General features: G+C 35.7%; 2 protein-coding genes across 2 annotated transcripts; both read left to right on the forward strand.

The window, feature by feature from the left end:
- Window positions 1-23,750: 23,750 nt before the first annotated feature.
- LOC149419716 (procathepsin L-like) lies at window positions 23,751-39,246 on the forward strand. Its single transcript, XM_089637529.1, has 6 exons — window positions 23,751-23,834; window positions 24,457-24,656; window positions 25,249-25,387; window positions 33,349-33,554; window positions 36,089-36,287; window positions 39,005-39,246. Exons 1-6 carry the CDS (start codon window positions 23,751-23,753, stop codon window positions 39,164-39,166), a joined length of 990 nt encoding a protein of 329 aa, XP_089493655.1. The 3' UTR covers window positions 39,167-39,246.
- Window positions 39,247-50,260: 11,014 nt separating this feature from the next.
- LOC149419717 (uncharacterized) lies at window positions 50,261-51,148 on the forward strand. The gene has a single exon (XM_089637530.1). The coding sequence runs from the start codon at window positions 50,261-50,263 to the stop codon at window positions 51,146-51,148; it is 888 nt and encodes a 295-aa protein (XP_089493656.1).
- The last annotated feature ends 9,800 nt before the right edge of the window (window positions 51,149-60,948 follow it).

The raw sequence follows: 60,948 nt of genomic DNA on the forward strand, positions 1-60,948 counted from the left end.
TCGAAGGCCGATATTTCATATTTTTTTCAACAGTGTTTGTGTAATTGCCCAAATAACATTATAATAACAGTCCAGTATCCTGAAACAAAGTGAAAACAAATATGATCTATTAGTGATATTTTGTATTTATTTGGGAAAACCAACAGATTTTTTACATTCTTAAATAAAAGACTTATAAATAATACAAATAATATCTAATGATAGGTTTTCACTTAAAAATAAAATTATAATAACAAACTAAGGGCTCCAGTACCCGTGGGAAAAAATATTTATAAAAAATACAAAATATTAAATAAAATAAAAATAACATCCGATATAAGGACACAAGTAAATTACAATTTATCAATTTAATCCTCACACAACATCAATAATCACTAATATATGTATATACCTACAACGAAACTGAACGAATGTTTATAAAATGAATCACTCGTAACTGGACAGAGGGCCTTACTAATAAACGTGTTTTAAATTTAACACAACTGATGAACAACCATAAATGTAGGGTAAATGGTTAATAAAGGTAAGGTTCAGTAAGGGGGTAAAATGTGTGGATGTAAGTTCATTCCAATGCCATTTTAAAAAATATGACATATACCTTAAGACCTCCATATTTACCCAATCAACATTTTCTGCTTGAATTGATGGCATTAAGAGCAAAATGTCGTGGGTATGACCAAAGGTTTAACACGTACCTACAAAATATTGTTGATGTTTTGTCATTTGAGCTGATTTTAATTTCCTTACCACAATAAAACTCCACTAGCAGTTAAAAACCCGCTCCGCGGGTTTTTTTCTGCTAGGCCCTTCGGGCGGCACTTGGTTGGGCTTCGCCCAGTTTAAGTGATACTAACAACAATTATATTTTCTGGGTGAGTATATATTGTTAAATCACGGAACAGGAAGGAGTTTAGGCATATAAGAATGACATTGTTCGGCTAAAACTTTACCTTTCCCGAATAATTGCCTAAATGGCTAAATGTAAATTAATATAGGTAATTATTCGGAATCGCTGGACACGGAAAAATACGAAATATTTTTAAATAATACCTTCTGATTTACCTTAATTACTATAAAAGGAATCGAACAGCATTTGGGAAATTTTTAATTTTAGCTTTTTAATTTTTAATTACGTAAAATGAAAATTCGCTTTCGCTGTATGGGATGACAGCCTGAATAATTTATGTTGATAACATTTTCTTTTGTCGGTATTCCTGAAATGAACGGCTAGAGACAATTGAAAAACGTAAATTAAAAAGTTATAATGTAATACAATATTCCGGCAAAATAGTGCCTACTTAAAAAACACAAATGATTTATTTCGCTATTATTATCATTATTATTTTATTTAACCTCACCTACAATAACCTAACCTAACCTACAATAATCCAGCCTAACCTATAAAAATCCAACCTAACCTATAATAACCCAACCTAACCTAACCCGTAATAACCTAACTAACGTTACCTAACCTAACATAACCTGACTAATACTAACCTATAATAATCCAACTTAATCTAACCTAACCTATAAACTAACTTGAACTATACTAATCCAACCTAACCTAACCTAACCTAGCATAACCTAACCTAACCTATCCTAACCTATAATAACCTTTTTTTAAATATTTCCTTACTTGTAAAAGAAACCAAAATACCTTTATTTTATTTTTCGAGCTTGGCTAAAATAGTACCACCTACCTAGTATTTGCATAGAGTAAATGGTAAAAATTCTAGCCACTCATATCAGGAATACCAAAAAAAGAAAATATCATCAATAGAAATTATTCCGGCTGTCATCCAATACAACGAAAGCGAATTTTAATTTTACGTAATTAAAAATTAAAATGCTAAAATTAAAAAATTCCCAAATGCATTCAGATTCCTTTTATATTAATTAAGGTAAATCCGAAGAATTATGTCCAGCGATTCCGAATAATACCTTAATATAATGTATATTATATACCTGGCAAAATGATTGTTTTATTAAACATATAAGTACATGTCAGATTAGAGATTTGTTGACTAATTTTACAATCAACGAAGCGTTTCTATCTTCCGATTGTCTTTCATGTTATTTTATTGAGTTGGCAGTGCCTATACTTCCGCGTATTGTTAACTTCATGTCGGTGTTCTGTCAAATAGTGCGAAATTATTATTTACGTAAATAATATTAAATATCAATATTTTTCAAAATCGTACATGCAAAGACTTGTTGTTTATTGTCATTAAGTTGAATCAAATGTTTGTTTTATTTGTAAATGCGTATTAAAACTGTAGTTTCACGTAAATAATTACCGTTGTTTGAATAAATGAAATTGTACGTATTTGTATATCGCTCTTATGCGCTCTGTCGGCCAATAGCAAAACTACTCCAGCGGCCGGTAAAGGAGGGATTGACATTTTTAAGGAACCCTGGAATGTCTGATTCTTGACAGACGTCAAATATATAAAACGTAATTGTGGATAATTTTTACTGTAATGTAATTAATCCAATGCATTGTGAACTTTCTAAAACATATTTTCTTCGATATTATCTAAAAATTATTTGAGCAGAAAAGATGCTTTTGAAGAAATTTGCGGATCCTATTTTAGTATTAAATCGGGTCATAATTTTGAAGTTAGCGGAATTTAACCGAAACAAACAATTTAAATTTGACCAATCAGAGGGCCTACATCGTCCAGACGCTAGGACAATAATACTATCAGATTATGTATTACGCCAAAACGAACAATTATTTTGCAAACTAATTTTTATTATTTCTTCAATAATTGCAAATTCAATTTTGTGGCGTTATTTTATTCAAATAAAATAAATTATTTTGTAAACACCACAATTTAATTAAAATGCATGGACGTGTTTCAAGACCAATGGTTTCTTCATCAGGATAAATTAAATAAATAAAATAAACATAAAAAATTAAGAGAGAAGACAAAAAAATTACAATAAACGGTGATTAATTAGTCATTATTATAAAAATAGCTAGCTGATTGTACCCGGCGTTACTCGACTTTCTAATTTCTATAAATATAATATGCATGTATTTTATGCAGGTATCAATGTGAAAATAAATTTAAGCGTTTTAAAAAAATGCTTAATACATATGTATAATTGACTATTGACACTTTCTCTAATTTCTAATTTCTAAAACATCAAAAGTGTCTAATTGTAAGCCAGTATTTGTGTGTATAATTTTTAACCCTTTATTTACAATTATTTGTTTGAATTAGTTATTTTCCTGCAGGACTGAATTGATGCAGAGGATTTGATACTGGCGGGAGGACTTGTTCATACTGTATCTTATGTATACGTTTACTTGCGCTAAAATACAGTTGAGCCTATCTGTAAATTAACACAGTGCTTTTAGAGATTGCATTTCTGTTGCTTGAAATTTTTCTTTAATTTTGACGAGTCTGTTCTTATTTTACTGCTTGCTGCTAGAGTTTGCATGAGGATTTTTGGTATTGACTGTGTGATGTATGGTAATTAGGTTGAGTAGTTAATCGGTAGGTTGCGGTAGACATAAAACCTACGTCAGAGTCCGCCAGATAACGCTTTTGTATAGCAGGTACTAGCAATAGATATTATCGGCAAGGCAAGCATCTGCGCGCGAAGAGATTTACCTACCTCGGGTAACGAACAGTTGTAGCTAGCCAGACAGGTTATTGTAACGTAAATAAATAGTATTATTATATTAAGAACCTTTAACTGATTATAAGAGTTCAGGACACCCGGAGTCTCCTTAAGTAAAGGCAGATATATCAGACTGTTTGCATGTGCAAAACACAGTTGCAGTTCTGGTAGTTTAACAATTTGAACAATTAATCAAACACAGAATTTGATTTTTAAGTTCTCTGAAAGTCCCATTCAAGTTTTGTAACTATAACATTATGGGCCAATTGCTTAATAAAACTGAAAAGTAACAGAACTTGTAATGATCTGCACTTTTCAAACTTTTCCTTCTCTTCTTTCTACGATAAATTTTCTTTAAGTCCATAGGTAACATTTCCATAAGGCTTTGGTTATGTATATATCCGGGGTAGGAATATCCTCCCTGTCGTCTTACAAGCCTTTGACCCTCCCTTTATTACACACCCCTTCAACTGTGTGCATCATAATTTGTCGTTTTTTGTGTTGGTTTTTTGTTTCTTGGTATAGAAATCTAGTTATCTTTGTATGTGTGTGGTACCCCTCGGTTCTTTTAAGATAGAGTGAGTTGAATCCATTACCGCTGTGTTTTAAAGCCATTTCATAAACCTTATTTTTCTGAGTCGCCTGCTCTTCAACTAGCTACGTGATTCTACCTGTCATAGGGTAATGTGAGTATAATAAAGTGTTACATTTTATATATGTGATAAACATACGATAAATTTATGGTGTTAGTTGTCGGCGCCATCCATGTATATATTTTGAGAGGGAAGAGAGAGGAACGGGAATGAATTTGTTTAAGCTAAAGTTGGCTCCTCCTCTTTACCAAACAAATCTGATGAATGATAATTTGAACAAAGCGATCGATATCTGCGTGTCTGGATATCCGAACCGGCCGGGTCTCCCCTTGTTCCAAATTGGCAACCGTCACGCCAGAATAAAGAAAACCAGGTCTCCTCACCAATTTCAGAAATGCCCCAACCTCATTGCACCTCCAGGAAAATCTACTTTACTAAGTGTAGAAGGGGAAAACCATGACGTCCCTTGTCACGAATCTAGTCGCGAAAATGTGACACGTAAGGTCCTAAGTTACTTGCCACCTCCAGAAAACGCTGTAACTTCCTCGTCGTCGGGAATTTACATCCCTTTCTAGGTCAATAACATAGATAACGCACGACGATCTTGTCTACATTTAGCCTGCTTCTATCGATAGGTTGTGTGCCTATCCATTCAGCCAATTATCATGTGAAATATATGCAAGAATTACTCGAAATGCCAAATTTAGGATGAGGACTGTCTGTATTTTAGTATTTGGTTCCAGTAATTATTTTATGAGGTTACTAGCATTCTCGTGTATTAGGTATGGGTAACTTCTATTGAATACCTATCCTCTCAGGTAGGTATAAACGGATAATTGGTTTGATTTTTTGCATTTAATTTAAAGAGGCTGCCTACCTCTCGAAAGGTACCTGTTGAGAAAAGTTGTTCGGTTGGTAGTTTTATTTCGGAGATTACCATCTCCCTCTTTTGACTCTAGATTTGTTTTGTGCATCCCAATTTGTAAATAAGAAAGTCAAAAAATAGATGAAAAGTATCAAATTAGAAAGTCAAATAAAAGAAGAAAAGTATTCATTTTTGTTCTGTCTGGTTGCATCCGATCGCTTTCTATTCGGGCGGTCATACGCTAGCATAATTTCACCTTCTACTGACTGCACCGGCGTCTTGTCCCGGCTGGTGGTGATCGCCGTTTTAAATGGTACGCCAGTTTTTTGGTAGGTACTTTGTAGATAGGTGTTTTTTATACTGCGAGTTTATATTGCTTGGCCTAATTTGTAATAAGTACCTACCTATTTTAATGTTTTCGTCGGCTATTCAATACCTATCGCAGGGACAACGCCACGATTTGATTCGTAAAGTTTTTAAAGAATAACAGATCGGCAGTAGGTAAATTCTCAATATGACCCTCGGTCCGAAGCATTCCCCTAAACAAACGTTATCGGCCTACATATGAAAAGGTCGTTGGCCCGTTTCCCGCTCACAGCTGATAGATAATATTGTCGGGCACATTCCTTTTTGAAACATCAATTTGGGTGGCAGGAGTTGTAGACTTGGTTTCTGTTGTTCGGATGAATCCGTCCTCTGGAATTTAATAAATAATATAAAAAAACTCAGCCAGTTAGTCATCTCTCAATCTCAGCGTGAAGTTTACCTGGTTACACACTAAATTGCTAAATCAGTTTAGTTTTACGGTCTCCTCCCTACCGGCATTCCATTACATTAATCATTTTCTTCTTTTAGCGAAATCCTTGCAATTTGTTCAATTTTTGATCCCCTCCCTAAACCTATAAAAGGGTAATTAACTAATTCTGTAAATAAAATTGTACCTCCCTAATCTCTGTCAGGATTCGAACCCGAGTTTTATGATTTGTTTGATTCTCTGGTTTACGGTCTCCTCAGGACAGAACGCCATCTCGCCAACCACTAACTCCTCCCTAGCCCGATTAAACACTTCCTGCCTTTAAATACGTTCACTCTGTTTCAAAACGCAATCATTATCATTATTATTTCCATGTTTTTAAGATAATCATTATCACTGTTATAGGTATCATTTCTAAGCCTCACTGAGTACAACCACTTTCACTTCACACAAACACCGGTTCAATAATATTTCACTTTAATTCAATATTCAACAATACTTTCTAACACCATTTGAATTCACTAATTAACTGTAATCTCACACATCACTTCTGATTTGTATTGATTTCTTGGAGCTGTCAACGTATCCAAGTTCAAAAACCGACTGTCTGCCCTGCGATCTCTGCTCCTTTCCCGTGGGAACGTGTTTACTTAAAAAAAAAACCTGCCTGTCATCTATTCCATGTTGCCAGTCTAGACAAAAAATCTCTTGGAGCACGTTCGTTTATTATTTATCGTTTATTTATGTGAGTATTCAAATCATCACAAACTTGAAAATTAACGAAATTTGATGAATTTTTCAAATTCTCTCAAAAAAAAACCGCCTTAACCCTTCAGGCCTCGGAAGGACATTACAAGCCACACGCATCATATTCCATTAGAGTCTCTGAAGGACATTACTAGCCACACGCATCATATTCCATTAGAGCCTCTGAAGGACATTACTAGCCATACGCATCATATTCCATTAGAGCCTCTGAAGGACATTACTAGCCACACGCATCATATTCCATTAGAGCCTCTGAAAGACATTAAAAGCCACACGCATCATATTCCATTAGAGTCTCTGAAGGATATTACTAGCCACACGCATCATATTCCATTAGAATCTCTGAAGGACATTACTAGCCACACGCATCATATTCCATTAGAGCCTCTGAAGGACATTACTAGCCACACTCATCATATTCCATTAGAGCCTCTGAAGGACATTACTAGCCACACTCATCATATTCCATTAGAGTCTCTGAAGGACATTACTAGCCACACTCATCATATTCCATTAGAGCCTCTGAAGGACATTACTAGCCACACGCATCATATTCCATTAGAGTTTCTGAAGGACATTACTAGCCACACGCATCATATTCCATTAGAGCCTCTGAAAGACATTACAAGCCTCACGCATCATATTCCATTAGAGCCTCTGAAAGACATTACAAGCCACACGCATCATATTCCATTAGAGTCTCTGAAGGACATTACTAGCCACACGCATCATATTCCATTAGAGCCTCTGAAGGACATTACTAGCCATACGCATCATATTCCATTAGAGCCTCTGAAGGACATTACTAGCCACACGCATCATATTCCATTAGAGCCTCTGAAAGACATTAAAAGCCACACGCATCATATTCCATTAGAGTCTCTGAAGGATATTACTAGCCACATGCATCATATTCCATTAGAGTCTCTGAAGGACATTACTAGCCACACGCATCATATTCCATTAGAGCCTCTGAAGGACATTACTAGCCACACTCATCATATTCCATTAGAGCCTCTGAAGGACATTACTAGCCACACTCATCATATTCCATTAGAGTCTCTGAAGGACATTACTAGCCACACTCATCATATTCCATTAGAGCCTCTGAAGGACATTACTAGCCACACGCATCATATTCCATTAGAGTTTCTGAAGGACATTACTAGCCACACGCATCATATTCCATTAGAGCCTCTGAAAGACATTACAAGCCTCACGCATCATATTCCATTAGAGCCTATGAAGGACAGATCTGGCCGGGGCGTTGATACATTATAAAATATTTCAAACTTTTTTTCTATTATTTATTTTTTTATTTCTAAGAAACAAACAGCTTTTACACAATATACAATAATACATATAAATATCCAAGTTATCTGAAGTCAAGCCACAGAAGTTTTTTGTGCTAAAAATCATTGGAAATGAAGTTTTAATAACTTAAAATGAATTTTGTGTTGTGAATTTTGTCAATGCTGTAAAATTTTGTATTAGGTATATTGTGCACATATACGAGGAATTTTTTTTATTTATTTTTTTTTTCTTATTTTTTTTTTATTTAAGTACATAAAACAGGCATGGTGCCCAAGAATTTACATACATGGATGTTTAAATACATAATAACAACTTTAAATTTACATACATGGATGTTTAAATACATAATAACAACAAAAATAGTAACAAAATGAATAAGCTAAATATGCAGCAGTAAATAACAAATAAGAATGGAATTGGGGAAAAGGGTGTATCGATTTTTAACATTTTTATTGTTTTCAAATTCCAAGTTGAAAAAAAGTTGCTACTAGGTACCACAATTATGGGTACCATTCTTCTTTGTCTAGAATGTCGAGACTTGTAAACTCAAGTCAGAGCATTGAATTTTTTGTCTAAGTCTAAATGACTTTCAAAAAGCGATACGTAATGTGTAATTTTTCACAACTTAATCGTTATTGATGCTATGACTTGTAGTTATTTTCTATATGAACATGTTCTATTTTACATTGTCTTTGCCCTTCACATTCATGTACTCTCCATTCACTGTCATCTATGTTTTTTTATTCGTGTCAATATTATAGTTTTAATGGACATATTGTCCGTAAATTAATAAATAAATAAATAAACTTACTAAACTAAACTTACTAACTAAACTTAATAAATAAATAAACTTACTAAATTTGGATTTAAAAAAAAAAATGTTAAGGTCTCCCGCACAAGGCCTAAAGTTTTAATTTTTTTCAAAAAATATCAAAATTTTTTTAAAATTTAAAAAAATTAAATTGTAACTTTTGTGTTTATTCCAAGTTAAAAAACAGTAATATTAGGGCATAAAAATAAGTAAGAAACGATTTTTATTTATAAAAAATGGATTTTAGGTCTCCCGCACAAGCCCTAAAGTTTGTTAATTTTGATGAACTTTTGTAATTTTGTGTACATATATGAACAATGTTTTTTTTAAGTTTAAACCACCGGAATTAACTGTACTTTTCTTACAGAAGGCATAAAATGAGACAATATATAATACATAATTTGCTCGGGCCAGTTATTGTTGCATAGTGTTTGGTTCGAGTTGTTTCCCACTCGCGTTCCGCGCCTTGCACCTACATGAGTCAGTTGTTTAAGTAACCGCGCCGCAAGTGCAACCGCTTTCCGCATAACCTATCTTGAGTTATTAAAACCACCGCGCCGCGCTGTTATACCGCAAATGTTATACCGCAAATATCGCCGTGAAATAGTGCATAAAAATAGCAATCTATAACGCATTGAACCATTTCGCAAAATCCAATATCACTATTCCCTTTCCTTGACCTCCTCCAATACTAACAATTACCCCCACCGGTGATTAAAGCAGAGCAAAGTGGAAGGTGCCGACAGTTTGGAAATATTGGTAAGTCGATCAAACAATATCACAAAAAAACCGCAAATTACAGTCCATTCACGCCGCAACATTTGGTCCTATTCGAGCCGCATTATTTAAATTGAGAATTACATTTTGGTAATTCTAGAACCATTTATTCCTATTCAATCGCAAATCGCATTCATTTTGTGTAAGAATTCAGTTAGCAATACTCGCCCGCTATTTGAAATTACATGCCTAGGTATAGGTACTCTTTGATATTTTGGGTAATTAAATTATTTATCGATGTTGTTGTAGCAAATTTATTCGGTGCAAATCGCAAAGATATTCCAGCGTAATATATTCGTCTATGTATTAATGCCAACCTAAGTACGTACGTAAACATCGCTTGAGTTTATGGCACAATATATTTAATTATTTGGAAAATAACTTCTCCACTATAATTCGTCAGTACAAATTGTCGCCCAGTACACTTGTGTTTCTTGCGCATTATTTTATAAACAATTAAACTTTTAGTTTGCAAATAATTCTAAAAATGGAAGACAAACTAAAAAGACAATTAGTTTTACTAAAAGGGAAAAGAGATATTATTCTAAAAAGGGTTCAAAATTTAGTTTTGCTTGCAAATAATTTGCCAATCAATTTCGACGCGTCACGCTCAGGTGAAGCATTTATGTCCGAATCTGAAAGTATTTTAGAAATTAAAAATAAATTTGAATTAATTATTGATCAAATTAACGAAAATACTCTTACGTCAGACCCGAATTCTGAACCAGATTATTCAAGCTGGGAACAGTTTGAAGAATTATACACACGTATTATTCGCGCACGAAATAATTTTAAACCAAATTTAGCTACAAAACCGCAAACATCTACATCTGCGTGTGCTGCTACGACTAATAATAATAATTTTATTAAGTTACCCGCTATAGAATTACCTACGTTTGATGGACGGATGGAAAATTGGCACCTATTTTATGAAACATTCAAAACAAATGTTCATTTAAATTCACAACTATCTGATTCGCAACGCGTACAATATTTAATTGGAAAATTAACTGGAACCGCGAAAAATGTTACGTCAGGTTTAGTGCCAACTGGAGACACATATAAAATAATCTGGGATACGCTAGTCAATAAATATCAAGATAAGCGATCTCTTGCCACTTATTACCTGAATAACATATTTCATTCAAAAACCGTAGCTCACAACGCAAACAATCTGACAGTTTTTATAGAAAAATATTCAGCATCTATCGCCGCACTAAAACAATTGGGAATAGAAGACCTTTCGGATTTTATATTACTACAATGCGCTTTGCAGAAGTTAGAGTCGCAAACTGCACAAGCATTTGAGCTCTCAGTTCGAGAAATTGAGATTCCCACCTGCAAGCAATTGGTGTCGTTTGTGCAAGATCAGGTCAAAATTCTGCAACGAACTTCAACAACTCGTGGACCTAACACCGCCAACACACATTCAACCAGTTCCGGTGGAACTGGTCGCACAGCTCAACTCCGCACACATCATACTTACACGAGTACGCAATCAAAATGCCTTTATTGTCAAAATGAGAACCACACGCAACTGTACACTTGTACACAATTTTTAAAATTATCACCAAAGGAAAGGTTTTCCTTCGCAAAGGAAAAATCTTTGTGTTTTAATTGCTTGAGCCCGCAACATACATCTACAAAATGTAAATCAAAAGGCACTTGTCATAAGTGTCATGGCAAGCACCATACTTTTCTTCATTTTGATAAACCCAGTCAAGCAAACGCCTCCACATCCAATGGAGAAACTCAACCTAACGATGCAGAACCGCCGATATGTACTATGTCAGCAACCACGCGACAAGGGGCAACCACTGAAGTTCTTGCTACCGCCAAAGTTCACACTGTTGATCGAAACGGTGAAGAGAATACCGTCCGCTGTCTTCTAGACCCAGGCTCACAAAAACATTATATAACTTCACAATGTTGTGAAAAATTAGGCCTGGCAGTCAGTTCAGGAACGCGCTTCGCAGTCCAGGGTTTAGGTGGCAAAACGCAATCAATAAGAGGAAGTGTCACATTGACAATTCAATCTAGAATTGATCCCTACTTCAAATACTCCATAACCGCTCTAGTTTTAGAAAAAATTACCGCTCATTTACCTACTTGCAAGGTGGACTTGACGTCATATAAATTTATAAATGTTCCGCTGGCAGACGACACCTGGGCAATGCCAGGCCCAATCGATTTGCTAATTGGCGTCAGTCTGTTCTCTCAACTGTTGCTACCAAATAAGATAATCACCCCCGGTTTTCCAGTCGCGATTCAAACCACATTAGGTTATGTTTTTATGGGTGACGCCCCAGTAAATTCTCAACCAAACACCGCATTAACTTTCTGCGCTACGCACGAAATTGAGAACTTAATGCAAAAATTCTGGGAAATCGAAGATATTGGTTCGGAACCAGTTCACAGCCTCGAAGAAAAAGAAGCTGAAGACATTTTTAAGGGCACCACAACTCGCCTCGAGGACGGTTCTTATGAAGTGGCTTTGCCATTCAAAAGCAACCCTTGTGACTTAGGTGATTCATTGCAAGCTGCGCAAAATCGGTTTTATGCACTAGAAAGAAAATTTAATCATCTGCCAGAACTAAAACCGCTTTATGATGAAGTGATAAGAGAACATATTCATAAAGGTTATCTGTCCCAGGTGGAAGCCTTACCGTCAGAAAACGCATACTACATCCCGCATCACGCAGTTAGGCGTGAAGATAAAATGACAACAAAGGTGAGAGTGGTTCTGGACGCAAGCGCAAAGACAAAAACTGGTTTATCTTTGAACGATATTTTACACACGGGACCAAGCCTACAGAATGATTTATTTTGCATTCTTCTGAATTTACGCCTTTTTCCTATCGCAATATCCGCAGACGTTCGTCAAATGTATTTATGTATAAATGTTCGCAAAGAAGATCGTCGTTATCAACGAATTTTATATAGATTCGATCCGCAAAAGCCGCTTCAGGCTTACCAATACAATCGCGTAACATTCGGTCTTAAATGTAGTCCGTTCTTAGCCCTTCGAGCAATCAAACAATTAATGTTAGATGAAGGCGCTCGCTTCCCTCTTGCAAAGGATATTATTAATAGAGATGTTTATGTAGACGACATCGCTAGCTCTGCTTTAAATGAGCAAGAAGCTATCCGCGCGGCTGAAGAGTTGATTGAGCTCTTCCAGTCAGGAGGTTTTCAACTCGCTAAGTGGGCATCCAATTCCAGCACAGTTTTAGAAAACGTTCCATTGGAACTTCGCCTGTCGCAAAGTGTAACTTTCGATAATGATGCATCGCTAAAAATCCTTGGGCTACGATGGCATCCTTCGGATGACATTTTCGCATTTGAAGTTACTCCAGACAATCGAACTTGTACGAAACGCAATATTTTATCATCTGTCGCTAGACTCTTTGATGTGATGGGTCTGGTAACACCTATAATTGTACAAGCCAAGCTTCTAATAAAGGAGCTGTGGAATTTGAAAATCGATTGGGACGAAATCCCACCCGCAAGGATATCACAACAGTGGCAGCAGTTCAACGCGGAATTGCCGTCAATATCGTCGATTCGTATTCCACGTCATATAGGAGTCACGGAAGGATGCACGTTAATACTTGTTGGATTTGCGGATGCCAGCGAAAAGGCATATGGAGGAGTGGTATACGCTCATGTGACCACTCCTGATAACCGAATTAAGGTTCAATTAGTTTGCGCAAAATCAAAGGTAGCGCCGCTAAAAATAGTATCCTTAGCACGCCTAGAATTATGCGCTGCATTATTGTTATCGCACCTGTTAAAAAAGGTAATTGATAATTACTCCGCTAGGTTTACTATTCATTCAACATTTGCCTTTTCTGATTCGACTGTAACTTTAAGTTGGATTCATTCATTACCTCACCGCTGGCAAACCTTTGTTGCCAATCGTGTAGCAAAAATACACGAAAATTTAAACAGTAGTCATTTTTATCATGTCGCAGGTGCTGATAACCCTAGCGACTGCCTGTCAAGAGGTATGCTACCATCGCAATTGATAGCAAATGACATTTGGTGGAATGGTCCAAAATGGCTTTGCCAGCCGCATTTCGAGTGGCCTATTTCACCATTTAAGCACGCAAATTCAGAACAGTTACCGGAATTGAAACCCAATCAGTATGAACAGCCAACTACTTTTGGCTTGTGCTCTCGTGTAGCTGATCCACCCGAAATGAAACCTAAAACCGATAATCGCCTCAAGACAATCGTGTCACCTTTATTATGCACATTGGCTTCTCGCATTCATTCGTGGTCGAAATTGATTCGAATTGTCATTTACGTGTTTCGCTTCATTAGGAAATTGCCGCGTAAATTTGAGTTAAGCCATATTGACATTGCAGAAATCGCTATTATAAAGGCAGTTCAGCAAGTACATTTTTCCGATGATATGAAGTCAGTGAACGACGGCAAGAAAGTACGGCAAGTTCTTGCTAAATTAAATCCATTTATTCAGGACGGTCTCCTAAGAGTAGGAGGCAGATTGAGAAACGCCGAACTCGAATTTGATAGTCGTCATCCTATTTTATTACCCGCTCATGATCATATAGTTGATGTAATAGTAGATTATTACCACACTAAGAACTTGCATACGGGACCCACCTTACTTATGTCTCTGTTGAGGCAAAGGTTTTGGATACTTTCTTCGCGCAATTTGATTCGGAAACGCGTGCATCAGTGCAATACATGCTTTAAAGTCAATCCCAAACCGCAATTCCCAATAATGGGAGATTTACCCGCTTGCCGCGTCCGCGAAGCTAAGGCCTTTCTGCACACGGGGGTCGACTACGCTGGGCCGCTTCAAATAATCCCGCATAGACGTCGGGGTGTTAGAAGCCAAAAGGCATACATTTGCTTATTTATCTGTCTAGTGACCCGCGCGGTTCACATTGAACTCGCTTCAGACCTCTCGACTGAAGTCTTTCTCAACGCGTTCAAACGTTTTCTATCCCGTCGGGGGCCTGTAAATGTAATGTATTCTGATAATGGGACAAATTTCGTAGGAGCTAAATCGCATTTGAAGGCTTTATTCGAACTTTTAGAGTCACCGGACTACAAGAAAGAATTCTCAGAAAATTTGTTGGAAAACCGTATCGAGTGGAAGATGAATCCTCCACAAGCACCCCACTTCGGTGGGATCTGGGAGAGTAACATTAAGTGCATTAAATGTTACTTAAATAAAGTTGTGGGTACATCTCTTCTCACGTACGAAGAGATGCAAACGGTTCTTCATCAGATTGAAGCTATTCTAAATTCACGCCCATTATCAGTGCTCAGCGTTACCGATGTTTCGGCTCCATTGCCTTTAACACCCGCGCATTTTTTAACGCTCACTCCATTACAATCTTTACCCGCTGCTGATTTGTCAGATGCGCCAGTAAATTTGCTGCAACGAAAACATCTTGTCGATCGTCTCGTCCAGACTTTCTGGAATCGATGGCGAATGGAGTATCTGAACACGCTGCAATCGCGTCAGAAATGGAATACAAATTCGAATCCAATAACGAAAGGCACCGTGGTAATAATTAAGAGTGACAATATCGCACCACTACAATGGCCTATTGGCGTAGTGGTAAACGTCCACCCCGGCGTTGATGGGGTGATCCGCGTTGCGGACGTTAAGACTAACTCCGGAACATATCGCAGGGCAGTCGTTAAACTCTGTCCCCTGCCTACACAATAACTTTAACGTTATCTTAGATTTAGTTAATTTAGAATTTAGTTCTACCGCGGGTTCAGTATTGTTTATTGAATCCTTTCATAACGTGTTTTTGTTTTTCATTTTTTTTTTCTTTGTTGTATTAGTTACTTTGACCATTGGTCAAGGCGGGGGGCATGCTCGGGCCAGTTATTGTTGCATAGTGTTTGGTTCGAGTTGTTTCCCACTCGCGTTCCGCGCCTTGCACCTACATGAGTCAGTTGTTTAAGTAACCGCGCCGCAAGTGCAACCGCTTTCCGCATAACCTATCTTGAGTTATTAAAACCACCGCGCCGCGCTGTTATACCGCAAATGTTATACCGCAAATATCGCCGTGAAATAGTGCATAAAAATAGCAATCTATAACGCATTGAACCATTTCGCAAAATCCAATATCACTATTCCCTTTCCTTGACCTCCTCCAATACTAACAATTACCCCCACCGGTGATTAAAGCAGAGCAAAGTGGAAGGTGCCGACAGTTTGGAAATATTGGTAAGTCGATCAAACAATATCACAAAAAAACCGCAAATTACAGTCCATTCACGCCGCAACATAATTCATATATACATATAGTAAAAATATATACCACATATGTGGTGTATGTGTGTAAGGGGGACAGCATGAGAGCGAGACAGCGAGTACGAGACGTATATAAGAGATCGTATGAGCGGGAATGAGCCTCTCAGTCCAGAACCGTGATAGTCTTCTTACAAATAAATATTATAATACAAGCATTGTTATTATTGAGTATGTAGAGTTAACATACGTTACAGTGGCGCAGCACGGTAGTTCGTAAATTATTAAAAGTTTACGGAGAATCAGATGATTCAAGAAGATTATTCGAATTTTTGGTGATCACAGTATAGTCTGGCGCTTTTGGGCGTTGGATCGCTAAATTTTGAAGGAAGAAGAAGAATAATAAAAGGCTATCAAATTGGAGAATTCACACGCAGCCGAGGCGAGCACGCAGATCGGGCCGGGCAAATTGCGCGGTAAAAACGCAATTTTACACGTGTGTGGGAGCCGACATTGCAACATTTTGTCGAGAGTACACCGTTACACGGGGTACGCAGAAGATCCAGGATCAAGATCGGCATCAAGGGTGAATTGGCCGGAATCCGGGACCGGGGTTCTGTCGCTACAGCGGGAAGGAAGACCTTGGAAGGTGATCGTGTCCGCAGCTGAAGGGAGACGGAGCCAGAAAAGGGTGCTGAGACGTTGGTGATTCACAGGCTCAGGGCAGGGGCTCGGAGCATAACCTCTGGAAGGGCTGAGATACGTATATTTTATTCAACTTGTTTCAGTTCTTCTCCCAATGGAGGCGATTTGTAAGAATTTGGGGACGTTCTGTTACAGAACGGGAGACTGGTCATTGTTCAGGGAACGATTGGATCAGGCCCTCATTTTAAATGATGATAAGTTGTTGTCACCAGAACGCAAAAGAGCATTTTTGCTGAGTTGCCTCACGGAAGAAACTTTCTCTCTATTATGTGATTTATGTTTTCCAAAAAAGGTTTCTGTTTGTTCTTTTGAAGATTTATGTAAATTATTTGATTCACATTGCAAACCAGTTAAAAATATTTTTGAGTCTCGTGAATTATTTTATAAATGTAAACAGTTTCCTAGCGAATCCGTTAAAGATTACGCGGCTAGATTGAGAGGGTTAAGTTTATCTTGTAATTTTGAGCTGAGATTGGAACCATGTTTAAAGGACATATTCGTTTTTGGGATTTTTAATGAAAAATTGAAACACAAGCTATTCGTAGAGGCAATCGATACTTCTTTTACGGATTGCATTAATCTAGCGGCGACGTGGGAACATGTTGTGGCTTTTAAAAAAGTAAATCCGAATTTAAATGTTGTTCATAAGGAAAGCGAGTATTTCCATAAATCCAGGAAAGATAGTCCTTCCAGGAATAAAAATTCAATGCGGAGTAAATCACCGGTTAATGGTACGTTAAAAACTTGTTTTTTGTGTGGAAAAAAAAATCATTTGCAAAGAGATTGCTGGAAAAAAATTTTGTGTAATCATTGTAACAAATCGGGTCATCCTAGTAATTTGTGTAAATACAATAAAAATTATGTAGGTACTAAAAATAAACGGTTGAATTCGGTGTTCGTGGTTAATAATAATGTGGGGCCGGAACCCACATATATAGATTTGTTAATTGGTAACATAATATTGCCGGCGTTGGTAGATACGGGGGCTGCGATTAACGCGATACCATATGAAGTGTATTTAAGATATTTTGTTTCTTACGATTTAGAAAAGTATAATGTTCATTTGTCAGGGTATGACGGAACGCAGTTAAATGTTTTAGGTAAAGTGAATTTAGAGGTGTCATTTTTAGGTAAAAGTGCGAAAATACAGTTCGTAATAATTAAAAATGGTAATTCTACAATAGTTGGTAGAGATTTTTTACAAGTTTTCGGTATCGGATTAAGTGGAATAAATTCTGTAAAATTCAGTGAGATTAATTGTGATAATCATCTTGTTTTTCGTGAAAGTTTAAAGAAGAAATATGCTCATGTTTTTTCAGAAAAATCGGGTAGGCTTAAAAATTATGAGGCAAACATTGAAGTTAATTCGGACTTTAGGCCAAAGTTTGTAAATCCGAGGCCATTACCTTTTAGTTTACGTGAGAAAGTAGAGATAGAGTTACAGAGAATGTTGCATGAAGACATTATTGAAAAGGTAGAAATAAGCGATATTGCAAGCCCGATTGTTGTTGTAAAAAAGAAAGACGCTTCAATTAGGATTTGTACTGATTTCAAAACAACATTGAATCCTATGTTAGCGAAGTTGAAATACCCACTACCTCGTATTGACGATTTAATTTCATCTCTGAATGGTGCAAAATATTTTGCTAAGATAGACTTACGAAATGCATTTGGACAAATTTCATTGAACGAAAAGTCTAGAAAATTATGTGTGATTAGTACGCATATAGGTTTATTTGCTTATAAAGTATTGCCTTTTGGCTTAAGCACGAGTCCGGCCATCTTTATGCAAGTCATTACGGCGATAGTTGGTGGACTTAGGAACGTTCGTGTATTTTTAGATGATCTACTTTTATTTGGGAATTCTAAAGAGGAATTATTTTCTATTTGTGAAGCAGTACTTAGCAAGCTAAGTGATTGCGGATTAACTATTAATGAAAATAAGTGTTCTTTTCTAGAAACAGAGATAGAATATTTAGGTTATAGAATTTCGCAGAAAGGAGTTATGCCTTTAGAAAATAAAATATATGCTATTACCCAAATGAGTGTACCGAAAAATGTTTCGGAACTTAGAAGTTTGCTGGGAGTTATTTCCTACTATAGGTCTTTTATACAGAATGTGTCAGGTATTTTGTCTCCTTTATACCAATTGTTGAAAAAAGGGATAAAATTTGTATGGTCTCAGGAATGCAATATTGCGTTTGAGCAAGTTAAGAAACTGCTGACGTCAGACAATATTTTGGTGCATTTTGACCCACAATTACCTATCAAGCTAATTACAGACGCGAGTGATATAGGTATATCTGCTATTATATGTCACGTATATGAGAATGGCATGGAAAGACCGATTGCATTCGCTAGCCGTTTATTGTCAAAAACGGAATTGAGGTATTCCATTCTAGATAAGGAAGCGTGTGCAATAATATTTGGATTAAAAAAATTCTTTCAATATTTATATGGTAATAAATTCGTTCTAACTTGTGATAATAAAGCTTTGGTACATATTTTGAACACTGAAAAACAAGTGCCAATACTAGCGGCAAATAGGCTACAGCGCTATGCGCTGATTTTACAAACATTTGACTATAATATAGAATATGTCAAGTCGGGTGAGAACAAAGCGGATTTCTTATCTAGGTTGCCGGTCAATAGTAATAATAATTTAAGTGATTGTATCGACGAGGTCGACGGTAGCGAATATTTCTTAAATTATATTGGTAGTCTGAACGTTGATAAGATTGAATCGGATTTTTTAAATATAATTGAGGCGGAAACGACAATTTCAAAAGAAACGATGAAGCAGTTTTCGATTAAAGATGTAAACATAGCAACCATTATTGGGTTCGTAATCAATGGTTGGCCGGATAAAAAGTTTTTAAAGGATGACTTGTTAAAATTCTGGTATTTTAGAAATAAATTATCGACTTATGACTCGTGTTTATTTTATAATAATAAATTTGTGGTTCCGAGGGAATTAAGGGAAATCATATTGAATTTCATACATCAATCGCATTTAGGTATTGTTAAATCTAAAAATCTTGCTCGAAATTATTTTTTTTGGTTAGGGATGAACTCAGAGGTAGAAGCAACTGTGAAGCAGTGCGTTCGATGCTTGGAGTGTTTACCCACTCCATGTAAAGTTGAGTTACAGCCGTGGCCAATCAGTGGATTAATATGGAATAGATTGCATATTGATTTCATGGGACCTTTTGGTGGTTACAATTTTTTGATAATCGTTGATGCAACTACAAAATGGATAGACTGTCACATCGTAAATAAAGTAGATTCGTTTTGTACAATAAAAGTTTTGAAAAGATTATTTTCTAATTTCGGAATTCCGGAGCAGATAGTAAGTGACAATGGTACAGCGTTCACTTCAACAGTTTTTAAGGAATTTTGTCATAATTTTAATATTAAATCGTTGACATCTCCTGTCAACCATCCAGCTTCTAACGGACTTGCCGAAAATGGGGTTAAAACGGTAAAGAATTTTTAAAAAAAAATTATGATAAATAATAAATTGCCTGCTGATTTTGAGGATAAACTTTTAACATTTTTGGTTGATATTAGGAATACGCCTTCTATGTCTACGGGGATTGAACCTAGTAAATTAATTTTGGGAAGGAAAATTAGATCAATTTTTAATACAATCATTCCAATATTAGATAATGTTGAAGGTCAAGGTTTTAAAGGGATTGATAACACGATTAAAGATAAGATGTTATTGAGTCAGCAAAAACAAAAAAAGTATTATAGAGGAAAAAAAATTAAAAAGCACTTTGATGTTGGATCTAAAGTTTTAACCAGGGATTTGAGAAGTGATAAAAACAAATGGATATTAGGAGAAATTTATAAAAGATTGGGGAATAGGGTTTATTTAGTAAAAATTATGTCTACAGGACAAGTGTGGAAACGCCACCATGATCAAATTTCAGAGAGGAAGGTTAGGTGGGGGGAGAGTGACGGGTCTGATGATTTGCTGGACCTGGGTCCACTCTCGGACGTGGACATGACCAAGTTTCCTAATTCCTCTGATTTTTGCAGGTCACCTACACCATGGGAGGGGAGGTTACGCCCTCGAGGACAACGCCCATGCTACACCGAATGAAGAGTCAAGAACATACATAATTACATATAAATTGGAAATTAAATACATAATGGAAATAATTAAATATATTTGGCTTATATAAATTTGTAAAAATAAAAAGATGTAATTATGATTTAAGTGTGGGGGTGTGGTGTATGTGTGTAAGGGGGACAGCATGAGAGCGAGACAGCGAGTACGAGACGTATATAAGAGATCGTATGAGCGGGAATGAGCCTCTCAGTCCAGAACCGTGATAGTCTTCTTACAAATAAATATTATAATACAAGCATTGTTATTATTGAGTATGTAGAGTTAACATACGTTACAACATATTATATACTATATATATAATATGTTTTGTACCTGAAAAAAGATAGTTGGACGGTGTAAATTGTATGAGAAAGATGTTGAAAGTAACTAATGTTATTTGCTATAACTGTTGTTTATTACAAAAGTATAAAAGGTTGTAACATGTCATAAAATGTAGTATAATAACTAAAAACAAAATGTTTCTGATTACTTTACATACGACATGAGTGGCAGTTTTCTTGTTCTTCTGCAAATTTACTGACTTGTTTAAGTATTCGTCCTTTCATCTTGGCTCCAAAACCTCAAATCAAAGTTATGTATAGTATTTACATAGGCCTAGTGAAAATTTTATAAATATTATTACAGTTCCCCAATGTAATTTCAATTTCATATAGAAGACAGTATGATAAAGACGTTATTTATAAATCTTCCAAGTAATTGCTGAAAAGAATCATTTAAAAAAAATGAATGGAAGCTTGCGGGATTTGGGGATAGATGAGCTAAGAAAAGTCGTCCATGCAACGTTATAGAGAAATGCTTTCGTGGCTCACCCAGAGCATTTTTTGATAGTTATGCTGTTTGATGAACGAAAACATATCAGAGCCTTGGCTTATAAGAGAATCCAGAAAGCTCGCGCAACCGAAAGGAAAGGGGTATGGGTATTTAAACCCTCTCAGATCAATTTTGATGCCGAAGACTATATAGATATGATTGACTGGCAATCTACTTCAGTAACCGAACCCCCTTTTATTACTGATATGAGCCTAGAAGAGTTGGAGTCAATTGCGGAAACTGGCAAAAGTGGAAGGGTTGAATTTAGAATTCCTTCTCACACTCAAGCGGTGGAACGAATTGTCAAGGAAATCACAGAAGCTTCGAAGCGAGTATGTGAGCTGATCGAAAGAGATGGTTTTATCCGTGCCAGACTGAAAGGCCGTAAAGAGCTACCTAAGTTCGAGACCAAGAGCCAGTACAAAACCTCTGCAAAGGGTTAGAATTTAAGTAAGTTTTTTTCGACTATTTTGTAGTTATAATGTTTCTAAATAACGTCTTTATCATACTGTCTTCCATATTAAATTGAAATTTCATTTGGGAACTGTGAAAATATTTATAAAATTTTCACTAGGCCTATGTAAATACTATACATAACTTTGATTTGAGGTTTTGAAGCCAAAATGAAAGGACGAATACTTAAACAAGTCAGTAAATTTGCAGTAGAACAAGTAAACTGCCACTCATGTCGTATGGAAAGTAATCAGAAACATTTTGTACTTAGTTATTATACTACATTTTATGACATGTTACAACCTTTTATACTTTTGTAATAAACAACAGTTATAGCAAATAACATTAGTTACTTTCAACACCTTTCTCATAAAATTTATACCGTCCAACATCTTTTTTCAGTTATAAAACATATTATATATATAGTATATAATATGTGGTATATATTTTTACTATTTGTATATATGAATTATGTATTATATATTGTCTCATTTTATGCCTTCTGTAAGAAAAGTACAATTAATTCCGGTGGTTTAAACTAAAAAAAAACATGGTTCATATATGTACACAAAATAACGAAAGTTCATCAAAATTAACAAACTTTAGGGCTTGTGCGGGAGACCTAAAATAAATTTTTTATAAATAAAAATCGTTTCTTACTTATTTTTATGCCCTAATATTACTGTTTTTTAACTTGGAATAAACACAAAAGTTACGATTTAATTTTAAAAAAATTTGATATTTTTCGAAAAAAATTAAAACTTTAGGCCTTGTGCGGGAGACCTAAACATTTTTTTATAAATCCAATTTTTTTTGTGGTAAGTTGTGGTACCTAGTAGCAACTTTTTTTCAACTTGGAATTTGAAAACAAAAAAAAAGTTTAAAATCGATACACCCTATTGGGGAAGTTTTTCGAATATTTGTTCTTCCATAGGGTAAATAAAATAAATCAGATTGTCGGGTTGATCATGGTTGATACTGCGTAGATAGGTGATTTGTTAGTCATTGGAAAGATAAATAATTATTCTTTTCAGTTTTTATCAAATATTTATATTGAATTACATGGATAAAATAAATAAAATATTTCAAAGTGCATAATTACAAATTAGGCAGGATTTTTTCAATTACAGTTGAGAGTGAAAATATTATTTTTATGTTGTATAAACGGTAAAATTATTTTAAAACCTGAAGGGCTAAGTGAACATTACTGAGGGAAAAAAATGTTCACAGGATGTTTATTATTTTATATTTAAATATCATCGCGTTCATTGTCAGCACAAGCTGTTTCATTGCTAGACATATTTATCATTTATCGTTTTAGTTAATTTTGAAAATCTTTTTCGTGGTTCAAACTTCATATCAAATATTTTCAACGAATTCACTTGGGATGTAAACATTTTATATTTTGTGTTTACTAATAAAACTGACGATTGCTATTCACATTCTTACAGTAAAACGATTTCCAAAATATACAAATGTAGAAATGTACTAAAATAATGTTATTGAAATGCATGTACGCTTTTTTTGTTATTATCATGTTTATTTTTTTTTATTTTATGGTTTTTATTGCACGGTAATTTTAGTTTTTAGTGAAAATATTTGTAATTTTTTTTGCTCTGAAAAATATATATACCCAACCACGACAATATTTTTCTTAATTCAGATTTTTTTGGACATCGCGTCCTCTCTGGTATTCCATTTCTTTCCCATTTTTTAAAATATCTGTTACTTGTATTATTACCTCATTAACTTATAAATACTGAATGAATTATATTTTAAGAAGACCTGATAATTGTGTCATTACTTTTTAGAATAAACATTTTTTTACAAGATTTAGCTTAAAGAACCTGTTCCTAATTCGAAATTGTTTTTGTTTAGATAAAAAATGAGGTTCTTCTTTTTATTCTTTGGACTGTTTGTGGCCGCATCCCTCCAAGATCCGATTCAGGAAGAGTGGAAAGCTTTCAAGGTAAGTCCTTCATGGATATCTTAATAATGCAACTGCTGACCTGGGGTCAGTTCAGAAGGTCATACATGTTGAATTTGGCATTAATTAAGTTTTTTTCACCCTTCTTGGATGTTATTGACCTTTACAAGTTCTTAGTCATTGAGGTGACGTGTCACAAAAATATGTCTTAATGTTTAGCTTCTAATAAAAACTATACTAATTACGCTACCAACAGTTAATTGTATTATCCCATTAAAGAACTGAGTTAGAGAGAGAAGATCCAATGAGTAATACTGTGACAGTATACAATAAGATAAATCATTTTGTTTTTGTTTTGGAGTCAACAGATTGGTAGTTCTTGATTTCAATAGCTCGGCTGTGAAACAATTTACCAGCCTCTATGTTTCCTCCTCCTCCAACATGAGACTCTTTAAGACCCATGTTCACTTCTTCCTCTCCACAAGACCCCTGTTCTCTCCTCACCTTCCACACAGCACCCCCAGAGATGACATAGGCCCAAAGAGAAATTATTATTTTCCTCAGGGCCTGTGTGGAGTTGATGTATATGTATGTCCAAGAAATTGGTGTATTGTTACATTTACATCTAGTTAAAACAATTATTAAAGTGTACAGTTTATTGCAGACCCGGTACAACAAGAAGTATGACAGTGATGCGGAAGAAGAACTCAGGATGAAGGTCTTTATGGAGAAGAGGCTGAAGATTGCCAAACACAATCAGAAGTACGAGGAGGGTCTGGTGTCCTTCAGTCAGGCCATTAACGAATACGCAGACAAGCTCCTAAGTGACGATATTGGCTCTCAATGCGCCTTTAGCAAAAGCAAGTAAGGCTCATCCGATTGTAAATTTGTTTTTTTACATTCCGTTTCTGGTTTAAGATGGTTACCTTGTTAGATACTACAATTTTATACCTCCAGAGTTCGCATGAGCGCGGATCTTACTACGAGCTGTCAAATCGGAATAATCAATGTTGAGTAGAAAACAGGTTCGACAGAAATCATTTTTTAATCTATATCAAATAGGCATTAGTCCTTACAATAAATAATAAATAACGAATTTAAAAGAAAAAATTAAACCAAATATAATCTGATTAATGTAAAGACATGATTATTGTGGAATAGTTCTTAGGAGCCCGCTTTGTGTTCGCCATCTTCCGAGAAATTCCTGTTTTGTCACACGTCCAAAGCATTTTCCTGTCACCCTGAAATTCATTTGTCGACTGTAGATTCGTGAAATTTCTCCACGAGTAGCTAGGACCATACTTGTACTCGTTATGATATGTAAACCGGTGTCTGAAGTTTAATTTCTTAGAAACTTTTCATAGAGTACGGTGCAAACTAGGAGAGCTCTCCCTGTCAACAATGGTATATAAATATTTATATATATATATAAAAAACCTTGTTATTCTTTGTCTAGCCCCGAGCACTTGAAAGGGAACCCCTATGTATCACCAGCCAATGTGGTAGTCCCCGAGAACTTTGACTGGAGGACTAAAGGTGCCGTGAGTGGAGTTAAAAACCAGGGTCATTGTGGATCATGCTGGGCATTCACTGCAGTGAGTAAAGCAAACTATTTTATATATCATAAGTCCTTGCAGAGTCTTGGTCCTCTAGTAAATGCCTATTCTCTCCTGCAGATTCCATTCAGTTCCTTTTGTCTCAGACTTCGGTTTAATATACCTTCACAAGTTATATCATTCTTATATTTATTTTATTAACAGGTTTATTTGTAGAAACGTATAGAGTTTACGTAGAGAGGTATAGGTCGTATATGGCAGTTTAAACTGTGTTATGTTGTGTTATATCTCTGCCTTTACTTGCAGATTAAGTGTTTGGAAACTCTTGATAAAGTAAAAGGTTCTTTACAATAATTGCGTGTATTTACGTTACAATGAATTGAATCAATGAATCAATTGAATCAATCAATGTCTGAATTTAGCTACACTGTTCATTACCCGAGGGTTGGTAATTCTCTGTTTCTAGAAGCTTGAAGTCTGACAATGGTACCCCACAGGCAATTTCTACACTCTAGCGACATCTGTCGGACTCTGGAGTAAGCTTTCTGACTAGTGTCATCTATCGCTTGAATACCCAACTTATTACCATACATCACACCCTCCCCGACCTAATCTAAAAACCTAGGCTACAAAAATTACAATACATCATTATCACAAGTGATGTTTTACAAACAAATAAATAAGATTTTAAATATTTCACTTTAACGCGATTTCTAAAGACAAGATTTTAAATATTTTATATTTTAAGTATTTCTGTTTCTCTGGGAGTGACTTTCAGGACGCCTTGAGCGAAGTTTTCCGTCCCATGGTTTTGGTTGAGTACTAGGCTGCTCTCGATCTTCCATCGGTAATCTGAAATCAGGAGAACTCCTCGTTTGCCCCTTCAAAAAATCTGAGGTCCTTAACTGAAGCACATTTTTTGACCTCAGACGCGACGGGTAGGCCTTTTTCTCCACTCTCCTCTTCCCAACTGAGAAATAAACTCCTCAACTGATCAATATGCCTCTTCCAAGTCAACGGAGTACCACAAAACCTAACGATATAATTTTTTTTCCCACTTTCTTCTCTACAATACCTCTGACCCAGTAAAATTTATTCACCTGTCGAAAATCTTTGACTAGACATTTTTGTCCAATGTGTAATTTTCTAATTTTAACTCCCACGTAATTCCTGATTTGATTATCTTGCCTCATTTTGATATTATTGTTAGCTATTTTTTTCTGTTCTGATAAATCTTCCTGAATGGTTTTAGGGATTAAATTACTGAAAGTTGATTTCAGTCTCCTACCAAACATCAAGATTGCCGGTTTTAAACCAGTGGTACAATGTGATGAATTCCGATAATCAGTTTAAAAAAATACAGTGTGTGGCAAGCCTACGCACGACGGAAGTGAAACTTTTAGTATTCCCAGTCGACGCTTGTTTACACACGCTTCGGTTGTAGGCACGACATCCCTACATCATATTTCACTGTTAGTATAATCTCGCCAATATGTTAAACAATTCTATCATGCTATTACAACAACAATACTATTTTGTGAGATATTTATCCACTCTTCTTGGTTATGTTTACCTTACGTTAATGTCATCACTGTGTGAATCTGACTCTCTTCTTCTTTGGTGATTTTCAGGGGATATTTCCTCTTGTGCCACGAATGTTTTTCTCACTTCTATCTCGTCACTACTCATTTTTGACACTAAAACTCTGTTCCAAATCGAATAAACCACAATCAATTACGTATTTCACTCGTATTACACTCACCGCGCAGTACACGAAGCAAGCAGCTGATGCCTGGCGTAGCGTCGTTGGCTAGAGAGAGAGGAAAAGAGAGAAGAGAGAGAGAGAACGTTCGTCAGTGGCTCCCTCACCTCAGTAAGCGACTACGTTGAGAGAGGGACAGTGAACGGTGAGCGGTGGTGGGGGTCCCGTACCCCCACCACCAAATGATCTCGAAAATGCATGAAGCGCGTAAAAAAGTTTCACTTCAAAATTCAAATAATCTATTTTTATAATTTACTTGAAAATCATTCCTAACCATAATTTTTTTTCACAGTTTTTACCGCATTTACCGGAGAAGTTAAAAAAGTTTTAAAAAGTTTAGTAAGTTTACGCGCGTAAAAAATTTTCACTTCAAAATTCAAATGATCTATTTTTATAATTTACTTGAAAATCATTCCTAACCATAATTTTTTTTTCACAGTTTTTACCGCATTTACCGGAGAAGTTAAAAATTCTCTGTTATTTCCTTTAAGAAACTCTTTAAATTCTACACTAGAAAATGCTGTTCCATTATCCGACACTAGGCAATCAGGGTTACCAAAATTAGAAAATGTTTTCCTCAACTCCTTAATTGTGTTACACGTGTCCGCCTTTGGGACTTCTAGGCAGTCTATCTACTTGAAAAATGCATCACAAATTACTAAAAAAATTTTCCCTCCGATAGGCCCACAATAATTCACATGAACCCGACTCCAAGTTGAACCAGGGTTCGGCCACACTGTCAAATGGCTCTGAGGAGGTGCCGGCCTCGATGCCGCGCAATCATCACATTTTAAAACAATTTTTTCAATGTCATTGTTCAGTGATGGCCACCAAAAACATGCTTTTGCTAGACCCTTCATCTTCACTATTCCTAAGTGAGATCTGTGTAATAACTCTAGCACTTGATCTTCTAAAGCACTCGGAATGACAATTCTATGTAGCCAGAAAAGGCAATCCTTGACTATAGTCAATTCATTCCTCTTTATCCAATATCTTCACAGTACATTACTTACGCAAACATGTTAAAACTTCCTGAATAACCGTATCTGTCTCCGATGCTGTGGAAATGAGCTTGACATTGATGTGCACGCATTTATCTACATAAGCCACAAAATCTGATCCATAATCATCTTCAAATTTTTCCTGAGAATTTTCTACCGGAAGCCGGGATAAAAAATTCGCATGATTATGACATGACTTAACATACTCTACTTTATTTTTGTTAAATTTAAAGTTTTCCAATTTATGCGAAAACACCGCATAATCTTGAAAAAACTTTTCTCCATTCCTCATTTGTGGCGTAACTGAATTAATTGCCTCCTGAAAAGTTATCCCAAGACCGAAACATTCCATAAAGTCTCTACCTACTATCAATTCTGTTCCTTTGATGCCTGCATTAAAAGTAATATTATTGTTCCGATTTTTAAATTTCACATCAAAAACCGCCTTACCTATGACGTTTAACAGACTACCCCCATGGCCTGAAATAATCCGTTTGTCTTGTAACAAAATTATCGAACTAAAAAAACGTCTAAAAATACTATCCGGCATAACACATAAAGATGAACCTGAATATATCATTGCTTTAAACTTCCTATTATTAATTTCTATATCTACCGTGATAGGACTAATTGATGCAACTAAAACTTTACTATCCCTGTGATTTTCAAAAATGGGATTAATAAAATTATTCTTGCAAAACTTCTGTAAATGCCCGATGCCGTTACATTTAAAACATTTTGCATTTCGAAATTCACACTCAAATGATAGATGATCATTCCTTTTGCAAATAAAATACTGTTTTTTAACATTATCTGAGGGTGATCTAAAATTCGTACCTGATTTGATCCTAACCTACACGCGCTGCTGGTTAAAATTACTTTTGGGACTAGCCGATCGTTCCTTACTCTTAAAGTTAGAAACCCTCTTTTTAATAATATTTATTTCCGAATTTATCTCACTAGCACTATCCAAGGTTGACATATTACCTATATGCAAGTTCCTCTAGTTCGTTATATGATAACTTTTGCCCTTCTACAAATATTTTCTCTTTCGCGAGCCCTGGTAACAAACCGATTGCAAGCATATCAATAAGATTATTTTCCAGTTTCGTTTCAAATTGGCAATACGTTGCCAAAGAACGAAGTCTGACAGCGAAATCCCTTATCGCTTCACCTTGATTTTACCTCGCAAAAAAAAATTCTCCCTTTCCTTAAAAATAGAGCGATTTTTGTTACAATGTTTGTCTAACATCGCTAAAAGTTTACCAAATGATAAGTAAGGTTAACGTTTCTGATTCTAAAAGATTAAAAAGAACAGCCCGTTTTTTCTCCGCACTCGCTTCCTCATCATAGATCTTGAAAAATTGCTCAAATCGGAGTTGAAAGATTCCCCAGTCTCCGGAGAGATGGTTGAATGGTGGAATTCTGCCTGATTCCATGTAAAGTAAAAAAAAGGCTGCGCCAATTGTTATATCTATGCCTTTAATTGCAAATTTAGTGTGTTGGGGACTCTTGATAAAGTAAAAGGTTCTTTACAATAATTGCGTGTATTTACGTTACAATAAATAAGTCTGAATTTAGCTACACTGATTACCCGAGGGTTGGTAATTCTCTGTTTCTAGAAGCTTGAAGTCTGACAGTGGTACTCCACAGGCAATTTCTACACTCTAGCAATATCTGTCGGAATCTGGAGTAAGCTTTCTGACTAGTGTCATCTATCGTTTGAATACCCAACTTATTACCATACATCACATGTTGTAACCAGTGGCGGCCGGTGGTCAAAATATGTGGGGCTTAACCGGATTACAACATTAAGTCATAAAATAAATTAAATAAAGGTACATACCTATTTATAAAGAAGTTCTATTCTCTGCTCCTTTTGTTTAGCGAAGACCTCTATCAATGCTTAACACTGATAGTGCGTTCAGTCTGTCCTGGCTCAAGGTGTTTAAAAAAGATTTTATTCTTTTTAACGTTGAGACACATCTTTAGCTTTCAACTGAGGTCATTGGTCATAGGTCAATGGTGCACAAAAGTTTTAGTAATTTCACAGTCTCGGGAAAGTCTTCTAATGAACAAGTAGGTACTATAAAAAGTTGTAAAATTGAAAAATCATCGCGGGCGTAAATTGAACAGAGTTCACCTTTTACTGAACTTTATTTAGGAAGTCATACGTTTTAAGCGTCACATTGAAATCATGTTCTGGGAAATTCGACCTTTATCGATTTTTATTAAATAGCTCATTATGGTGTTTAACTTAGGCACGGTAGCCTGAATCCAATTGCATTCTGATGTCAACTTTTCCTAAAACCTTTAAGCTAAAAACTTTTTGTAAATGTAAATGACAAGAATTTTGTTTCTTGATTTTTTCAGAAAGGTGAGTTACATCAGTAACACCGCTGATTGTCCAAACTGAATCAATATCGTAAATTAAACACGGAAAACAAAATAAACTATTCAATTGATCACATGCATAGAGCTACGAAGCTTTGTTATAAATTGTTTTGTTAAATGATCGAGTAAACTTCTTCGATCCAGATTTGCACTCTTGTTTTATTATCAGTTCAGGTTTTAGGTGGACCGGCTTTTTTATTGTCACTTTGTTTTCAAAACTCGACCTATATATTCCACATTTAAACTCATTCTTAATTTATTTATTATTTATTTAACAAACACAAAAGTAATCATAAATTAGTACAACCTGCAATTGATATGCCTTATTAATAATTGATAATACAAGATCGATATAACCTGCAATTGAACTTCAAAACTTTCGCAGAGTAAGAAAAGTTTTAAATTCAACAGACAAAATGCCCGGCAACGGCGAGTACTGACTAAACTGATAATAAGTAATCTGACCATCACTCATCTCTTAATGACATGTTTTATCCTGTATGCTTGTATCGAAGAAGCGGAACACTCGCTGAAAAATAGCAGATGGTAAATTGAAACCACGATATTGACAATAATATCAAACATACACGTTTTAGTTTAACTTTCTACTGAATAAACCGTTCCTTCTGATGTGGTGGTAAAACCCCGAGCGCCGTCCTTGATAAGGTATTATTTGCAAAGAATAGTATGAACTGGTATGTACCCACGCTTTCGACTGTTCCACAGAATATGCGACAAAGCAGTTAAATTTTGGATCGCAATCGAAAACGAACTGCTACGAACATAGGCACAATTCAAAGTCGGTCTGCAAGTTAAGCGCATTTAATAAGTAGGTACCTTTTGTATGAGATATTATAACCGAACCGAGTTTCGTATTGTGATTAGCCATGTCGAAAATCTTGTTGGTTGTTCGGCGCTCGGGAGCACATATTAGCTGGCCGCCACTGGTTGTAACATGATTACTTTACAAATGTCTAATTACTACGTTGGCGCGATTGTAACATGATTAGTTTGTGACAGAAAGGATTGTTTTGACATTGAATAAAAGAAAGACGATGATTAATTTACATTTCTTCAAATCAAATAGAACTAGAGACTCTCAAATTGATATAATTAACATAATCTCTAGGGATGAGCGGCAATTCGAAGATTTGCACGCACGGCAGGAATTTAAATGATAGCAAAAACAGTTAAAAATGTGATATTGTGTACAAGATTAAAATCTGAAATGATTCACCAGAGATGGGCGCCATACAGATCTTAGGAAAGAACTGTAAAATTTATAAGATAGAAATGATAACCAGCGATTACCTCGGTCGGTGGCCGAGTTGACATCGCGCTTGGGTCTCACCCAGGCGTAGTGTGTTCGATTCCTCGGCCGGCTAAGTCCTCCATCACAACACAAGCAACATTTTCCGCTTAATGTGGTGGTAGTAGGAGATTTAAAAATATTGTCAGGTTATTCGTAACTAGGGAATGTTTGTCTTTCTTAAAAAAAAAATTACATTAATCTAGATAAGTCCGCCATCAGCATCTCCCGTAAATTTTATCGTCTGGAGCAGTTGCCCGAATCCTTCCTGTTGGCGCGACCTCGCTCCAAGGCTGTCCGATTGGTACTCTCCTCTGGAAATCGTCACCTGCGTTTTCTTCTCGACAAACCATAGAGCAAGAGTGCCATAGATGAAGGCGGTCTTGGATACAGTTTCGTGAAGTATTCTTGAACCGTAGCGGGGCAAAAGTGAACTGCTACAATGTAACGGACATATCACCAACATAAATACGAAATAAAGCCCTTGGTAACTATTAATTACAACGCGCCTCATTTAGCGTTGCGCCACGAGCGCATCGGACAGCGTACAAAATAATTTCTGACCCGCTGCTTAGAACCTGTTAGAACCGAGATTACCCTCTTAGCGCAAGGTCAAGTCTTTTGTGGTGACGATAGCGCCGCGTCCTTCGCCGAATGCGTGTACCGAATTTGTGCGCAGCATGGCGTACGTTGTTGTTTAGAATTCCCACTCTACTCAGCCAATTAACAGCCTTGCTACTCTGGCAAGCGCGAGGCTTGCCGAGATCATAGCCGACACTATTATTCAAATGCACGTGAGTCCGCCATTTTAACTGTTCTCTGTTGTGTGTGCCATATCAAACGTATTAACTTCTATAATGTACTCCTGAGCCAGAGAGTGAGCCCCTGCTTATGTACCCCAAACTAGTCAGAGGGAATTAATTAGGATTATGTTGTGTAATACTCATGTTTTTATGATTCTATCAACTAATGCCTGTCCCACACTGTGACGCCATGTTCTATCTCGATGCATTAAACTTGTTTTAATTTATTATCTCTTTCATTTAGTAACTAATACCAATCCTTTATAGCAAAGGTCGGTCCAGAATTTAAGTCAGTTGACGACCCACTCCTTGAGAAAAGCTGTCCCAATTTACCGTTTGTTGAGCTAGCCGTACCCCCATATTAACACTGTCTCCCAACGTAGAACCTTAACACTGGAGCCCTACGCTGGGGTCCCAAACCTCACACTGGCACCAACGTGGGGCCCAAACCCCACAACTGATCAACCTTTTTTTAAATCTATTTTAAAATATGTAATGCGAGCCAACGATCTAGATTTTATTAGTTAGTATATTAGGTAGGTAGGGTGATGGATCCGAAACCTGGAAGGCCTCCAATAACTGGCAAAGCTTCAATAAAAATCAACTAATTGACCTTCATCATATAACAACTTGTTTCATAACACTATCTTAATTTGTCATTTCACTGGCCGTCAGATATGTGTTTTTTTTACTGGAGAAAGTTACCACCGGATTGATTTTATTGATTTTAGACTGGAGCAATTGAAAGTCACTCTTTCCTGAAGACCAACAACCTCGTCTCCCTCTCGGAGCAGAACCTGGTGGACTGTTCCCATACACATGGAAACCAAGGCTGCCTTGGAGGATATCCATCCTACTCCTTTCAGTACGTCATAGATAATGGAGGAATTGATACTGAGGAGTCCTACCCCTATGAGGAAAAAGACGGAAAATGCAGGTAATTATAACAATATCGATTCGATCAGAGTTAACCAAACTTTTTTTGGCTGAACGATAACTCATTTAGTTTTTTCTTCAGTGTCCCCTTTCCCCTACTAATTGAACATATACCCGTCAATCCCTGTAATATATCCTGTCAATAATCTTAGATTATAATACACAGTAAGAAACGTACTTGACTCACTTTAACCTATGGTGTCTATTTTTTTTCTCTGGTGTCTTAAACTAAAAAAATTAAAAATCATTAGATATTGTTCAGTAACGGCCGGGTTGGGTGATTACTTGGCTATGTGACAAGTAGTGATATTCGAAAAAATTCGTATGAAAGAAAATAGCAAAAAAACGGTGTAGTAAAATTACACTTGTTACTCCAAATAATATCAGAAAACACTTGTTAAAGTAAGTAGTTTCTTAAAATTCTGTACGTAGTGCATTAATTAGTTAAGTTGCATTGAGTTAGCGGTGCCTTGCCACACGAAGCAGTTCATCGCTTTTATTAAAATAGCTGCGTCAAATTCGATCCGTGTGACCGAACCTTAAGACTTGAAACTCGATCAATTGTAAAGTGTGTTTTTAAAAATAAAATGGAAATAAAAGACGAAAATTTTTAACGGGATAGTGGCTGAGTTGGTACCTGACGATATCTAAACATTTACTTACAGTAATACTCAAACATGCTTGATGATACATTGAAACCATTTCAAGCTTTTTACCACTTTTATTTTAGTTTTTTACCACCATCAGTTTCAACCTACCATGGCTATCTTTTGATCGATTAAGATGGCCATGATAGATTGAATCCAATAACGGTCAAAAATACAATATAAAATAATAAAAAAAATGGTTCAAATTGTTTCAATATATAATTTCAAAGCAATTTCACCACGAATTGTCAGTATCAAAAATAGAAATATTTAAAAGATATTTGTAATACAGCAATCAACTCTAAATACAGCATAATATACAGGGTGCGGCAGAGAGGGCGGACGTTTTTGAGATGGGTAGTACTCTCCCCCTCCGTCCACGAGAGAGGTGGGAGGGGGGATGCCGCTTGACTCGTTAGTTCCTAGCATTGTTTTACCAGTTGTCATCATGGAGCCGTGGACGGTGGAGCACCGCGTTTTCGCCTATGATTGTTTCGTCCGAAATAATGAGTCGGTCACCGTCGCACAGCGTGAGTTTCGTCGCCACTTCAACATTCATTGGAATAGAGCTGTTCCCTCTCGAAAAACCATCTTTCGTTGGGTTGAATTAATTCGCAGGCGTGGTAAACTAATCAACAGAAGACCAAGAGGAGCTCCGCGAACAGTTCGAACTCCTGAAAATGTTTAACGCGTTCGACAAACCTTTCTTCGCAGTCCGACTCGATCTGCCTGGAAACATGCTGCTGCACTTTGCCTCAGTGATCGTTCGGTAAGGCGAATTTTCCATATGGATCTCCGCTTTCACTCCTATAAATTGGCCATTGTGCAACAGTTACAGCCCGGAAATTATGCACAACGAATGAACTTTGCACGTGAGATGGAAGCACTGATCGATCAAAATGAGAACCTCATTTTGTTCATGAGTGATGAAGCCCACTTTCAACTAAACAACATTGTTAACAAGCAGAATTTACGTTATTGGGCTAGTGAAAATCCGCAACAGTTACACGAAAGACCGCTGCACAGCCCAAAAGTAACGCTTTGGTGCGTTGTATCGCAAACTTGCATCATTGGCCCTTACTTCTTCGAAGACGGTAATGGTCGTGCTGTTACCGTGAACTCAGAGCGCTACGTCGAAATGATCACCAACTTCTTATTCCCTGAATTACGACGGCGACGTGTTCCGATCCGACGTGTGTGGTTCCAGCAGGATGGGGCGACCGCCCACACAGCAAAAGCATCAATGGACGTTATTCGCCCTCTCTTCCCTGGTCGCCTTATTTCCAGGTTTGGCGATGTTCATTGGCTTCCTCGGTCCCCAGATTTATCCATATGCGATTTTTTCTTATGGGAACACCTCAAGGCTAGAGTATACGAGAACAAGCCCCGAACTCTGGACGAATTGAAGGACGCAATTCGCGTAGAAGTCGCCCAAGTTGAGAGAGCAATGTTGGAGAGAGTCTACGCGAACTTCCAAGAACGCCTCCAGCACTGCATCAACGATTTCGGCCACCACATGCCTGATGTGATTTTCCACACTTGACTGTCTCAAATGCTATTTCCTCGCCAACCTGATTCCATCAATAAATTTGTTTTTGATTAAAAATTAACTATTTTATGATTTTTTAAAACCGTTCGTCCTCTCTGCCGCACCCTGTATAAAGTAAATTAAGCAATACCAAAAATGTGTACTTCTGATCAGTATTAAAAAATATTGAGTTTCCTTGGGATGCATCGTTGAAGAACGGTAAACATTATTTTTTGAATACAGATTTCGTGCAGCCTTTGAAATGGCTAATTTTCGAAATATTTATTTGTAGACATTGGAACAAATCTCATTTTTTGTGAATCACAGGTAAAAATTTCTTTGTTTGAATTTTATGTTCAGGTACGACCCGAAGAACTCAGGAGCTAATGTCACCGGTTTTGTAGACGTTCCCAAGGGCGATGAAGAGAAGCTGACGGAGGCCGTGGCCAATGTAGGGCCCGTTGCGGTGGCAGTGGTATCTGATAAAGATACATTTAGTTTCTACAACGACGGGGTCTATGTCGATCCAGAAAACTCTGCCAAAAACTTATGCCATGCAGTGAGTACTGAAATTATAGCGAATATTGATATTTGAAAGCATTATGATAATATGATTATAATGGCCGATAAATCATAGTTACTGCCTTACGCAAACAAATCAAAATGGGTTTAAAAAACATTTCAACATACCCTGAAGTAGCCCAGTTAAAACATTATTGAAATCATTCAGCTTACACTCAAGCTTCACGAGAGACTCGGAATCATGTGGGAAAGAAGGGACAGGAGATGAAACTAACGCAACTGGGCACATCACATCGAACAAACTCAACCGGGCGTGGCTTACTAGGCCAGTATGATTTCGCTGCTCGGCATGAGTAGACTGTTCCTTCACAAGCGGTAAAGTGGTAATGTTATCTTTGATAGCATTACTTTTCACGTGAAAGTATTTTTACTATCGTTTTTGAAGTGAAACTTCTTTAGGCGCGTAATGTATTTTCGGGGACGGAGTAAAACCGAGTCAGGATCGACACGAAAATGCGGGTACCCCCACCACCGCTCACCGTTCACTGTCCCTCTCTCACCATATGCGCTTGTTGAGGTGGGGGAGCCGCTCACGAACGTTCTCTCTCTTCTCTTCTTTCCTCTCTCTCAGACACCAGCGAACTGCGCCACGCCAAGCATCAGCTGCTTGGTTAGTATACTGCGTCGTGAGTGTAATACGAGTGAAATACGTAATTGATTGTGGTTCATACGGTTTGGTACAGAATTTCAGTGTTAAAAATGAGTAGTGACGAGATAGAGGTGATGAACACATCAGTGGCACAAGAGGAAATATCCCCTGAGAATCACCAAAGAAGAGGAGAGTCTGATTCACACAGTGATGACATTAACATAAGGTAAATATAACCTATAAGAGTTGATAAATATTTCACAATATAGTAGTATTGTTGGAATAGGATTGTTTAATATATTGGCGAGATTATATTAACAGTCAGTAATCCCTCAGAATCTGTTGTTTTTTATCATCCTAGAAATTACCTACATTCATAAGTATAACATCTAAACATTTTAATTTCCAGTGTTACAAAATAAAAATTAATAAAAAATGTATGAGTGTGTACTTCAAATTCAACTTATTGTTTAACTACAACTGAATCAGATCCGTTCTTGACACACATAAAATACTTATCACGGGCATTTGTAAGAAATTTTCAAAACTCTTGTGATCTTTGCAAATCATCAATATTTCTGTTGACACTTGGCAGCCCAAGTATAATAATAATTCGTTTATTATGCTTGCTAACGAGTGGAATATTTCGCAACTTTCTACGTATCTAGATTCCAGGGAATATTGTGAAACTTCGCAAAGTAAACATTAGACATTTGTACCTAATACATATTATGCATTTACGAAATCTTTTACCTTGAAACGAAAGGTGCAGCGAATGCATCTGGCCGAATTCCGCAATGCATCGTGAATCTGGCACAGATGGCATAGAATGCACATAATTATAACACTGCACTTGAAAACCTAGCAAAACCGTGTTATTTATGTATATCTACTTAATATCTAACTAACTTATTAAATTTCTTAGCATGACATAATTCAAAAATATTTTCACATCATTTTTCAAAACTCCTATGTATTAACAGTCAATTACAATTCGTGAGCTTATTATAATTCTTTTTTTCAATTCATTTATTATTATCTATCTACACACTTCCTTCATTTTATAACAATCTCAGGCGAAATTACGTAATGATATTTTATGGACATACGTAATAGGTACTACAACTATGTAATAACTAAAAATATCTAACTGTATCTTATTGTACTGTGTATGTCTTAACAAATAAATAAATAAATAATCTAGATTGATTTTCAACATGAACTTTTGAGAAAATGTGAAATCTGTGCACGCATCTCGGATGACATATTTTTTTAATGTGGCATCTCACATGAAGGTAATGTTCTTAGTAAAATTTAGGTACTTAGTACCTATCTTCGTACATTTGCGGCACATTTCATAGCACTCCTTATCGCTTGAAACGTCTTAGACATGTTTGGTTTGATTCCAGTGGGGTCGTTGATCATTTTGAAATATCGCAGATTTTTTACTCTACTATATGAAAAGTTTGTTAATAAAAGCAAATCCATGCTTCGTCGTTGAATTATTTAACCTCTAATTTTCAAACTAACCTAAGAGAGAAAATAGAGATGATTAAATGAAAATAGAGAGAGAGGAATACTAGAAGTTTCACTTCTGTCTTGCGTAGGCTTGACACACCCACTTTTTTTTATAATAAACAGCTCGCGTTTCTGCCATGTGTTTTTGACGCCTTTTGACGTAGCAACCTTTTTGTACAGCAATGTTATGCGATAATAGGCTTTGAAGAAAGTTACTTTGGATTTTCAGATGGGACTTTTCAGATGTTATTACAAAGGGTTGGTAGGCAATGTTGATGTTATTGTTTATTTTAATTCCGCTTGATGCCTCTCGCACACTTTTGGCCAGTTAATGATAACTTAAATACTGTTTTAATTCTGTAAAATACCTTTTGTACAGAATACCTTTTAGTATAATTGTATTTTTGTATAATACAATTATACCAAAAATTATTCTGTAAAATACCTTTTGGTGTATTTGTATTTGCTATACCAAAGAAATAACAGTTATATATATATAAATTTTACATCGATCTATATTGCCACAGTGTCGATTTTTAATGAAATGATATGTAATGTTTGTTGAATAATATATAATTTATTTTCAGATGCTTGTGATAGGATACGGATCTGACGAATCTGGTGGTGATTACTACATCGTGAAGAACTCCTGGGGGGAGGATTGGGGCGAACGTGGTTACATCAAGATGGCCAGGAACAAGAATAACAACTGCGGAATCGCATCCATTGCAAACTATCCCCTTGTTTAGTGATACTCTTGTACAATAAATACTTACCCTTAATCAGTCAGCAAGTATTGGCTGCGACTGAAGATATTATCTGCGTTAAATCAAATCACGTTAAATGCATTCGTTACAACATATTTATGTGAGGAAAACTTAATAAAAATTGAAATTGATGAAAAACAAAAATTTAGTATCATTTTCCCATAGTTTTGCAAGGTACATGAACTAGGTATTGGTTTATGATATACAATGCGAAAATAATATAGTTATTTTATTTATTTATTATTCATTTACGCCCTAACGAGCTTTTACGGAGGAAATTGTCAATTTATGTATGTAAGTGTAACATAATACATAGATTATATAATAACTATATAAAAAAATCATAAAAGTATGTACATTGTACATTCGTATATGCATATAATTATTTACGTTTGTTGCAAACCAGTAAGACTGAAAACAGGAAAATAATTAATAATAACGAAAACCTAACAGGACGGTGATCTGGATTTAAAAAAAGCTACAGTTTTATATTGAGTTTGATGAATTTTTGACTTTCTTTACTTGACCTTCAAGAACAGAAGAAGGTCACTATTTACGTAACCCTCCTCATAACGCAGAAATTTGACACTTATTGATGAAATTTTGCATCAAGTTCACAATAAGTTCATAACATAAGTTCATAACAAAGTTAAAGAAAGCACATTGAACAAGATAAAATAATTTGGACATATGGCAAGTATAAACAAATACAGTAGGCCAGGAGAATATACACGATGTGAAAGTTAATGGTAGAAGACCGATACCCGAGGAAGACTTGGCACGTACCTAAGTCATCGCTCTGGGACTACTTTGTCCTGCTCTGATGATGTTATAAAAAAGTATTACAAATAAACCAATTTCATTTGCGTATTTCGGATACAGAAGTCGAAAGGTCTTACACAAATTAGCCACATCAATTTTCACTGAACTGAAGCTGTTTCTCCATTTAAGTCTACAACTAAAATTGACTTACGTTACTTTCGCTATCCCACATTATTTTGGCATCATATTGACAGTGATCAAACTCCCATCACCATTAGATTTTTATTACTTTTAACAAGCCCCCTTGACTCTTACCCCGGCCTAGAAATAGCCCAAAACACTACACGAGTAAGGCTGGCTCCTTATCACGTCTCACGGTGCAAAACCAGTTTATTTATATATCCAAGGCCTTCTTTGTGTGTATTCCTGCGGACAAGACAGTTTTACTAACGTTATAATAGTTTGTTTACCATGTGTAGGGAATATTTACTATGTTGCGTATGCATTTACGAATCGAAGCGCGAGCTGAGCTAAGTTTTCTTGCGGTTGCTTCGTTTTTTTCCCGCAATGTTTAGCATAATGTATGCCCATAATTACAGGTCAGAAAGAAAACTAGTTGTGAAACTTTGTAGAATGGGATTAGTTGTGCAACTTTTCTACTGATATTCTTGTAATAAACTCGCGAAAAACATACTCAATTTTACCATTTTATTTGTTCTTAAGTATTCGATTTCAAACTCTCTTTGTTAAAATCTAAGTGACGCGTTAGCTGGGTTGACAAATGCATCGGGTTCTTACCCAGGTGTCATGGGTTCCATTCTCCCGCCTGCTCCTCCATCTCCAGTCCTCCATCTTTACCGAAGCAATGTTTTCTGCTTATAATGACGGCATTAATAGCAATACTGCGGTAGATATGAATAGGATGAGCTCAAGATAAAGGTCTTCATGGAGAAAAAGCTGAAGATAGACGAACACAACCAGAAGTACGATAAAGGTCTGGTTTCCTACAGCCAGGGTATAAACAAAATTGCAGACATGTTCGACAGTGAGTTCAACGCCTTTCATGGCGGCGACGGTGTCAAAAAGTAGTACGTGCTCACTTTATACAACTTACCAACAATCATGATGCCACAATGGTGATAAGGTTGAGTCTATGGTCTCTTATGAGTTCGTCTGACGCTTTGTCAAATGTTCGCGCAAATTTATAAAAAAAAACAAGTAAAATTCAAAATTGAACGCATGTACCGGAGTGCTGACGCGACCAAACACAATTTCGTTTTATTTTACGCAGTGTAAATCGTATACTTTAAATGATATTGTGTCAAAAAGTGATGTTTTTGTTTTTGTGATTTGAGGTTAGGTATCAATTAGGTACCAAGCAAATAGCTGACGCATCTCTTTATAGACTTTTATTTCTTATTGTAATTCGATATTAATAAGCCATGTAAATTCAATAACCACTCGACCGAAAGAGTGAACGGAACTTAATATGGAGGAATTAATAGAAAACATAAGTAAAATAACAACTGTAAAAGACTCGAAAATAAAACAAAGTTTGGAAAACAATATTAAAAAGGTGGAAGAAGCAATAAAATGTGAACAATTAAAACTACAAAATAAAATAATTCAATTGCAAGACCAAATAATTATTAATAATGAAAACTACAGTCAAAAATTAGAAAAAATAATCACAACAAATCAAAACTTAGAAAAATATCAAAATCTCGAAAATAAAACAACTACGAGAAGTTACGCTAACATCACAATTGGAAAATACACGACACCTAAAATTCCAGTATTCCCCGTTATAATAAAAACTAAAAACGAAAATGAAGACATAAAAGAAACAATCATGAAGAATGTAAAAATATCTAAACTAGGAATCGGAGTAAGTAGCATCAGAAAGACATCAAAAAATGAATTAATAATCAATTTACAAAAAGCAGATGATATGGCCAACATCAAAAATGAAATCACAAAATTAAAACTTGAAGGAATACAAATTGAAAGCATTGATAAAAAAAGACCGTGCATGATCTTTAAAGGAATCGACGAAAAATACACACATGAAGAATTTATATCGGATCTAATTCTGCAAAATGAAGATATAAAAATAATATATGAAAAGGATCCAAATAAAATAAAATATAAAGGAACCATACCAATTAAAAAATTTCTACAAAAAAATATCATCCTCGAAACCAGTGAAGATTTGAGAAATCTGCTAATTACGAAAAAAAAAGTTAACCTTGGTTTTTACCAAATAAAAGTTGAAGATTGCAACCCTCTAATGCAGTGTTACCATTGCCAAAAATATGGGCACACAGCAGTGCGTTGTCTTCAACTTCCCAACAAACCAAAATGCCTTCATTGTGCGGGTGAGCACAACATTAAAGACTGCAACAGTAAAAACGAAACACCAAAATCCATAAATTGCACAGAACTTAATTTAAAATTCAAAACCACAAATACAACAGACCACAAATCAAATAGCAAAAAATGTAAGCACAGGATGAAAATGCTTGCCTTCGCTCAAGAAAAAATTGATTACAATTAAAAATGGCCGATTTTATAATAAAACAAATTGACGAAAAATACAAAATAACCGAAGAAATATGTCAAAATATTACGGAAGTCAATAAATGGTGTATTACAAACAATAACCCATTCTTAATATTACATATGAACATCCGAAGCATAGCAAAAAACCTAGATGAATTCTTGATAAATATTAATGATCTGCATACATCACCCACCTGCATAGTGTTAACGGAAACGCACTGTAATGACAATCAATACATAAATGCGCTACCAAACTACAAAGGCATCGCTACAACAAGACCGATTAACAAAAATAGTGGATTAATTATATTTGTTAATGATGAGTGTGAAATTACTGACATTGAAGAAATTTATATACAATATGTAAACTGTCTAAAAATAGATATAAAATTTAAAAATAAAATATACAGAATTTTAACAGTGTACAGAACGCACAAATCAAACATAATCAACTTTACATACGAAGTATGTGAATATCTTAGCAAATTACCGAGAATACTTACTTTTGTTTATGGTGATTTCAATATAAATATTTCTGCAAACCATCACTCAATTGAAAAAAATAATTTCATAAACATGATGACACACCTCAATTTAAAATCTTTTATTAATAATAACACTAGACAAATTAAAAACCAAACGCCATCATGCATAGATCACATCTGGTGTAATATACATTTGAATGAAATAAAAAATATTAAATCTACTGTGTGAAAAACTAATATAACTGATCACTACGCGTGTCTTATACTACATGATACAAATAGAAAACTAAATACAAAACCCAAATTAATCTTCCATATTCTCAAATAGACTACAAATTATTAGAAAAATCACTAAAAACTGAAAAATGGGAAGAAATTTTAATAAATAAATGCGCCAACCAAAGTGCATTACTGTTTGAAAACACTTTAAATAAACACGTTTTAGAATCAACAAAAAAAAAACAAATCGTCCCCAACTCAAAAACAAGAAAAATTAAACCTTGGATTACTCTAGGATTAATAAAAGCCACTAGGAAAAAAATAAACTTTATAAAATAACACAAAGGCCACTAGTTAACAATAAAATTGTATTATACTATAAAAAGTATAAAAATATACTAACTACACTAATAAGGAAAACGAAAAACGATTACTACTCAAAAATTATAACAGAAGCTAAAGACAATAATAAAAAAATATGGTCAACAATAAATGAAATAATAAATAAAAAGAAAAAATATAAGCACATATCAGAAATCTCAGATGGGGAAATAATATATAACGTACAAAATGACACAAAAAAATGTTGTAATATTTTAAATAACTATTTTAATAACGTGGGAAAAAACCTAGCAAAATCCGAAAATAAGACCAATATATCTAATCCACAACAAATAACACAATGTCAAATTAATAAATTTCACCCAGTCACAGAAATCGACATTGACAGAACTATTTCGAAACTAAAAGGAGATTCTGCCCCCGGCTTTGATAACATAGATACTAAAACAATAAAATCGATGAAAGAATACTTAATTCACCCCATAACACATATAATAAACCTAAGTCTAGCAAATGGCGAATTTCCCAATAACTATAAAAGAGCAATTATAACCCCCATTTATAAAACAGACTGTCGTAAAGATCCACAAAATTATCGCCCGATTTCACTTCTCTCGAATATATCAAAAATATATGAAAAAATTGTAAAAAAACAAATTTGGACATTCTTAGAAGAAAATAAAATAATTAATTATAACCAATTCGGATTCAAAAAAAATACAAGTACTCACGACGCGATAGCAAAAATAACCAACTATTTATATACGGCCCTAGATTCCGATAAAAAATGTCTTGGCATATTTATAGACCTCAAAAAAGCTTTCGACAGCATATCACATAAAAAATTAATAAGTAAATTAAAATCAGTAGGGATTAGTGGAAAAGTCTTAGCATGGATAACTAGTTATTTATATAAAAGACCTCAACAAGTAAAATTACTCAATCAAGTCAGCGATTCAAAATATAGCGACTTTTCAATACCCCAAGGCACGGTTTTGGGACCATTGTTATTTATTATATATGTCAATGATATATTCAATATTTCCAAATATGGAGACATTGTCTCTTACGCTAACGATACAGTCCTACTACTAAAAGCAAACACCTGGTCAGAACTAAATAACATGGCAAATACAGATATCAATGAACTAAAATTATGGTTTGATGAAAACCTGTTGACTTTAAACTCTAAAAAAACTTATTATTTACCATTTTTCATTAAAAAACAAGGAACACCTAAAGAAATAAACATAATTATCCACTCTGTGAAAAATACAGAAAACCACAAATGCAATATGTTATGCACAAACATAGAAATCAAGACCGATATTAAGTACCTAGGCATAACAATAGACCAGCGTTTTAAATGGTCCCCACATATAAATATTCTGAACAACAGAATAAGGAAACTAACATATATATTTAGATGTTTAAGAGATATTTTAAACGAAAAATTACTTAGAACCACATACTTCGCTTTCTGTCAATCAATTATACAATACGGCATTATAGGCTGGGGCGGTACATATAAAAATCAAACTCAAACAATTTACATATCACAAAAACTAATAATAAAAACCATATTAAAAAAACCCTATTCATATTCGTCCGAACTTTTATTCAAACAATTTAAGGTCAGAAAATTAAGTGCATTATACTTCTACCATGCAACATTACAAATTTATAAAAACTATATTCAAAATAAAATTGCACCCTTTAAAAATAACAGAAATCTTAGACAAACGTCAATACTTCCTACTCCTAAATGTAAAAAAACAATAGGACAGTTCAACCATGAATATCTCGGAGTTAAATTTTTTAACTCATTACCAGAAAAAATTAGAAACATGAATGCAAATATAAACGAATTCAAAAGCCACCTTAAAAAGTATTCCGAACAGTTGAACTGAATCGTACCAAATATAAACAAATATAACAACACCCCCATACACACAAGCCCTGCTTATTTATGGGGGTACATCGAATACTTATATTATGTAATTAATAACCTACTATATTGTGTAATTATATTATGTAATTGTTATATTATGTAATTCGTGTATCTTTTTTTTACTAATAAAAAAAACTTAAAAAAAAAAAAAAAAATAGAAAAAAAAAAAAAAAAAAAAAAAAAAAAGGTACAACTGTTGAGTTTTAACTAACCCAACGATTGTGATGGTTAACCACTAGCTTTAATTCTAACTGCGACGTATAGTTTGAAATCGTCCCCATCTCATGATGCACTGCAAGGAGTAGTGTTGATTTAAAGATAACTAAAAAATAATTTATTACATTATTACTATTATTTTTACGAGGCCTATTTGTTTGCCGTTTTACCACCCAGTCATCTGAATTTAGGTCTCTCTACACTCCTTTATTATAGACAGTTATTCTTAAAAATAAAAAGAAAAATATAATAAAAACACATAAATTTGTTTTTGACCACTGGTCAAAAACAAATTTATGTGTTTTTATTATAAATTATGATGAGCCACAAAGTGAATGCTTTTTACAATTATGTAAAAAGAAAAATGTTTGAAAAAGTTTGTGACGATTGTATATGGATTACTACTTTAAATTTAAATACACTAAAAAAACAATTGATATGAAAAAATTTGGAAAGTGTTATACAGTATGAATTGATTACGAATCTCACATAGGAAATGTTGGAAACTGAACGAGGGAAGCGTTGCATGTATTAGGGTGTACGGTGGTTTTTACGGGTGGTTTGACATCACAAAATGTGTTAATTAAAGTTGCGTAATGTCGTAGTGGTTATTAAATCTATACCTAGAACAGAAAAGGTCTACTACGGATGCATGCAAACCGTAGGGAATTTTACTTTTCTGTGCAGGGTCCTCAGTTCTTGTCTATCCGGTACAATTATCGAGTCATCGAGCTTACAGTGAACACAACAACGGAAGAGAAAATGAACAAAAAAAAAGTGGGTGTGTCAAGCCTACGCAAGACAGAAGTGAAACTTCTAGTATTCCTCTCTCTCTATTTTCATTTAATCATCTCTATTTTCTCTCTTAGGTTAGTTTGAAAATTAGAGGTTAAATAATTCAACGACGAAGCATGGATTTGCTTTTATTAACAAACTTTTCATATAGTAGAGTAAAAAATCTGCGATATTTCAAAATGATCAACGACCCCACTGGAATCAAACCAAACATGTCTAAGACGTTTCAAGCGATAAGGAGTGCTATGAAATGTGCCGCAAATGTACGAAGATAGGTACTAAGTACCTAAATTTTACTAAGAACATTACCTTCATGTGAGATGCCACATTAAAAAAATATGTCATCCGAGATGCGTGCACAGATTTCACATTTTCTCAAAAGTTCATGTTGAAAATCAATCTAGATTATTTATTTATTTATTTGTTAAGACATACACAGTACAATAAGATACAGTTAGATATTTTTAGTTATTACATAGTTGTAGTACCTATTACGTATGTCCATAAAATATCATTACGTAATTTCGCCTGAGATTGTTATAAAATGAAGGAAGTGTGTAGATAGATAATAATAAATGAATTGAAAAAAAGAATTATAATAAGCTCACGAATTGTAATTGACTGTTAATACATAGGAGTTTTGAAAAATGATGTGAAAATATTTTTGAATTATGTCATGCTAAGAAATTTAATAAGTTAGTTAGATATTAAGTAGATATACATAAATAACACGGTTTTGCTAGGTTTTCAAGTGCAGTGTTATAATTATGTGCATTCTATGCCATCTGTGCCAGATTCACGATGCATTGCGGAATTCGGCCAGATGCATTCGCTGCACCTTTCGTTTCAAGGTAAAAGATTTCGTAAATGCATAATATGTATTAGGTACAAATGTCTAATGTTTACTTTGCGAAGTTTCACAATATTCCCTGGAATCTAGATACGTAGAAAGTTGCGAAATATTCCACTCGTTAGCAAGCATAATAAACGAATTATTATTATACTTGGGCTGCCAAGTGTCAACAGAAATATTGATGATTTGCAAAGATCACAAGAGTTTTGAAAATTTCTTACAAATGCCCGTGATAAGTATTTTATGTGTGTCAAGAACGGATCTGATTCAGTTGTAGTTAAACAATAAGTTGAATTTGAAGTACACACTCATACATTTTTTATTAATTTTTATTTTGTAACACTGGAAATTAAAATGTTTAGATGTTATACTTATGAATGTAGGTAATTTCTAGGATGATAAAAAACAACAGATTCTGAGGGATTACTGACTGTTAATATAATCTCGCCAATATATTAAACAATCCTATTCCAACAATACTACTATATTGTGAAATATTTATCAACTCTTATAGGTTATATTTACCTTATGTTAATGTCATCACTGTGTGAATCAGACTCTCCTCTTCTTTGGTGATTCTCAGGGGATATTTCCTCTTGTGCCACTGATGTGTTCATCACCTCTATCTCGTCACTACTCATTTTTAACACTGAAATTCTGTACCAAACCGTATGAACCACAATCAATTACGTATTTCACTCGTATTACACTCACGACGCAGTATACTAACCAAGCAGCTGATGCTTGGCGTGGCGCAGTTCGCTGGTGTCTGAGAGAGAGGAAAGAAGAGAAGAGAGAGAACGTTCGTGAGCGGCTCCCCCACCTCAACAAGCGCATATGGTGAGAGAGGGACAGTGAACGGTGAGCGGTGGTGGGGGTACCCGCATTTTCGTGTCGATCCTGACTCGGTTTTACTCCGTCTCCGAAAATACATTACGCGCCTAAAGAAGTTTCACTTCAAAAATATTCACAATAAAAATAAGCAGTTGAGTTAACGAAAGATTGAAAGGTTGATATTGTTATAGAAAGAATGGTAACTAAAGAAAATTTCGTTAATGGAAGAATGAATAATAACTTTCAGAGGAAGGATGAATGTAGACTGTAGAAATGAGATCCCCGAGGTTGTGTGTGGTAAAACCATATACAAGAGTGCTACAAATTTGGAGATTCAGAAAGTATGCAAGACTGATGTAAGCGCAATAGGTAAAATTAAGAGAGGAATGCTTAGATGGTTTGGCCATGAAAAGAGAACGGTCAAAGAAGGGAGTGTAAGGAGAATATATTGCGTGAATGTGAATGGTAGATGAAGTCTAAAACCTTGGCATCAAATGAACCAAATACTTGAGTCTGGCCAGGCATTAATGTGAATGAATCGTGAAGTATGTGCCAAGACCGAGTTGTTTGGCAGTCCTATCTGTGGTAAAACGGCGCAATGTTTGGTAAGTTTAAAAAAATACGTAAACGTACAATTTCAACACTTTTTCGATCTAAGCTCCACACAGGAAGTCTTGAAGAAAATAATTTCCCTTAGGGCCTATTATTTCATCTGTGATGCTGCATGAAGGGTTTTTGAGAAAAGGAAGGATAGGGAAGAAAGAAAGGCAAATTCAAGGATGGAAAATGTGTTAAGAGTGGGCTGGAATCTGAGGGGTTAGTGGGTCTTAGAGTAATGAATTGAAGAGGACGATTGAATCCTCCCATCCCGCCGTGGTTCAAGGTGATGAGTCAAAAGAATCCTGCTGAAAAGGTCAAATGGCCTCCCGAAACTAGTATCTCCCGGTCCGGACTGCCACGCAGTAAGTGGGCAGACGTATCTGCCGCCAAGATCTACACAAACCTTACCCCATGAACCTGGGCAACCGTGATAAGTTACCAAACGTAGTGACCTACTTTAGAGTGACCTATGGCAGAGGTGTCGATTATCCAATAAATGGTTCCCGGACCGGAAAACTTGTCGCCCTCTCGGAACAGAACCTGCTGGATTTTTCCAGTAAACAATGGCTGCACGAATGGAAAAGAGGTCCAATCATTCCAGTACATCAAGGAAAACGGAGGCATTGCTACTGGGGCTCAAAGTTTGGTAGGGTCACCGAGACGCATTTTTTGCTGGGAAAAATGTGTCACTCATCAAATACCGTGTAACGCCACTGTTGCATTCCATCAGCAACACTACCAATAGTCCTACTCCTAGCGTCCACGAGTGGTCTCTTAAGCCCCGCGAGCCCTGGGCAATGTGGCCAGTGGCAATACCATCAGCCATAGCAGATAGGAGAGGATGAATGGCGAATCTCCGGCGCCATAAAACCGGAACCCCCCCAGCTAAGGGATGGAAACCCCTACAGAAAAACCCTGGCCCTCCTGGTAGGGGGTTGGGCGAGAGGCTAATAACCTCTCCCTGTAAAAGCAACGCTATTACGAATCCTAACACAGAGCCTCGGACAACAACTGAACTTAGGAAAAGATCCGGCAAACGAAATAAGGACTTGAAAATAGCTACCTGGAACGCAAGGACGCTGTATAGAAGTGGAGCCCTAGGAGAGATCACTAGGGAGATGACGAAATATAAAATTGACATAATGGCGGTGCAAGAAACCAGATGGATAGGATCTGAGCCATTTGACACAAGAACGCATACGATACTGCATAGTGGAAATGAAAGACATCATAAATTCGGAGTGGCCTTCATTGTGGACCGGAAAATGGGAAAATACATATTAGACTTTAAACCCATTAATGAAAAAATGTGCAGTTTACGCATAAAAACGAAATTTTTCAATGTAACATTGACCAACGTACATGCTGAAACGGAAGATAAAGAGGACATAATGAAAGATACATACTATCAGAAACTCGAACAGGTCTACGACACATTACCATCGAACGACATTAAGATGGTAATTGGGGACTTCAACGCCAAGATAGGACAGGATCCTCTGCTCCAACACATTACAGGAATGAACAGTCTACACAAGCACGCTAATAATAACGGAACCCGAGTGATCGATTTCACAGAATCAAGAAACCTAATAGTGGCCTCGACTCAATTCCCAAGAAAAGACATACACAAACGGACCTGGACGTCGCCAGATGGTAGACACCATAACCAAATTGATCATGTCCTGATAGAAATAAGGGGGGCAACGAGCATCACAAACGTAAGGACGTATAGGGGTGCCAACTGTGATTCAGACCACTACATGGTGGTGGCCACCTATAGGAGCCGAATTGCAAACAACAGGACACGAAAATCACCAACTATTCCAAAAATCAATACGGAAGCTCTAAAAACACCAGAAGGCAAAGAGAAGTATCACAACGCCCTTTTAAATAGCCTACCAGATCAGATCACTGAGCAGAACTCCCAAGAATCACTCGAAAAAGATTGGAATGATATAAAAGAAGCAATTGTAAAAGCAGTGGAATCAAGTGTCGGAAACATGCCCAGACAGCCCAGGAACCCGTGGTTTGATGAAGAGTGTGAAAGAAAGATAGCTGAAAAGAATATACTCAGAAAGAAGTACTTGGAAACGTCAACAAGAAACAAAAGACAGGCGTACGAACAAGCGAGAAAAGAAACGAGTAAGCTGATACGGGGAAAGAAAAGAAAATTCTTGAATGATATACTGCTAAAAATGGAACAGGACTTTGTCAATAATAATCCTAGAGAAGCATTTAGGGGAGTAAACTTCTTCAAGAAGGGTTTCAAACCAAATACAACACTATGCAAAGACGCTGATGGATCAATTATATCAGATAAGGAACGAATAAAAACAGTGTAGAAAAACTACTTCTATAAACTTCTCAACCCTAATAGCGACCTGAGAAGTCACCCTACCAACATCCCCACTGAATCATGTAATGAAGAATCAGCGAATCCACCAACAATGCAAGAAATAAATGCTGCACTAAAGAAACTTAAAAACAACAAATCACCTGGGAAAGACAACCTCCCGGCAGAGTTGTTCAAATATGGAAATGAGCATCTGAGAAATCTGCTACTCAATTTAATAACTAAAATATGGACACTGGAAAAAATCCCAGAGGAATGGCAAATAAGCATAATATGCCCAATTCAAAAGAAAGGTGACAAATTAAAATGCGAAAATCATAGAGGAATATCACTTCTATGCACAGCATATAAAATCTACACCATGATACTGAAACAAAGAATTGATAAATATGCAGAAAACCTACTGGGAGAGTATCAGGCAGGCTTCCGCACCGGTAGATCCACAACAGACCAACTGTTCACCGTCAGACAGATCTTGGCAAAGTGCTGGGAATTTGACATAGACATACACCAACTATTCATTGATTTCAAGCAAGCATATGATAGCATAGATCGGGAGTGTCTATATGACATACTACTACAATTCCAGATTCCACCTAAATTGGTTAGGCTCATAAAAGCCACAATGTCAGACTCAAGACGTCAGGTCAAAATAGACGGAGAATTGTCGGAAGAATTTACAGTATCACAGGGACTTAAACAGGGGGACAGTCTGGCTCCCACTCTCTTCAACATTGTGCTCGAACATGTAATACGAAAAACACTAATAGACACTGGCTCCAATATTTGTTTCAAGAGCAGTCAAGTTGTCGGATATGCGGATGACATCAACATTGTTGGAAGATCAATTTCAGCCATTAAGGAGGTCTTCGACCCTTTAGAAACAGGGGCGCGGGAAGTAGGACTGCGAGTTAATGTTGACAAAACAAAAATGATGGTACAGAGCAGGAACCCCTCACACAGAAGAAGAAGTAGTGCACTATTTAAAGACAACTACTCATACGAAGTGGTCGATCAATTCACCTACCTGGGCTCCAGCCTGACAGAGAACAATGAGGATCCAGCAGAAATCAGAAGGAGAATCACAGCAGCCAACAAAACATACTTCTCTTTGCTGCCAGTGTTTAAGTCACGTAGTGTCCACAGAAAAACCAAAATAACCATATATAAGACCATTGTAAGAACTGTATTGGCATATGGATGTGAGGCGCTGACACTGACGGTAAAGATGGCTGAAATGCTGGATACTTTTGAAAGAAAGGTGCTGAGAAGAATATGTGGACCCGTGAAAGAGGGCGAACAGTGGCGTATCCGGCACAATATAGAATTGTACGATATATATAAGGCCCCTAGCATCTCTGCACACATGAGACTCCTCAGACTGAGATGGGCTGGGCATGTACAGAGAATGCCGGATACACGCGTCCCAAAAAGAATTCTGACTGGTCACCCAGGTGGAAAGAGAAAAGTGGGAAGACCCAGATTGAGGTGGGAAGATGAGGTAAGAGGGGATGCAGCACAGCTTCTCCAGGTGACAAACTGGAAGTCAGCCGCTGAGGACAGGAGGAGTTGGAGGCGACTGTTGCAGGAGGCCAAAGCTCGATATGGGCTGTAGCGCCATCGAAGAAGAAGAAGAAGCTACTGAGGAGTTCTGCCCCTATGAGGCTAAAGTCGATAAGTTCAGATAATTACATCAATATCGTTTAGACCAATGTTTCCCACACTATTGGCAAAGTTTATTTTTCTTCAACGCTTCGTGCCGTTAATAGCCACATTTTCTTAAAAATCTCCGATATTTGTTTGTATATTTTTTTTTATATATACTTATAGTGCATTTGTTAAGTTGAAATGAGTTACTCGCAGCAAATTAAATATGAAGCGATTTCGTCGCAACCATTCAACTAGCATTGAGGTTTCATTCAATACGTTCCGTGCGACGGCTGCGGCCTTTTTCATACAAAACTTAAATTTGGATTTGAGGCCGAAATTCCCAAGCAGACTGAATGATTTAAAGAAAAAAACAGCCAAAGATTGCAGAAAATAAAATACATGCATGTCGTACATTTTATCCACTGATATTTTTTTCAAACATAATATTATACCACACCACCAAATTAGTTCGGGCTAGAATGCATTTTATTTTTATAAAAAAAAAATCAGCGTATATTTCTTCAGGGCGTTTTTTTTTACATTTAATGGCTGAGCATGGGTAATTGCTGTCTTAGACTTATTTATGAAGAAAAAAATGTTAAGTTCTCGTCAATTTAACTAGCTCAACTAATTGTGTTTTTCAACATAATTTTGTCCAAAATTCCATCCACGCAAAGCATGCTTGTCATTTTTAAGCATTTTTATTACCTGACCATTGCCTTTGCATGAAGAAAAACATTCTATTTTGAGGGTGACACATCTTTAGTTGCGAGAGGAGAGTCGCAATGATCAAAATTAATGCTTGTATTGCATAAATTTTATCTGATACTTACTCGGGAGTCTATTTATTATTGTTTTTTTTTGTAGAGATCAAAAATGGCACATTCAAAGATTAAATCGTTTTCAGTATCCTTAGTATCTCTTGAGGAGTGTAGATTGAAGTCTTCGAATACAATTACATTCTTTTCACCAATAACATCCACTTTTATAAGAAATTTGTCAAAAAAACTAATTTTTCAACAAATTTTGACGCAATTGGAAAGCAAACAGTACCTACATATAAAAAGCAAAACACAAATAGTTATTACGTAGGTAGAAAGCGAAAGAAATTCACAAAAAAATGAAAAACACTCTTTACGTGGATGGAATTTTGGGCAGAGTGACATTGAAAACTACACAAAATAATGAGTAACGTCACTGGATGAAAACATTATTTTTGCAACAACTTTAAAATTTTAGCTCTATAAATGAGTCGGTACGACGTTTTTATGTATGAATGGATATGCTTCGCTGTGGATTCTGCTGGAGCGAAGGTGGTAGAGAGATAAACGTTGTACAAGTTACACAAATTACTTTAGGTACACAAATAGCAGATCTTGGTAATCACTGAATTCGTACTCGAATTGTTTCTGTACTGTCTACGATCTGTCTTGCAGATTGCAGACACGATTGATTGTATTCTCTAGTCGGCATATCTCCTCGACGGTAGTCGGCCGATGATTCACCCGCAGTTGCCGGGTTGCTGCAAAGATACGAAACTGCATCAGGGCTGCCGTATAATGTATTTATTGACTGTGCTGAGCGAAGTCTTGTTTTAACTCAAACCGTTTCCGATTCACGATGGTGACCGTATTGGATACTACATTTTTATGTCGCCGCGATTACTCTAGTACCTTTGTGAGGAAAGTTTGGAAAAAGAATTGTAATTGATATCATTATGCAGAAGTTTCCTTGGACAATTTGTATAATTCCTTATTTGAAATAAAAATATGTTATAAAATATTTATGATTTATATTTTGATTTATTCACCCCTCAGATAGCATAAGCAATAGATTCAAAACAAATGGCTTAATAGCTATTCCTATGCTTAGAACGACCACGGCTCAGCACCACTATTCGTATTTAGGTGTGAGATGGTACAATATATTATTGTCCAAAAATAAAATTAGTGTAACCGAAACTGTGAATTATGAACAATTCAAAAAGTTAATTAAGTCCCTAAAATTGGATAATGATATATTGTACCCCTAATTTTCTTACACTTACTCAATCTGTAAAAAATATATATTAATTTGATTGTCTTTAAAAAAAACTACTTTTCTAAATTTTTCTTGATATATTGTACCCTTAATTTCCTCACGCTTACTTAATCTGTAAAAAGATGAATTATTTTAATTATCTTTAAAAGAACAATTTTCTAATTTGTGTACCTATGTTAATATTATGTTTGTATTTATTTCAAAAGTTTTTGATTATTGTTTAAAAAATCATTAGAACTAAATGTAAAGACTCCTCCCATAAACACGAGCTCCTGGAGCTCAACTTATGGAGAAATAGAATAATAATGAACAAATTATTTATAAGTCTGCATATTGTTATCATTTATAATGTTAAATAATAAATAAATAAAAAAAAATAAAAAAAAAAAAAATTAAGTACGTGGGTATTAAGTAATCGAATCTTATGATTTCATAAGAAATTTTACTTTGACTTAAAAAATTAAGGTCTACTGTTCACAGAACTACTAGTAATGTTTTTGATGCCGGTTTTCTTAGAAAACCTCCTAGTAGAACTGGTCGTCAGTATCTCGATCGGTCGGTAAATGGTTCTGTAGTTATATTCGGTATTCTTTTTATTAATAAATAACTACGAAATTTGGCTGAAGAGGTTTTTAATAATATATCCGAAAACAATAAATAAACGTCGAAAATATAACAAAATGATTTACGAAAGGAAGGTTCGAGAATGTTCCGAAGCGCGTCACGTATGCCAAATAATTCGATGTCGCGGTTGCTGGTACTGTACTGACCATTTCGTTCACGTTTTCGCTTATCTAGGTGGAAAATAAAACATTCTCGAACATTTCAGTTGCTACAGAAACAAATATAAAAAATAAAAGAAAATCCAAGAAGCTTGTTTGGAAACTTCTAGAATAACGTTTGAGTCAAGTAGTGGCGTACCACTACAGTTCTCTGGAGATACCATGGTGAGCATTAGGGTGAATAAAAAAAAGAAGGCTACTGGCTGTTGATGTGAATTGATTTATTCAGTGTTAAAAGAGCCGTGGTTAGGCGCAATATTCGCATTGCTTTTCAATTACGCGTTAATTCCATTGAACAAGATATCAAACATAATCCAAAGATGTTTTGGGACTACATAAAATTGCTACATAAAGATTAAGTAATTCCAGACATTATGAAGCATAGTGGTCGGGAAGTTCAAGGAGTGGATTTAGCTAACGTTTTTGCAACACACTTTTGATCCGGGTATAGTAATGAGCCTCCATTACTAAATATTAATATTTTTTCCTCGTTGAATATTGAGAAAGTCCAGAGTAACGATATTTAATGAAATTATTGAATCAGATATAGAATCTTCTAATAGAAAAAACTTTTCATACGCATTCATTTGATCCAGACTTTCTTCCAGTATTCTTTTGGATGTGGGTTTTTAAAACTGCCACGAATTTTCTTATTTAATCTTTCCTTACATTGTGGTGTATTTCCTAATTCCTGGAAAATATCAAAATTATCTGATTAACTAATGAGGTAAATAGGCATCTGGAAAATTCCAAAATACTATCCGCACGGGTTAAATTGTTCAAATCGATTCTTCATCAATACACACCACAAGTGGAATCGTTCTTAATTTCGGAACAGTACTGGTTTAGAAAAGATCCTTCAAAATCTTTGGATAAAATCCACCAAGAAGAAATTTGATGACTTCTTAAAGGCCTTTTAAACTGTTTGTCATTGATGTATTTATCAACAATGAAGCTGATTAAACGGTTAGGTTTGTTGCTGATAGTATGGTTGATACCTACTCAATATGCCATTTTATGATGTTATGCTTCTGCCAAATATAATTATAGATATTCATGTAATTCTTATATGTAAAGTCAATTGAAATCGCTTCAACATGTTCAATTATTGCAAGATTTATTAGTTTCATTAGGCTTAATAATACAAGTGACAGATATTTATCAAAAATTTAAAAGGAATGGAATACCGGAGAGGACGCAATGTGTAAAGAAAATTTTATACTTTGAGAAAAATGCTGTCGTGGTTGGGTATATATACAGTGCAAAAAAAAATACTATCAATAAAAACGAAAATAACAGTGAAATTTAAAAATATTATCAATAGAAAAGAAAATAACAATGAAATTTAAAAATATTATCAATAGAAACGAAAATAACGGTGAAATTAAAAAAAAAAACATGTAATAAATGGACAATAAAACAAAACATAATTTTTCGATAATGATTATTGTAAACATAGACGTACCCTAAGTCAAACATTATGTTATTCTTCATTTCTACATTTGGACATTTCGCAAACAATTTTACGGCATTAATGTATTATACAGGGTGTCCGGAGGTGAGGTGCACAAACTTCGGGAGGAGATTATACAGGGTGTAGAAGTAGAAAAGATAAATAAAGTTTTTAAAAATACCATTGTTTTTTTCCCATCCATTTTTTTTTATATGGAAGAATATTATTTTTTCCATGCAAACAATTCAACTTCTTTAAAAGAAAACTACCTTAAAACGTTGGATTCCGAAAAAAGCTGCGCATTCTTTTAACTTGTACTATCATGCAGAATCACCTCCTTTTTGTGCGCTTTGAACTCAGACATCTTGTATTTAAAATAGACAAAGTGAAAAATGGGTTTCTTTTTTGTCCATCCAATTGGTCTGTTTAGCCTCAAACGTTCCCAACGCTCTAACGCAGACTGTCCGCAAACTACAAAATCCGTTCAATATGCAGTACGGACCGATATTGCTAGTGGAACACGTTTCGACAAGATATTAGCATAGCTCTCTATTCTACGGTATGAATATGAATAATAATGTGTTACTGTGGGATAAGTGGCAACAAATAAAAGTAAGGATGGGTTTATTTTCTAGAAATAAAAAAAAATTTAAGAATACTAAAAATGTATTACCACAAAAAAACATAGTAAAAAATATATTAATTAGCATCCTACTTTACAATCTGTCTAGCAGGGCTACAAAGGGCTTGCATAGATAAAATTAAGGTGTGATACCAGGTCGTTCTTGATGTGAAGTAGTAGATTCCGGTTCTTCACAGCAACTCCCAGTTTATAAAACAGGCTTGTAGTCCAATGCAAAACAGCCTCACGCTGCTGGTGTCCAGAAATGTCCCTCTTAACCAAGGAGGATCGGCAGATGCCATCCGATTCCATCAATCCAATGGTCAATGCTGCATATGCAAAAAGCTGATGATCACAAAAATTGGCGAATGTGTTCGTCGAACCTCAGCGAAGAGGAAATGCCCGCTGCTCTGGGCTGGTGATCAAAGAATGGCGACTGCTTCCAATGCAAAACACAGATCCTTGCTCCCTCAGGTTTGGCAGCTCTCCAAGTCAAAATTCCAGGGCTGTCAATTTAACCAATAGCAAAATGACATTGTGTAGGTACTTAAAGGTCCCACACACCAAGACCATAGATGTGATGTAAGTAAAGTGTTGCACACACACCTTGCTACAAATCTTATATGTAACAAATGGTCACTTTTATTGTGTGATATAAAATATAAATTGTTAACATCCACAGTGAATTTATTGAGAACAGTGTTTTTTTCTTACTTATTCATCAAAATTAATTCTAGTTTGAGCATCGGGTGAACCGCCGTTTTAGTAATATTTAAAAAGAAAAATTTCTTGTGTATTGACAAAGGATAAAATAAGTTTCAATTTCTCCAAAATAGATCAATGAGAATAAAACTTAGGCGAAATAGATTTTCCAAATTGGGAGCTAAATTGGCTTGCAGTGAAACAGATGCTGACTATGAACGCAATGTTATTTATGCATAAAATAATAAGAAACCTGCATGCATTTTGTTTAATTCTGAAAAGGATCATCATATTCCCTAGAATAAAAGAAGCAGTGCCCTAACCCAGATGATGAGAGTCGCAACTCTTCACTAAACGCCCTTATCAAATTGGTACCTGCATACTAGCAGCTAGCAGTAAAATAAGCGCTGGTCAAAATTACAGGATTCATCTAAACGACAGAAATACAAGATCTAGACGCACTAATTTTACTTTGAAAATAAGTTTAACTTCTTTTTAGCGTAAGTAAACGAATGATAACGTGTGAATTTTAATGAATAATTCCCCACGAGGGTCCCTAGTCCCTACTCCAAGATAAAAATGCCTCAAAATGTAATTTGGACAGGACCCTGCATCAATTAACCCCTGTAGGTACATAAAAAAATATTTTTAATTTGTTCGGTTAAACGCGATACGTTATCCATAATTCCGGATGAAGTGTTATTGTGGTTGGGAATTTAAAATCAACCGAACTGACAAAACATCAAAAATATTTTGTAGGCACGTTTTAAACCTTTATCATACTCACAACAATATTGCGAATGATTTCGTTCATGGTTTATTTATTTTATTCATGTTTATAACATGACTAACTGAATTGAATCAACCGTTGCTCGTGTTTATGAATGGTTTGAAGTGAAGTTCTGACGTTGTGAAGTAAACTGGGTCTAGTTTATAGGAGAATAAATTGTCAATAATTTTTTTTTTTTAATATTTGATTCACTTCATTGCGCCTGTCTCGTGTCTTCCTCGGGCGTCCCCGACATTCTTTAACACTTCTTTATTCGTTCATCCGATCTTCATGACCAAATAATCTAAGCATCCATTTCGCTTACGTCGGCCTTATACATTGTTGTGAATCGTGCCCTGCGTCGGGCGTCAGTGTTGTGAATCGAGGGACTACATGGGTTTCGGCGATCAGCTCAGGGTAGAGATTAGAGAACCCAAATCTTTCAGGAAGGGTCAGCCAACAGGCTTTTATGCGGAGAACGATGCCAATTCAGACAACTCCTCATTCGTCAAATGAAACTCAATTGGGATTATAGATGAATGTATTCACATGCACAGATACATTGTAGTACACAAATGGAAGACACAATTAACATCCTAAATAAATTCCTGGCTGTTAGTTTTAGAACAATCTCTCTCGTAAATTATTCTGGCTGGCAAGCTTGTGTATCAAGACATTGCAAGAAATAGGGCACATGATGAGGGAATGATTATATAACGGCTTACATGGTTGTCCGGATGATGCAACAGGTGTGAGCGGCGAAACTCAGTTATGACGGAGTATCTACCGTGATATACGCGCCACTGCGCGTATGGATCTCAAATGTAAACGGCACTTTACTCAAGTCCGGTTTTAAAAGTAATACACATAACAATGTCGTTTAAAACGACTACGCTCTGAGATCCTCTTTGTAGTTTAACACACACACATGGTGTCAAGGCCGAGGTCAGATCTGGAGTGGGAATGGCCGCCGATGATTTACGAGCGTCTGCCCAAGCGTGGGTTGAGCAGTGCTGCCAATTGTCTACCGTGCGAAATTTTTTATTTTTTTTTATTTTACAGTGAATACCTCACAAGAGTCCCAACTGCTCCCGTCTGGAGCCAGTGAGACTATGGCATCCCCAATTGGGGGATGTTGTGAGGCTGAAGGTAAGTGGGGAAGGGAACGAGGAAGGTGGGGAAGTACCTGGCTATTCAATTAATTTCTGAGATTCCTCTACCTGAGGGAGTATGGCTACTACCCGTGGCTCTATCCTACTGACTTTCTCTTGGGCATGCTCGGTATGAACCATCTACGGGTCAGAAGAGATGTGCATATTGTATCACACTTCTTCAAACTGATTCGTGGATGGTTTGAAAATCCGACTATCATGGAGAGTATTAGTCTCTATGTTCCTGATGGTTATCTCCGTCACCGACAGCATAGACTGTGCCATCTCCCGGCCTGCAGGACCAACTTGCCAATGGTCATGCCGGTGGGGAGAGCAGTCTTGCTGTTGAACAGAATTAATTCGGATATCGACATATTTAGCATCGGTGAAGCTGCCTTTAAAAGGCAAGCTCTATTGATGCTGGTATAGTTTATACACCGCTAACTATTATGTAATACCATTTTACAAATATACTTAAAAACGAAATAAAATGTAATTTTGTAATGTTTTTAAAGGAATAAACAAATTGAATTGAATTGAATTGAATTCAGATCTAGTCACTAAACACGGCTAAAGCCATTTGGAGCAACGTTTCAATTCTGAATGGTGGTCTTACACCA

This window comes from Hesperophylax consimilis, chromosome 11, assembly GCF_061612785.1.
Source record: "Hesperophylax consimilis isolate HC1 chromosome 11, BYU_Hcon_1.0, whole genome shotgun sequence".
Lineage (NCBI taxonomy): Eukaryota > Metazoa > Arthropoda > Insecta > Trichoptera > Limnephilidae > Hesperophylax > Hesperophylax consimilis.

What these genes read in the sequence shown, in the direction of transcription:
- LOC149419716 (XM_089637529.1), top strand. Translation starts at nt 23,751, where the DNA reads ATGAGGTTCTTCTTTTTATTCTTTGGACTGTTTGTGGCCGCATCCCTC. An exon ending in CATGCTGGGCATTCACTGCA is followed by an intron (nt 25,388 to 33,348) that starts GTGAGTAAAGCA and finishes TATTGATTTTAG; the next exon opens with ACTGGAGCAATTGAAAGTCA. An exon ending in CCAAAAACTTATGCCATGCA is followed by an intron (nt 36,288 to 39,004) that starts GTGAGTACTGAA and finishes ATTTATTTTCAG; the next exon opens with ATGCTTGTGATAGGATACGG.
- LOC149419717 (XM_089637530.1), top strand. Translation starts at nt 50,261, where the DNA reads ATGGTAATTGGGGACTTCAACGCCAAGATAGGACAGGATCCTCTGCTC.